Below are 70,550 nucleotides of genomic sequence, written 5' to 3' on the forward strand. Positions count from 1 at the left end.
TCAGCCAGCGATATAATTGAAACTGCAAAATAACTGGACGTCCAGCTTGAGAGACAGCTTTCAATTGCAATAGGCGTTTCCGAAACATTAACTCCTCGTTTCTTTCGGGGGAGGAGCAGCTTGAGAGACAGCTTTCAATTGCAATCGGCACTCCTGAAACATTAACGCCTTGTTGCTTGCGACAGTTAACCCAGCCATTAACATGACAACGGACAGGGCCCAGTCAGGGAGCAGCTTGAGAGACAGCTTTCAATCGGCACTCCTGAAACATTAACGCCCTTGTTGCTTGCGACAGTTAACCCAGCCATTAACATGACAACGGACAGGGCCCAGTGAGGGAGCAGCTTGAGAGACAGCTTTCAATCGGCACTCCTGAAACATTAACGCCTTGTTGCTTGCGACAGTTAACCCAGCCATTAACATGACAACGGACAGGGCCCAGTGAGGGAGCAGCTTGAGAGACAGCTTTCAATCGGCACTTCCGAAACATTAACGCCTCGTTTCTTTCGGGGGAGGAGCAGCTTGAGAGACAGCTTTCAATTGCAATCGGCACTCCTGAAACATTAACGCCTTGTTGCTTGCGACAGTTAACCCAGCCATTAACACGTCTTGTCTTTTTATTTCCCATCTCCAGCCAGCCAGCCAGGCAGGCAGCCGAGCCACAGCCAGCATCTGCAGTATTTTCTTTTGATTGGTCTTGCCTGCTGTGGAAGGAATGTTTAAACACGAGCTGCTGATTGTCAGCACCTCACCTCTTTCTCGATTGTCTGTTGCAATCTCACTCACTCACTCACTCACTCACTGTGAGACACGTCACGTCACGTCCCTAGTTTACCTTAAAGAGGTTTCCTTCCACGGCAGTTCGTTAGTGACGGAGAATGAGTGACGTAGGTCCGTTGAGACCCAACCCTCTCCCATCTGATTGGTGGCCTACTGGCAAAGTTACCAATCTGTCACGCAGTCCGAGCAAGAAAGGAGAAAACGGCAACTTCTTTCAACTGATCCACTGTTGCAATTAGAAACGGTGGCAAAAATGTGCCCAGAACGGCAGTGCTGCGAGACTGCTTTAAACACAGTCAGGCAGAGAAAAAAGAAGGAGGGCAAACAGGACCCAAGATCAATTCGCATCGAGCGCGGTATCGCTTCTCGGCCTTTTGGCTAAGATCAAGTGGTCAAGTGGGGGAAGGCAACCATTTGGAGCCTTCCTGCCATTGTATGCCGGGGGGATGCAGTCAGGGAGAAATCCCCTCGGGCAGAGTGTAGAGCTTTGGCTTGTAGAGCTTTGGCTTGATGTAATGTCACTGCAAGGAATCTGGAATGAATCTGTAAGGCAATAAGGCACCCCAGAGTGTCAGAAAAAAAAAAAAAAAAAAAAAAAAAAAAAAAAAAAAAAAAAAAATCTGTTCTTATCAGTTTAATATCTGATACGTCCCCTATCTGGGGACCATATATTAAATTGATTTTTGGAACAGGGAGATGGAATAGGGGCTTGCTCCGTCCACTCCACGCATCGACCCAGTATTGCAGTGTCTCTGGGAACGGTGCACCTCCCTGTGGGGAGATATTCAAAAAGAAAAACAGCTCGTTCCCAGCGTCTCTGTACATGTGTGTGTGTGTATGTATTATTAGTGAGAATAAAGCATATATATTGCACTGACTTTCTCAGCTCAGTGGTATCTTTTTCTTCTCCTGGGCTGAGTGCCGCTCGCACGCACGCACGCACGCACGCACGCAGCCAGCGATATAATTGAAACTGCAAAATAACTGGACGTCCAGCTTGAGAGACAGCTTTCAATTGCAATAGGCGTTTCCGAAACATTAACTCCTCGTTTCTTTCGGGGGAGGAGCAGCTTGAGAGACAGCTTTCAATTGCAATCGGCACTCCTGAAACATTAACGCCTTGTTGCTTGCGACAGTTAACCCAGCCATTAACATGACAACGGACAGGGCCCAGTCAGGGAGCAGCTTGAGAGACAGCTTTCAATCGGCACTCCTGAAACATTAACGCCTTGTTGCTTGCGACAGTTAACCCAGCCATTAACATGACAACGGACAGGGCCCAGTGAGGGAGCAGCTTGAGAGACAGCTTTCAATCGGCACTCCTGAAACATTAACGCCTTGTTGCTTGCGACAGTTAACCCAGCCATTAACATGACAACGGACAGGGCCCAGTGAGGGAGCAGCTTGAGAGACAGCTTTCAATCGGCACTTCCGAAACATTAACGCCTCGTTTCTTTCGGGGGAGGAGCAGCTTGAGAGACAGCTTTCAATTGCAATCGGCACTCCTGAAACATTAACGCCTTGTTGCTTGCGACAGTTAACCCAGCCATTAACACGTCTTGTCTTTTTATTTCCCATCTCCAGCCAGCCAGCCAGGCAGGCAGCCGAGCCACAGCCAGCATCTGCAGTATTTTCTTTTGATTGGTCTTGCCTGCTGTGGAAGGAATGTTTAAACACGAGCTGCTGATTGTCAGCACCTCACCTCTTTCTCGATTGTCTGTTGCAATCTCACTCACTCACTCACTCACTCACTGTGAGACACGTCACGTCACGTCCCTAGTTTACCTTAAAGAGGTTTCCTTCCACGGCAGTTCGTTAGTGACGGAGAATGAGTGACGTAGGTCCGTTGAGACCCAACCCTCTCCCATCTGATTGGTGGCCTACTGGCAAAGTTACCAATCTGTCACGCAGTCCGAGCAAGAAAGGAGAAAACGGCAACTTCTTTCAACTGATCCACTGTTGCAATTAGAAACGGTGGCAAAAATGTGCCCAGAACGGCAGTGCTGCGAGACTGCTTTAAACACAGTCAGGCAGAGAAAAAAGAAGGAGGGCAAACAGGACCCAAGATCAATTCGCATCGAGCGCGGTATCGCTTCTCGGCCTTTTGGCTAAGATCAAGTGGTCAAGTGGGGGAAGGCAACCATTTGGAGCCTTCCTGCCATTGTATGCCGGGGGGATGCAGTCAGGGAGAAATCCCCTCGGGCAGAGTGTAGAGCTTTGGCTTGTAGAGCTTTGGCTTGATGTAATGTCACTGCAAGGAATCTGGAATGAATCTGTAAGGCAATAAGGCACCCCAGAGTGTCAGAAAAAAAAAAAAAAAAAAAAAAAAAAAAAAAAAAAAAAAAAAAATCTGTTCTTATCAGTTTAATATCTGATACGTCCCCTATCTGGGGACCATATATTAAATTGATTTTTGGAACAGGGAGATGGAATAGGGGCTTGCTCCGTCCACTCCACGCATCGACCCAGTATTGCAGTGTCTCTGGGAACGGTGCACCTCCCTGTGGGGAGATATTCAAAAAGAAAAACAGCTCGTTCCCAGCGTCTCTGTACATGTGTGTGTGTGTATGTATTATTAGTGAGAATAAAGCATATATATTGCACTGACTTTCTCAGCTCAGTGGTATCTTTTTCTTCTCCTGGGCTGAGTGCCGCTCGCACGCACGCACGCACGCACGCACGCAGCCAGCGATATAATTGAAACTGCAAAATAACTGGACGTCCAGCTTGAGAGACAGCTTTCAATTGCAATAGGCGTTTCCGAAACATTAACTCCTCGTTTCTTTCGGGGGAGGAGCAGCTTGAGAGACAGCTTTCAATTGCAATCGGCACTCCTGAAACATTAACGCCTTGTTGCTTGCGACAGTTAACCCAGCCATTAACATGACAACGGACAGGGCCCAGTCAGGGAGCAGCTTGAGAGACAGCTTTCAATCGGCACTCCTGAAACATTAACGCCTTGTTGCTTGCGACAGTTAACCCAGCCATTAACATGACAACGGACAGGGCCCAGTGAGGGAGCAGCTTGAGAGACAGCTTTCAATCGGCACTCCTGAAACATTAACGCCTTGTTGCTTGCGACAGTTAACCCAGCCATTAACATGACAACGGACAGGGCCCAGTGAGGGAGCAGCTTGAGAGACAGCTTTCAATCGGCACTTCCGAAACATTAACGCCTCGTTTCTTTCGGGGGAGGAGCAGCTTGAGAGACAGCTTTCAATTGCAATCGGCACTCCTGAAACATTAACGCCTTGTTGCTTGCGACAGTTAACCCAGCCATTAACACGTCTTGTCTTTTTATTTCCCATCTCCAGCCAGCCAGCCAGGCAGGCAGCCGAGCCACAGCCAGCATCTGCAGTATTTTCTTTTGATTGGTCTTGCCTGCTGTGGAAGGAATGTTTAAACACGAGCTGCTGATTGTCAGCACCTCACCTCTTTCTCGATTGTCTGTTGCAATCTCACTCACTCACTCACTCACTCACTGTGAGACACGTCACGTCACGTCCCTAGTTTACCTTAAAGAGGTTTCCTTCCACGGCAGTTCGTTAGTGACGGAGAATGAGTGACGTAGGTCCGTTGAGACCCAACCCTCTCCCATCTGATTGGTGGCCTACTGGCAAAGTTACCAATCTGTCACGCAGTCCGAGCAAGAAAGGAGAAAACGGCAACTTCTTTCAACTGATCCACTGTTGCAATTAGAAACGGTGGCAAAAATGTGCCCAGAACGGCAGTGCTGCGAGACTGCTTTAAACACAGTCAGGCAGAGAAAAAAGAAGGAGGGCAAACAGGACCCAAGATCAATTCGCATCGAGCGCGGTATCGCTTCTCGGCCTTTTGGCTAAGATCAAGTGGTCAAGTGGGGGAAGGCAACCATTTGGAGCCTTCCTGCCATTGTATGCCGGGGGGATGCAGTCAGGGAGAAATCCCCTCGGGCAGAGTGTAGAGCTTTGGCTTGTAGAGCTTTGGCTTGATGTAATGTCACTGCAAGGAATCTGGAATGAATCTGTAAGGCAATAAGGCACCCCAGAGTGTCAGAAAAAAAAAAAAAAAAAAAAAAAAAAAAAAAAAAAAAAAATCTGTTCTTATCAGTTTAATATCTGATACGTCCCCTATCTGGGGACCATATATTAAATTGATTTTTGGAACAGGGAGATGGAATAGGGGCTTGCTCCGTCCACTCCACGCATCGACCCAGTATTGCAGTGTCTCTGGGAACGGTGCACCTCCCTGTGGGGAGATATTCAAAAAGAAAAACAGCTCGTTCCCAGCGTCTCTGTACATGTGTGTGTGTGTATGTATTATTAGTGAGAATAAAGCATATATATTGCACTGACTTTCTCAGCTCAGTGGTATCTTTTTCTTCTCCTGGGCTGAGTGCCGCTCGCACGCACGCACGCACGCACGCACGCAGCCAGCGATATAATTGAAACTGCAAAATAACTGGACGTCCAGCTTGAGAGACAGCTTTCAATTGCAATAGGCGTTTCCGAAACATTAACTCCTCGTTTCTTTCGGGGGAGGAGCAGCTTGAGAGACAGCTTTCAATTGCAATCGGCACTCCTGAAACATTAACGCCTTGTTGCTTGCGACAGTTAACCCAGCCATTAACATGACAACGGACAGGGCCCAGTCAGGGAGCAGCTTGAGAGACAGCTTTCAATCGGCACTCCTGAAACATTAACGCCTTGTTGCTTGCGACAGTTAACCCAGCCATTAACATGACAACGGACAGGGCCCAGTGAGGGAGCAGCTTGAGAGACAGCTTTCAATCGGCACTCCTGAAACATTAACGCCTTGTTGCTTGCGACAGTTAACCCAGCCATTAACATGACAACGGACAGGGCCCAGTGAGGGAGCAGCTTGAGAGACAGCTTTCAATCGGCACTTCCGAAACATTAACGCCTCGTTTCTTTCGGGGGAGGAGCAGCTTGAGAGACAGCTTTCAATTGCAATCGGCACTCCTGAAACATTAACGCCTTGTTGCTTGCGACAGTTAACCCAGCCATTAACACGTCTTGTCTTTTTATTTCCCATCTCCAGCCAGCCAGCCAGGCAGGCAGCCGAGCCACAGCCAGCATCTGCAGTATTTTCTTTTGATTGGTCTTGCCTGCTGTGGAAGGAATGTTTAAACACGAGCTGCTGATTGTCAGCACCTCACCTCTTTCTCGATTGTCTGTTGCAATCTCACTCACTCACTCACTCACTCACTGTGAGACACGTCACGTCACGTCCCTAGTTTACCTTAAAGAGGTTTCCTTCCACGGCAGTTCGTTAGTGACGGAGAATGAGTGACGTAGGTCCGTTGAGACCCAACCCTCTCCCATCTGATTGGTGGCCTACTGGCAAAGTTACCAATCTGTCACGCAGTCCGAGCAAGAAAGGAGAAAACGGCAACTTCTTTCAACTGATCCACTGTTGCAATTAGAAACGGTGGCAAAAATGTGCCCAGAACGGCAGTGCTGCGAGACTGCTTTAAACACAGTCAGGCAGAGAAAAAAGAAGGAGGGCAAACAGGACCCAAGATCAATTCGCATCGAGCGCGGTATCGCTTCTCGGCCTTTTGGCTAAGATCAAGTGGTCAAGTGGGGGAAGGCAACCATTTGGAGCCTTCCTGCCATTGTATGCCGGGGGGATGCAGTCAGGGAGAAATCCCCTCGGGCAGAGTGTAGAGCTTTGGCTTGTAGAGCTTTGGCTTGATGTAATGTCACTGCAAGGAATCTGGAATGAATCTGTAAGGCAATAAGGCACCCCAGAGTGTCAGAAAAAAAAAAAAAAAAAAAAAAAAAAAAAAAAAAAAAAAAAAATCTGTTCTTATCAGTTTAATATCTGATACGTCCCCTATCTGGGGACCATATATTAAATTGATTTTTGGAACAGGGAGATGGAATAGGGGCTTGCTCCGTCCACTCCACGCATCGACCCAGTATTGCAGTGTCTCTGGGAACGGTGCACCTCCCTGTGGGGAGATATTCAAAAAGAAAAACAGCTCGTTCCCAGCGTCTCTGTACATGTGTGTGTGTGTATGTATTATTAGTGAGAATAAAGCATATATATTGCACTGACTTTCTCAGCTCAGTGGTATCTTTTTCTTCTCCTGGGCTGAGTGCCGCTCGCACGCACGCACGCACGCACGCACGCAGCCAGCGATATAATTGAAACTGCAAAATAACTGGACGTCCAGCTTGAGAGACAGCTTTCAATTGCAATAGGCGTTTCCGAAACATTAACTCCTCGTTTCTTTCGGGGGAGGAGCAGCTTGAGAGACAGCTTTCAATTGCAATCGGCACTCCTGAAACATTAACGCCTTGTTGCTTGCGACAGTTAACCCAGCCATTAACATGACAACGGACAGGGCCCAGTCAGGGAGCAGCTTGAGAGACAGCTTTCAATCGGCACTCCTGAAACATTAACGCCTTGTTGCTTGCGACAGTTAACCCAGCCATTAACATGACAACGGACAGGGCCCAGTGAGGGAGCAGCTTGAGAGACAGCTTTCAATCGGCACTCCTGAAACATTAACGCCTTGTTGCTTGCGACAGTTAACCCAGCCATTAACATGACAACGGACAGGGCCCAGTGAGGGAGCAGCTTGAGAGACAGCTTTCAATCGGCACTTCCGAAACATTAACGCCTCGTTTCTTTCGGGGGAGGAGCAGCTTGAGAGACAGCTTTCAATTGCAATCGGCACTCCTGAAACATTAACGCCTTGTTGCTTGCGACAGTTAACCCAGCCATTAACACGTCTTGTCTTTTTATTTCCCATCTCCAGCCAGCCAGCCAGGCAGGCAGCCGAGCCACAGCCAGCATCTGCAGTATTTTCTTTTGATTGGTCTTGCCTGCTGTGGAAGGAATGTTTAAACACGAGCTGCTGATTGTCAGCACCTCACCTCTTTCTCGATTGTCTGTTGCAATCTCACTCACTCACTCACTCACTCACTGTGAGACACGTCACGTCACGTCCCTAGTTTACCTTAAAGAGGTTTCCTTCCACGGCAGTTCGTTAGTGACGGAGAATGAGTGACGTAGGTCCGTTGAGACCCAACCCTCTCCCATCTGATTGGTGGCCTACTGGCAAAGTTACCAATCTGTCACGCAGTCCGAGCAAGAAAGGAGAAAACGGCAACTTCTTTCAACTGATCCACTGTTGCAATTAGAAACGGTGGCAAAAATGTGCCCAGAACGGCAGTGCTGCGAGACTGCTTTAAACACAGTCAGGCAGAGAAAAAAGAAGGAGGGCAAACAGGACCCAAGATCAATTCGCATCGAGCGCGGTATCGCTTCTCGGCCTTTTGGCTAAGATCAAGTGGTCAAGTGGGGGAAGGCAACCATTTGGAGCCTTCCTGCCATTGTATGCCGGGGGGATGCAGTCAGGGAGAAATCCCCTCGGGCAGAGTGTAGAGCTTTGGCTTGTAGAGCTTTGGCTTGATGTAATGTCACTGCAAGGAATCTGGAATGAATCTGTAAGGCAATAAGGCACCCCAGAGTGTCAGAAAAAAAAAAAAAAAAAAAAAAAAAAAAAAAAAAAAAAAAAAATCTGTTCTTATCAGTTTAATATCTGATACGTCCCCTATCTGGGGACCATATATTAAATTGATTTTTGGAACAGGGAGATGGAATAGGGGCTTGCTCCGTCCACTCCACGCATCGACCCAGTATTGCAGTGTCTCTGGGAACGGTGCACCTCCCTGTGGGGAGATATTCAAAAAGAAAAACAGCTCGTTCCCAGCGTCTCTGTACATGTGTGTGTGTGTATGTATTATTAGTGAGAATAAAGCATATATATTGCACTGACTTTCTCAGCTCAGTGGTATCTTTTTCTTCTCCTGGGCTGAGTGCCGCTCGCACGCACGCACGCACGCACGCACGCAGCCAGCGATATAATTGAAACTGCAAAATAACTGGACGTCCAGCTTGAGAGACAGCTTTCAATTGCAATAGGCGTTTCCGAAACATTAACTCCTCGTTTCTTTCGGGGGAGGAGCAGCTTGAGAGACAGCTTTCAATTGCAATCGGCACTCCTGAAACATTAACGCCTTGTTGCTTGCGACAGTTAACCCAGCCATTAACATGACAACGGACAGGGCCCAGTCAGGGAGCAGCTTGAGAGACAGCTTTCAATCGGCACTCCTGAAACATTAACGCCTTGTTGCTTGCGACAGTTAACCCAGCCATTAACATGACAACGGACAGGGCCCAGTGAGGGAGCAGCTTGAGAGACAGCTTTCAATCGGCACTCCTGAAACATTAACGCCTTGTTGCTTGCGACAGTTAACCCAGCCATTAACATGACAACGGACAGGGCCCAGTGAGGGAGCAGCTTGAGAGACAGCTTTCAATCGGCACTTCCGAAACATTAACGCCTCGTTTCTTTCGGGGGAGGAGCAGCTTGAGAGACAGCTTTCAATTGCAATCGGCACTCCTGAAACATTAACGCCTTGTTGCTTGCGACAGTTAACCCAGCCATTAACACGTCTTGTCTTTTTATTTCCCATCTCCAGCCAGCCAGCCAGGCAGGCAGCCGAGCCACAGCCAGCATCTGCAGTATTTTCTTTTGATTGGTCTTGCCTGCTGTGGAAGGAATGTTTAAACACGAGCTGCTGATTGTCAGCACCTCACCTCTTTCTCGATTGTCTGTTGCAATCTCACTCACTCACTCACTCACTCACTGTGAGACACGTCACGTCACGTCCCTAGTTTACCTTAAAGAGGTTTCCTTCCACGGCAGTTCGTTAGTGACGGAGAATGAGTGACGTAGGTCCGTTGAGACCCAACCCTCTCCCATCTGATTGGTGGCCTACTGGCAAAGTTACCAATCTGTCACGCAGTCCGAGCAAGAAAGGAGAAAACGGCAACTTCTTTCAACTGATCCACTGTTGCAATTAGAAACGGTGGCAAAAATGTGCCCAGAACGGCAGTGCTGCGAGACTGCTTTAAACACAGTCAGGCAGAGAAAAAAGAAGGAGGGCAAACAGGACCCAAGATCAATTCGCATCGAGCGCGGTATCGCTTCTCGGCCTTTTGGCTAAGATCAAGTGGTCAAGTGGGGGAAGGCAACCATTTGGAGCCTTCCTGCCATTGTATGCCGGGGGGATGCAGTCAGGGAGAAATCCCCTCGGGCAGAGTGTAGAGCTTTGGCTTGTAGAGCTTTGGCTTGATGTAATGTCACTGCAAGGAATCTGGAATGAATCTGTAAGGCAATAAGGCACCCCAGAGTGTCAGAAAAAAAAAAAAAAAAAAAAAAAAAAAAAAAAAAAAAAAAAAATCTGTTCTTATCAGTTTAATATCTGATACGTCCCCTATCTGGGGACCATATATTAAATTGATTTTTGGAACAGGGAGATGGAATAGGGGCTTGCTCCGTCCACTCCACGCATCGACCCAGTATTGCAGTGTCTCTGGGAACGGTGCACCTCCCTGTGGGGAGATATTCAAAAAGAAAAACAGCTCGTTCCCAGCGTCTCTGTACATGTGTGTGTGTGTATGTATTATTAGTGAGAATAAAGCATATATATTGCACTGACTTTCTCAGCTCAGTGGTATCTTTTTCTTCTCCTGGGCTGAGTGCCGCTCGCACGCACGCACGCACGCACGCACGCAGCCAGCGATATAATTGAAACTGCAAAATAACTGGACGTCCAGCTTGAGAGACAGCTTTCAATTGCAATAGGCGTTTCCGAAACATTAACTCCTCGTTTCTTTCGGGGGAGGAGCAGCTTGAGAGACAGCTTTCAATTGCAATCGGCACTCCTGAAACATTAACGCCTTGTTGCTTGCGACAGTTAACCCAGCCATTAACATGACAACGGACAGGGCCCAGTCAGGGAGCAGCTTGAGAGACAGCTTTCAATCGGCACTCCTGAAACATTAACGCCTTGTTGCTTGCGACAGTTAACCCAGCCATTAACATGACAACGGACAGGGCCCAGTGAGGGAGCAGCTTGAGAGACAGCTTTCAATCGGCACTCCTGAAACATTAACGCCTTGTTGCTTGCGACAGTTAACCCAGCCATTAACATGACAACGGACAGGGCCCAGTGAGGGAGCAGCTTGAGAGACAGCTTTCAATCGGCACTTCCGAAACATTAACGCCTCGTTTCTTTCGGGGGAGGAGCAGCTTGAGAGACAGCTTTCAATTGCAATCGGCACTCCTGAAACATTAACGCCTTGTTGCTTGCGACAGTTAACCCAGCCATTAACACGTCTTGTCTTTTTATTTCCCATCTCCAGCCAGCCAGCCAGGCAGGCAGCCGAGCCACAGCCAGCATCTGCAGTATTTTCTTTTGATTGGTCTTGCCTGCTGTGGAAGGAATGTTTAAACACGAGCTGCTGATTGTCAGCACCTCACCTCTTTCTCGATTGTCTGTTGCAATCTCACTCACTCACTCACTCACTCACTGTGAGACACGTCACGTCACGTCCCTAGTTTACCTTAAAGAGGTTTCCTTCCACGGCAGTTCGTTAGTGACGGAGAATGAGTGACGTAGGTCCGTTGAGACCCAACCCTCTCCCATCTGATTGGTGGCCTACTGGCAAAGTTACCAATCTGTCACGCAGTCCGAGCAAGAAAGGAGAAAACGGCAACTTCTTTCAACTGATCCACTGTTGCAATTAGAAACGGTGGCAAAAATGTGCCCAGAACGGCAGTGCTGCGAGACTGCTTTAAACACAGTCAGGCAGAGAAAAAAGAAGGAGGGCAAACAGGACCCAAGATCAATTCGCATCGAGCGCGGTATCGCTTCTCGGCCTTTTGGCTAAGATCAAGTGGTCAAGTGGGGGAAGGCAACCATTTGGAGCCTTCCTGCCATTGTATGCCGGGGGGATGCAGTCAGGGAGAAATCCCCTCGGGCAGAGTGTAGAGCTTTGGCTTGTAGAGCTTTGGCTTGATGTAATGTCACTGCAAGGAATCTGGAATGAATCTGTAAGGCAATAAGGCACCCCAGAGTGTCAGAAAAAAAAAAAAAAAAAAAAAAAAAAAAAAAAAAAAAAAAAAAAATCTGTTCTTATCAGTTTAATATCTGATACGTCCCCTATCTGGGGACCATATATTAAATTGATTTTTGGAACAGGGAGATGGAATAGGGGCTTGCTCCGTCCACTCCACGCATCGACCCAGTATTGCAGTGTCTCTGGGAACGGTGCACCTCCCTGTGGGGAGATATTCAAAAAGAAAAACAGCTCGTTCCCAGCGTCTCTGTACATGTGTGTGTGTGTATGTATTATTAGTGAGAATAAAGCATATATATTGCACTGACTTTCTCAGCTCAGTGGTATCTTTTTCTTCTCCTGGGCTGAGTGCCGCTCGCACGCACGCACGCACGCACGCACGCAGCCAGCGATATAATTGAAACTGCAAAATAACTGGACGTCCAGCTTGAGAGACAGCTTTCAATTGCAATAGGCGTTTCCGAAACATTAACTCCTCGTTTCTTTCGGGGGAGGAGCAGCTTGAGAGACAGCTTTCAATTGCAATCGGCACTCCTGAAACATTAACGCCTTGTTGCTTGCGACAGTTAACCCAGCCATTAACATGACAACGGACAGGGCCCAGTCAGGGAGCAGCTTGAGAGACAGCTTTCAATCGGCACTCCTGAAACATTAACGCCTTGTTGCTTGCGACAGTTAACCCAGCCATTAACATGACAACGGACAGGGCCCAGTGAGGGAGCAGCTTGAGAGACAGCTTTCAATCGGCACTCCTGAAACATTAACGCCTTGTTGCTTGCGACAGTTAACCCAGCCATTAACATGACAACGGACAGGGCCCAGTGAGGGAGCAGCTTGAGAGACAGCTTTCAATCGGCACTTCCGAAACATTAACGCCTCGTTTCTTTCGGGGGAGGAGCAGCTTGAGAGACAGCTTTCAATTGCAATCGGCACTCCTGAAACATTAACGCCTTGTTGCTTGCGACAGTTAACCCAGCCATTAACACGTCTTGTCTTTTTATTTCCCATCTCCAGCCAGCCAGCCAGGCAGGCAGCCGAGCCACAGCCAGCATCTGCAGTATTTTCTTTTGATTGGTCTTGCCTGCTGTGGAAGGAATGTTTAAACACGAGCTGCTGATTGTCAGCACCTCACCTCTTTCTCGATTGTCTGTTGCAATCTCACTCACTCACTCACTCACTCACTGTGAGACACGTCACGTCACGTCCCTAGTTTACCTTAAAGAGGTTTCCTTCCACGGCAGTTCGTTAGTGACGGAGAATGAGTGACGTAGGTCCGTTGAGACCCAACCCTCTCCCATCTGATTGGTGGCCTACTGGCAAAGTTACCAATCTGTCACGCAGTCCGAGCAAGAAAGGAGAAAACGGCAACTTCTTTCAACTGATCCACTGTTGCAATTAGAAACGGTGGCAAAAATGTGCCCAGAACGGCAGTGCTGCGAGACTGCTTTAAACACAGTCAGGCAGAGAAAAAAGAAGGAGGGCAAACAGGACCCAAGATCAATTCGCATCGAGCGCGGTATCGCTTCTCGGCCTTTTGGCTAAGATCAAGTGGTCAAGTGGGGGAAGGCAACCATTTGGAGCCTTCCTGCCATTGTATGCCGGGGGGATGCAGTCAGGGAGAAATCCCCTCGGGCAGAGTGTAGAGCTTTGGCTTGTAGAGCTTTGGCTTGATGTAATGTCACTGCAAGGAATCTGGAATGAATCTGTAAGGCAATAAGGCACCCCAGAGTGTCAGAAAAAAAAAAAAAAAAAAAAAAAAAAAAAAAAAAAAAAAAAAAATCTGTTCTTATCAGTTTAATATCTGATACGTCCCCTATCTGGGGACCATATATTAAATTGATTTTTGGAACAGGGAGATGGAATAGGGGCTTGCTCCGTCCACTCCACGCATCGACCCAGTATTGCAGTGTCTCTGGGAACGGTGCACCTCCCTGTGGGGAGATATTCAAAAAGAAAAACAGCTCGTTCCCAGCGTCTCTGTACATGTGTGTGTGTGTATGTATTATTAGTGAGAATAAAGCATATATATTGCACTGACTTTCTCAGCTCAGTGGTATCTTTTTCTTCTCCTGGGCTGAGTGCCGCTCGCACGCACGCACGCACGCACGCACGCAGCCAGCGATATAATTGAAACTGCAAAATAACTGGACGTCCAGCTTGAGAGACAGCTTTCAATTGCAATAGGCGTTTCCGAAACATTAACTCCTCGTTTCTTTCGGGGGAGGAGCAGCTTGAGAGACAGCTTTCAATTGCAATCGGCACTCCTGAAACATTAACGCCTTGTTGCTTGCGACAGTTAACCCAGCCATTAACATGACAACGGACAGGGCCCAGTCAGGGAGCAGCTTGAGAGACAGCTTTCAATCGGCACTCCTGAAACATTAACGCCTTGTTGCTTGCGACAGTTAACCCAGCCATTAACATGACAACGGACAGGGCCCAGTGAGGGAGCAGCTTGAGAGACAGCTTTCAATCGGCACTCCTGAAACATTAACGCCTTGTTGCTTGCGACAGTTAACCCAGCCATTAACATGACAACGGACAGGGCCCAGTGAGGGAGCAGCTTGAGAGACAGCTTTCAATCGGCACTTCCGAAACATTAACGCCTCGTTTCTTTCGGGGGAGGAGCAGCTTGAGAGACAGCTTTCAATTGCAATCGGCACTCCTGAAACATTAACGCCTTGTTGCTTGCGACAGTTAACCCAGCCATTAACACGTCTTGTCTTTTTATTTCCCATCTCCAGCCAGCCAGCCAGGCAGGCAGCCGAGCCACAGCCAGCATCTGCAGTATTTTCTTTTGATTGGTCTTGCCTGCTGTGGAAGGAATGTTTAAACACGAGCTGCTGATTGTCAGCACCTCACCTCTTTCTCGATTGTCTGTTGCAATCTCACTCACTCACTCACTCACTCACTCACTCACTCACTGTGAGACACGTCACGTCACGTCCCTAGTTTACCTTAAAGAGGTTTCCTTCCACGGCAGTTCGTTAGTGACGGAGAATGAGTGACGTAGGTCCGTTGAGACCCAACCCTCTCCCATCTGATTGGTGGCCTACTGGCAAAGTTACCAATCTGTCACGCAGTCCGAGCAAGAAAGGAGAAAACGGCAACTTCTTTCAACTGATCCACTGTTGCAATTAGAAACGGTGGCAAAAATGTGCCCAGAACGGCAGTGCTGCGAGACTGCTTTAAACACAGTCAGGCAGAGAAAAAAGAAGGAGGGCAAACAGGACCCAAGATCAATTCGCATCGAGCGCGGTATCGCTTCTCGGCCTTTTGGCTAAGATCAAGTGGTCAAGTGGGGGAAGGCAACCATTTGGAGCCTTCCTGCCATTGTATGCCGGGGGGATGCAGTCAGGGAGAAATCCCCTCGGGCAGAGTGTAGAGCTTTGGCTTGTAGAGCTTTGGCTTGATGTAATGTCACTGCAAGGAATCTGGAATGAATCTGTAAGGCAATAAGGCACCCCAGAGTGTCAGAAAAAAAAAAAAAAAAAAAAAAAAAAAAAAAAAAAAAAAAAAAATCTGTTCTTATCAGTTTAATATCTGATACGTCCCCTATCTGGGGACCATATATTAAATTGATTTTTGGAACAGGGAGATGGAATAGGGGCTTGCTCCGTCCACTCCACGCATCGACCCAGTATTGCAGTGTCTCTGGGAACGGTGCACCTCCCTGTGGGGAGATATTCAAAAAGAAAAACAGCTCGTTCCCAGCGTCTCTGTACATGTGTGTGTGTGTATGTATTATTAGTGAGAATAAAGCATATATATTGCACTGACTTTCTCAGCTCAGTGGTATCTTTTTCTTCTCCTGGGCTGAGTGCCGCTCGCACGCACGCACGCACGCACGCACGCAGCCAGCGATATAATTGAAACTGCAAAATAACTGGACGTCCAGCTTGAGAGACAGCTTTCAATTGCAATAGGCGTTTCCGAAACATTAACTCCTCGTTTCTTTCGGGGGAGGAGCAGCTTGAGAGACAGCTTTCAATTGCAATCGGCACTCCTGAAACATTAACGCCTTGTTGCTTGCGACAGTTAACCCAGCCATTAACATGACAACGGACAGGGCCCAGTCAGGGAGCAGCTTGAGAGACAGCTTTCAATCGGCACTCCTGAAACATTAACGCCTTGTTGCTTGCGACAGTTAACCCAGCCATTAACATGACAACGGACAGGGCCCAGTGAGGGAGCAGCTTGAGAGACAGCTTTCAATCGGCACTCCTGAAACATTAACGCCTTGTTGCTTGCGACAGTTAACCCAGCCATTAACATGACAACGGACAGGGCCCAGTGAGGGAGCAGCTTGAGAGACAGCTTTCAATCGGCACTTCCGAAACATTAACGCCTCGTTTCTTTCGGGGGAGGAGCAGCTTGAGAGACAGCTTTCAATTGCAATCGGCACTCCTGAAACATTAACGCCTTGTTGCTTGCGACAGTTAACCCAGCCATTAACACGTCTTGTCTTTTTATTTCCCATCTCCAGCCAGCCAGCCAGGCAGGCAGCCGAGCCACAGCCAGCATCTGCAGTATTTTCTTTTGATTGGTCTTGCCTGCTGTGGAAGGAATGTTTAAACACGAGCTGCTGATTGTCAGCACCTCACCTCTTTCTCGATTGTCTGTTGCAATCTCACTCACTCACTCACTCACTCACTCACTCACTCACTGTGAGACACGTCACGTCACGTCCCTAGTTTACCTTAAAGAGGTTTCCTTCCACGGCAGTTCGTTAGTGACGGAGAATGAGTGACGTAGGTCCGTTGAGACCCAACCCTCTCCCATCTGATTGGTGGCCTACTGGCAAAGTTACCAATCTGTCACGCAGTCCGAGCAAGAAAGGAGAAAACGGCAACTTCTTTCAACTGATCCACTGTTGCAATTAGAAACGGTGGCAAAAATGTGCCCAGAACGGCAGTGCTGCGAGACTGCTTTAAACACAGTCAGGCAGAGAAAAAAGAAGGAGGGCAAACAGGACCCAAGATCAATTCGCATCGAGCGCGGTATCGCTTCTCGGCCTTTTGGCTAAGATCAAGTGGTCAAGTGGGGGAAGGCAACCATTTGGAGCCTTCCTGCCATTGTATGCCGGGGGGATGCAGTCAGGGAGAAATCCCCTCGGGCAGAGTGTAGAGCTTTGGCTTGTAGAGCTTTGGCTTGATGTAATGTCACTGCAAGGAATCTGGAATGAATCTGTAAGGCAATAAGGCACCCCAGAGTGTCAGAAAAAAAAAAAAAAAAAAAAAAAAAAAAAAAAAAAAAAAAAAAATCTGTTCTTATCAGTTTAATATCTGATACGTCCCCTATCTGGGGACCATATATTAAATTGATTTTTGGAACAGGGAGATGGAATAGGGGCTTGCTCCGTCCACTCCACGCATCGACCCAGTATTGCAGTGTCTCTGGGAACGGTGCACCTCCCTGTGGGGAGATATTCAAAAAGAAAAACAGCTCGTTCCCAGCGTCTCTGTACATGTGTGTGTGTGTATGTATTATTAGTGAGAATAAAGCATATATATTGCACTGACTTTCTCAGCTCAGTGGTATCTTTTTCTTCTCCTGGGCTGAGTGCCGCTCGCACGCACGCACGCACGCACGCACGCAGCCAGCGATATAATTGAAACTGCAAAATAACTGGACGTCCAGCTTGAGAGACAGCTTTCAATTGCAATAGGCGTTTCCGAAACATTAACTCCTCGTTTCTTTCGGGGGAGGAGCAGCTTGAGAGACAGCTTTCAATTGCAATCGGCACTCCTGAAACATTAACGCCTTGTTGCTTGCGACAGTTAACCCAGCCATTAACATGACAACGGACAGGGCCCAGTCAGGGAGCAGCTTGAGAGACAGCTTTCAATCGGCACTCCTGAAACATTAACGCCTTGTTGCTTGCGACAGTTAACCCAGCCATTAACATGACAACGGACAGGGCCCAGTGAGGGAGCAGCTTGAGAGACAGCTTTCAATCGGCACTCCTGAAACATTAACGCCTTGTTGCTTGCGACAGTTAACCCAGCCATTAACATGACAACGGACAGGGCCCAGTGAGGGAGCAGCTTGAGAGACAGCTTTCAATCGGCACTTCCGAAACATTAACGCCTCGTTTCTTTCGGGGGAGGAGCAGCTTGAGAGACAGCTTTCAATTGCAATCGGCACTCCTGAAACATTAACGCCTTGTTGCTTGCGACAGTTAACCCAGCCATTAACACGTCTTGTCTTTTTATTTCCCATCTCCAGCCAGCCAGCCAGGCAGGCAGCCGAGCCACAGCCAGCATCTGCAGTATTTTCTTTTGATTGGTCTTGCCTGCTGTGGAAGGAATGTTTAAACACGAGCTGCTGATTGTCAGCACCTCACCTCTTTCTCGATTGTCTGTTGCAATCTCACTCACTCACTCACTCACTCACTCACTCACTCACTGTGAGACACGTCACGTCACGTCCCTAGTTTACCTTAAAGAGGTTTCCTTCCACGGCAGTTCGTTAGTGACGGAGAATGAGTGACGTAGGTCCGTTGAGACCCAACCCTCTCCCATCTGATTGGTGGCCTACTGGCAAAGTTACCAATCTGTCACGCAGTCCGAGCAAGAAAGGAGAAAACGGCAACTTCTTTCAACTGATCCACTGTTGCAATTAGAAACGGTGGCAAAAATGTGCCCAGAACGGCAGTGCTGCGAGACTGCTTTAAACACAGTCAGGCAGAGAAAAAAGAAGGAGGGCAAACAGGACCCAAGATCAATTCGCATCGAGCGCGGTATCGCTTCTCGGCCTTTTGGCTAAGATCAAGTGTAGTATCTGTTCTTATCAGCCAAGCCAAGCCAAGCCAAGCCAAGCCAAGCCAAGCCAAGCCAAGCCAAGCCAAGCCAAGCCAAGCCAAGCCAAGCCAAGCCAAGCCAAGCCAAGCCAAGCCAAGCCAAGCCAAGCCAAGCCAAGCCAAGCCAAGCCAAGCCAAGCCAAGCCAAGCCAAGCCAAGCCAAGCCAAGCCAAGCCAAGCCAAGCCAAGCCAAGCCAAGCCAAGCCAAGCCAAGCCAAGCCAAGCCAAGCCAAGCCAAGCCAAGCCAAGCCAAGCCAAGCCAAGCCAAGCCAAGCCAAGCCAAGCCAAGCCAAGCCAAGCCAAGCCAAGCCAAGCCAAGCCAAGCCAAGCCAAGCCAAGCCAAGCCAAGCCAAGCCAAGCCAAGCCAAGCCAAGCCAAGCCAAGCCAAGCCAAGCCAAGCCAAGCCAAGCCAAGCCAAGCCAAGCCAAGCCAAGCCAAGCCAAGCCAAGCCAAGCCAAGCCAAGCCAAGCCAAGCCAAGCCAAGCCAAGCCAAGCCAAGCCAAGCCAAGCCAAGCCAAGCCAAGCCAAGCCAAGCCAAGCCAAGCCAAGCCAAGCCAAGCCAAGCCAAGCCAAGCCAAGCCAAGCCAAGCCAAGCCAAGCCAAGCCAAGCCAAGCCAAGCCAAGCCAAGCCAAGCCAAGCCAAGCCAAGCCAAGCCAAGCCAAGCCAAGCCAAGCCAAGCCAAGCCAAGCCAAGCCAAGCCAAGCCAAGCCAAGCCAAGCCAAGCCAAGCCAAGCCAAGCCAAGCCAAGCCAAGCCAAGCCAAGCCAAGCCAAGCCAAGCCAAGCCAAGCCAAGCCAAGCCAAGCCAAGCCAAGCCAAGCCAAGCCAAGCCAAGCCAAGCCAAGCCAAGCCAAGCCAAGCCAAGCCAAGCCAAGCCAAGCCAAGCCAAGCCAAGCCAAGCCAAGCCAAGCCAAGCCAAGCCAAGCCAAGCCAAGCCAAGCCAAGCCAAGCCAAGCCAAGCCAAGCCAAGCCAAGCCAAGCCAAGCCAAGCCAAGCCAAGCCAAGCCAAGCCAAGCCAAGCCAAGCCAAGCCAAGCCAAGCCAAGCCAAGCCAAGCCAAGCCAAGCCAAGCCAAGCCAAGCCAAGCCAAGCCAAGCCAAGCCAAGCCAAGCCAAGCCAAGCCAAGCCAAGCCAAGCCAAGCCAAGCCAAGCCAAGCCAAGCCAAGCCAAGCCAAGCCAAGCCAAGCCAAGCCAAGCCAAGCCAAGCCAAGCCAAGCCAAGCCAAGCCAAGCCAAGCCAAGCCAAGCCAAGCCAAGCCAAGCCAAGCCAAGCCAAGCCAAGCCAAGCCAAGCCAAGCCAAGCCAAGCCAAGCCAAGCCAAGCCAAGCCAAGCCAAGCCAAGCCAAGCCAAGCCAAGCCAAGCCAAGCCAAGCCAAGCCAAGCCAAGCCAAGCCAAGCCAAGCCAAGCCAAGCCAAGCCAAGCCAAGCCAAGCCAAGCCAAGCCAAGCCAAGCCAAGCCAAGCCAAGCCAAGCCAAGCCAAGCCAAGCCAAGCCAAGCCAAGCCAAGCCAAGCCAAGCCAAGCCAAGCCAAGCCAAGCCAAGCCAAGCCAAGCCAAGCCAAGCCAAGCCAAGCCAAGCCAAGCCAAGCCAAGCCAAGCCAAGCCAAGCCAAGCCAAGCCAAGCCAAGCCAAGCCAAGCCAAGCCAAGCCAAGCCAAGCCAAGCCAAGCCAAGCCAAGCCAAGCCAAGCCAAGCCAAGCCAAGCCAAGCCAAGCCAAGCCAAGCCAAGCCAAGCCAAGCCAAGCCAAGCCAAGCCAAGCCAAGCCAAGCCAAGCCAAGCCAAGCCAAGCCAAGCCAAGCCAAGCCAAGCCAAGCCAAGCCAAGCCAAGCCAAGCCAAGCCAAGCCAAGCCAAGCCAAGCCAAGCCAAGCCAAGCCAAGCCAAGCCAAGCCAAGCCAAGCCAAGCCAAGCCAAGCCAAGCCAAGCCAAGCCAAGCCAAGCCAAGCCAAGCCAAGCCAAGCCAAGCCAAGCCAAGCCAAGCCAAGCCAAGCCAAGCCAAGCCAAGCCAAGCCAAGCCAAGCCAAGCCAAGCCAAGCCAAGCCAAGCCAAGCCAAGCCAAGCCAAGCCAAGCCAAGCCAAGCCAAGCCAAGCCAAGCCAAGCCAAGCCAAGCCAAGCCAAGCCAAGCCAAGCCAAGCCAAGCCAAGCCAAGCCAAGCCAAGCCAAGCCAAGCCAAGCCAAGCCAAGCCAAGCCAAGCCAAGCCAAGCCAAGCCAAGCCAAGCCAAGCCAAGCCAAGCCAAGCCAAGCCAAGCCAAGCCAAGCCAAGCCAAGCCAAGCCAAGCCAAGCCAAGCCAAGCCAAGCCAAGCCAAGCCAAGCCAAGCCAAGCCAAGCCAAGCCAAGCCAAGCCAAGCCAAGCCAAGCCAAGCCAAGCCAAGCCAAGCCAAGCCAAGCCAAGCCAAGCCAAGCCAAGCCAAGCCAAGCCAAGCCAAGCCAAGCCAAGCCAAGCCAAGCCAAGCCAAGCCAAGCCAAGCCAAGCCAAGCCAAGCCAAGCCAAGCCAAGCCAAGCCAAGCCAAGCCAAGCCAAGCCAAGCCAAGCCAAGCCAAGCCAAGCCAAGCCAAGCCAAGCCAAGCCAAGCCAAGCCAAGCCAAGCCAAGCCAAGCCAAGCCAAGCCAAGCCAAGCCAAGCCAAGCCAAGCCAAGCCAAGCCAAGCCAAGCCAAGCCAAGCCAAGCCAAGCCAAGCCAAGCCAAGCCAAGCCAAGCCAAGCCAAGCCAAGCCAAGCCAAGCCAAGCCAAGCCAAGCCAAGCCAAGCCAAGCCAAGCCAAGCCAAGCCAAGCCAAGCCAAGCCAAGCCAAGCCAAGCCAAGCCAAGCCAAGCCAAGCCAAGCCAAGCCAAGCCAAGCCAAGCCAAGCCAAGCCAAGCCAAGCCAAGCCAAGCCAAGCCAAGCCAAGCCAAGCCAAGCCAAGCCAAGCCAAGCCAAGCCAAGCCAAGCCAAGCCAAGCCAAGCCAAGCCAAGCCAAGCCAAGCCAAGCCAAGCCAAGCCAAGCCAAGCCAAGCCAAGCCAAGCCAAGCCAAGCCAAGCCAAGCCAAGCCAAGCCAAGCCAAGCCAAGCCAAGCCAAGCCAAGCCAAGCCAAGCCAAGCCAAGCCAAGCCAAGCCAAGCCAAGCCAAGCCAAGCCAAGCCAAGCCAAGCCAAGCCAAGCCAAGCCAAGCCAAGCCAAGCCAAGCCAAGCCAAGCCAAGCCAAGCCAAGCCAAGCCAAGCCAAGCCAAGCCAAGCCAAGCCAAGCCAAGCCAAGCCAAGCCAAGCCAAGCCAAGCCAAGCCAAGCCAAGCCAAGCCAAGCCAAGCCAAGCCAAGCCAAGCCAAGCCAAGCCAAGCCAAGCCAAGCCAAGCCAAGCCAAGCCAAGCCAAGCCAAGCCAAGCCAAGCCAAGCCAAGCCAAGCCAAGCCAAGCCAAGCCAAGCCAAGCCAAGCCAAGCCAAGCCAAGCCAAGCCAAGCCAAGCCAAGCCAAGCCAAGCCAAGCCAAGCCAAGCCAAGCCAAGCCAAGCCAAGCCAAGCCAAGCCAAGCCAAGCCAAGCCAAGCCAAGCCAAGCCAAGCCAAGCCAAGCCAAGCCAAGCCAAGCCAAGCCAAGCCAAGCCAAGCCAAGCCAAGCCAAGCCAAGCCAAGCCAAGCCAAGCCAAGCCAAGCCAAGCCAAGCCAAGCCAAGCCAAGCCAAGCCAAGCCAAGCCAAGCCAAGCCAAGCCAAGCCAAGCCAAGCCAAGCCAAGCCAAGCCAAGCCAAGCCAAGCCAAGCCAAGCCAAGCCAAGCCAAGCCAAGCCAAGCCAAGCCAAGCCAAGCCAAGCCAAGCCAAGCCAAGCCAAGCCAAGCCAAGCCAAGCCAAGCCAAGCCAAGCCAAGCCAAGCCAAGCCAAGCCAAGCCAAGCCAAGCCAAGCCAAGCCAAGCCAAGCCAAGCCAAGCCAAGCCAAGCCAAGCCAAGCCAAGCCAAGCCAAGCCAAGCCAAGCCAAGCCAAGCCAAGCCAAGCCAAGCCAAGCCAAGCCAAGCCAAGCCAAGCCAAGCCAAGCCAAGCCAAGCCAAGCCAAGCCAAGCCAAGCCAAGCCAAGCCAAGCCAAGCCAAGCCAAGCCAAGCCAAGCCAAGCCAAGCCAAGCCAAGCCAAGCCAAGCCAAGCCAAGCCAAGCCAAGCCAAGCCAAGCCAAGCCAAGCCAAGCCAAGCCAAGCCAAGCCAAGCCAAGCCAAGCCAAGCCAAGCCAAGCCAAGCCAAGCCAAGCCAAGCCAAGCCAAGCCAAGCCAAGCCAAGCCAAGCCAAGCCAAGCCAAGCCAAGCCAAGCCAAGCCAAGCCAAGCCAAGCCAAGCCAAGCCAAGCCAAGCCAAGCCAAGCCAAGCCAAGCCAAGCCAAGCCAAGCCAAGCCAAGCCAAGCCAAGCCAAGCCAAGCCAAGCCAAGCCAAGCCAAGCCAAGCCAAGCCAAGCCAAGCCAAGCCAAGCCAAGCCAAGCCAAGCCAAGCCAAGCCAAGCCAAGCCAAGCCAAGCCAAGCCAAGCCAAGCCAAGCCAAGCCAAGCCAAGCCAAGCCAAGCCAAGCCAAGCCAAGCCAAGCCAAGCCAAGCCAAGCCAAGCCAAGCCAAGCCAAGCCAAGCCAAGCCAAGCCAAGCCAAGCCAAGCCAAGCCAAGCCAAGCCAAGCCAAGCCAAGCCAAGCCAAGCCAAGCCAAGCCAAGCCAAGCCAAGCCAAGCCAAGCCAAGCCAAGCCAAGCCAAGCCAAGCCAAGCCAAGCCAAGCCAAGCCAAGCCAAGCCAAGCCAAGCCAAGCCAAGCCAAGCCAAGCCAAGCCAAGCCAAGCCAAGCCAAGCCAAGCCAAGCCAAGCCAAGCCAAGCCAAGCCAAGCCAAGCCAAGCCAAGCCAAGCCAAGCCAAGCCAAGCCAAGCCAAGCCAAGCCAAGCCAAGCCAAGCCAAGCCAAGCCAAGCCAAGCCAAGCCAAGCCAAGCCAAGCCAAGCCAAGCCAAGCCAAGCCAAGCCAAGCCAAGCCAAGCCAAGCCAAGCCAAGCCAAGCCAAGCCAAGCCAAGCCAAGCCAAGCCAAGCCAAGCCAAGCCAAGCCAAGCCAAGCCAAGCCAAGCCAAGCCAAGCCAAGCCAAGCCAAGCCAAGCCAAGCCAAGCCAAGCCAAGCCAAGCCAAGCCAAGCCAAGCCAAGCCAAGCCAAGCCAAGCCAAGCCAAGCCAAGCCAAGCCAAGCCAAGCCAAGCCAACACTCGGCAACACTCAATCCTGGACAGCTCCTTCAGCTGGAAGACCAGCAGGTCTCGGGTGGACCAAAGGGCCTTCTTCACCGACATGATGGTCTTCCAGCAGCAGTTGATATCTGCCTCTGTGTGCGTCCCGGGGAACAGCCCGTAGAGCACAGCGTCCTGTGTTATCGGACTGTTTGGGATGAACCGGGACATAGAGAACAGAGAAACATAGAAAATAGGAGCAAGAGTAGGCCATTCAAAATGATCATGGCTGATCGTCTAACTCAGTACCCTGTTCCCGCTTTTTCCCCATCTCCCTTGATCCCTTTAGCATGAAGAAATATATCTATCTCCTTCTTGAATACATCCAATGACTTGGCCTCCACTGCCTTCTGTGGCAGAGAATTCCACAGGTTCACCACACTCTGAGTGAAGAAATTTCTCCTCCTCTCGGTTCTAAATGGCATACCCCGTATCCTGAGACTGTGACCCCTGGTTCTGGACTCCCCAGCCATCGGGAACATCCTCCCTGCACCTAATATTTGGTCCCCAGAGAGGGGACGTATCAGATATTAAACTGATAAGAACAGAAACTACACTTGATCTGAGCCAAAAGGCCGAGAAGCGATAACCGGTAAACTCCCGCTCCTGCTCCATTCTTCCTCGGACTCTCTCTACTTCTTCAAAATGGTGTTGGGTGACTGAGCTTAGGTGTGAAGAGTGGCCGGCAGACTTTGAGCAAGAGAACATTTTTTGCCAGGACATCTAACCAAGATGAAAAGCCATCTCCGTAACACCCCCCTTCCCTTTGGCTGAGGTAACACGATCACAGCTTTTGCATTTTCGGGTGCTTAATCAACGGGCGCGCAGGATCTCAATGGAGCGCAGAATCGGTCCTGCAGCTGCCAAGTAAAGTCTGGGGTTTGCTAAGGCTGGTTCCCGGCAATAAGTCGTAGGAGACAGGCAGGGTGGCATGGGCAATAGACTGCAGCAGGCGTGGTGGGCAGGGCGGGGTGCATGTGCCCAACACCACCAACCCCCATCCACCCACCCACCCATCCTTTTCCAATGGAGGCGCCCGTGCCTGCAGTCGCACGGAAATCCAACAGGGGGCAACCTCCAGCTTAGCTGTCGAGCGGGAAACGTGGTGAGGCCTCACCCTGAAATATAGGCCAAGTCCCCATGGACAGATACGGGAAGAAAAACACAATGGTGGCTGCTTACCTTGCTGAGCAGGAGTGAAAGTGGCGTCAGTGGCGTTGGCAACATGGCACACCGGCCGGGCGAGGAACAACGCGGAGCGAGCATCAACCTCCGAAGGAATGGAGAGCATGGTCAAGCAGCTGTAAAAAGTTTTCCTTCTTTTATAACAATATTGACTACAGTAATAACATATGGTCCAAAAAAGAAACAAAATCTGCTTTTTGTTTTTCGAATCTCCCCGAAGGGAGCTGCACCGATCCTGGAAGCACTGCTATACCAGGTCGATGCGCGGAGTGGACGGAGCAAGCTCTCGTTCCATCTCTCTGTTCCAAAAATCAATTTAATATTCGGTCCCCAGATAGGGGACGTATCAGATATTAAACTGATAAGAACAGAAACTACACTGGATCTGAGCAAAAAGGCCGAGAAGCGATAACTTCCTGAATGGATGTTTCCCATTTCACTGTCTGTGAAAAGTCTCTCAAAGTGGAAATGGCAACTCAAGCCCTCTGCTGGTGACACTGCTGCTACTGTAGGGAGCCATGTGTTCAGCCTCATGTATCTGTTTCCAGGGGATTGATGGTAACTCCCCTGGTGGTCTAGTGGTTAGGATGCAATATTTAAAACTCATTTGTCGTCCTGGGTTTGAACCCAGTCAGGGGATGATTTTCTGGTGCAGATTAATTGGCACCGTCAAGAAAATCTCTCATCCTGAGCGCAATGCTCCACCCAAACCAGTGCCTTTTACTCACCTTAACACTCAGTTTGGAGCACAGTTTAATCTCACAGCTTTCAATGTGGCCATTCACAGTGCACTCTCTCCAAACACACACACTGTCTGCTTGCTTTTTTAAAGTCAGCAACGTGAAGTTATTTCGCCTCTCAATTGTGGCAGTTTAAACGTTGCCAACCGTTAACGTTGTGTCTCTCGCTCTCTCTGTTTCGGGAAATGTCTGATTTGGAAACAATTAATTCTGGAACTGCCAGTTTAAAACTGCAGTAATTTTTCACACAACAACTGGAGTTAAATGCTGCAGATCAGGAGACCAAGTCTGTGGAAAGTGGCACGTCCCAATACACAGGCTTGCAGCTTCCTGAAAAGTGACCTGAGACTGACGTCTTTCCCTCCAAGGTAAAACTGCAAGAGGGAAAAGGAAGAAAGGGAGTGGCACTCATCCAGACCAGGAGAAAACAAAAAACACCCCAGTTGCAATATATCAGCATTCTGAGTAATAATACAGGCTCCAAAAATCTGTTCAGCATTTTTAATATCTGGGCGCACCGTTCCCAGAGACAGTGCAAGAGCAACACAGGAGGCACGTTCAAATGCACCAGCAGCCCAAACAAATAATCCAGCAACTAATCTGTAACTCCTGCATGATCCCTTTAAATACCGCTGGTGGCGGGGGATGTGGGGGGTCTTTCATGCCCTTTAAGTTATGTTCAGCTGTGCGAGGTTGAGACAGTGCTTTGGATGGAGTGTGGAGTTCCAAAATAGAAGCAGTCCCTTTAAATCAGTGTCGTACAAATGAGTTACTGCCCCCGGGGTGCAATCGGAAAGCCGAGGCCAGTCGCTCCAAAATACAGCACAGCTCAGCCAGCATCTCCTTAGCAACCGCTGCCAGTGAATGATTATAATCACAAAAAGAATAGAGGTGGGAATGTCTGCAGCTTCCTCTGCAGTTTGTCAAGCAGTTATCTTAAAGTGTTTACACCATTGTTGTTTGGGCAATTGCTCGAGATGAGATTTCTTTTGAATCTTTTCCCTTCCTTCTTAAAGATTATTTTCTTCAAAATTTTAGAATTTTTCAACCCCAACCCACAGTTGTTCACAAGCTAAACTTGGGAACAAAACTCCATCCGTGCACAGCACAGTGACTGCCAGCCTGTGCTGATTTCCTCTCTCCTTTCTTTTTATCGTCATTTCAAACTACAATCAGTCCGTGTGCGGCTGCCAAGGTAAATGGCGAGGGAGGGCAGAAGGAAACCACCATGCAGGGGTGTGACGTGACGCTCGAGGAAGGGAACAGGCTTATCCTAGCTGCTCGAAAAGTGAAAACTATCCATACTGTCAAAAAGTCTGTCACAAAACTTTTGACTTGAAATACAAAATAGTGAGCTTACCTGAGCGTGTGTCACAGCCTTTGCCCTCTGACCCCTTTATCTCTCCCAGCTGGTCTCCTTTTTTTTGCCCTTTCAGTGTTACGTCCTGGTTTCTTGTGCTTACTGTAGCTTCCAGACTCCTCCTGGCAATACGCTTAGCCGGCCTCTACTTGTGAGTGCTCTGTGACAGATCAGCGCTCTGTATTCTTTCTGCCATCAGTCGTGGTTTCTAAAGGAGAAACATTTAACTCGTTCAATCATCTCTTGCCTGCGTAAAATCCAGGTAGAACCTAAAATGCTGCTGTTTCATCCGCTCCCAGCACTGTGTGTCTTGTCTTTTCCTCAGTTTGGGTGTGAGTGGGTATTGTTGTCTCCAGCCCTCCTGCTGACACAGACAGGTTTCAGGTACAGAGATGGGCCAACACCATGACCCCTCCCCCGACTCCAGCCCATTAAACAAAAGCAGACATCAGGCCCATTAACCGAGCAGAAATAAATGGTCAGAGAACTAAATCTGGCTTCACAATGGGCCACAAAAAAATCTTAAGAAGGGGGGCAGACAGATCAGAGCAGGAGGGAGTTTACAAATTATAATTTCTTGGCTTTTGGTTAAGATCAAGTGTAACATTCTTAACAAATTACCATGTGATGTCCCCTATCTGGGGGCCAAATATTAAATTTTGCAACACAGAGATGGAATAAGGACTTGCTCCACCATTGCAGGGGCTGCAGGAAAGTTTCACTCTCCCCCCGCCCTCCTTCAGGGGAAACCTCGAAGTAACAGATCGACTATTGAATTCTTAGACCGAGATGCCTTTGAGTAGCTCACAATTATGGAGTCACTCACACCCTCTCTTCTCTCTCCAGCTCCTTCTTTGCTCGTGATCAATAATTAAGCATTTTTTCAATGTCAATTTATATTTTATTTCATAAAATTTACGGATACACACAGTTCAATGTAAAAAGAGAAATGAAATTTCAAGCAATACAGTTCAAACCAATACAACAATAACAACTTGCATTTATATAGGGCCTTTAATGGAGTGAAACTTCCCAAGGTGCTTCACAGGAGCGATTATCAAACAAAATTTGACACCAAGGCACAGAAGGAAGTATATGGACAGGTGACCAAAAGCTTGGTCAAAGTGGTAGGTTTTAAGGAGTGTTTTAAAGGAGGCGAGAGAGGTAGAGAGGCAGAGAGGTTTAGGGAGGGAATTCCAGAGCTTAGGGCCGAGGCAACTGAAGGCACGGTCACCAATGATGACATTTGGCCGAACGTCTTGTCGCCAGAACTGACCAACAGGGCCCGGGATGTTGCCTGAATGGCAGTGAGAATGGGAGGGGAGAGATTAAGGGAGGAAATGAGGGCAGTGAACTCAGAGGAGAGAGAGCATGATGAGTTGAGATGGACGTTGAAATCATCAAGGATGAGAAGTCGCTCGGTGCAGAGGCTGAGGGAGGAAATCAGTGAAGATATCTCAGTGAGAAACTTTGTGTGGGACTTGGGTGGGCGGTAGAGAATGAGGATTTTAAAGGAGAGGCAATTAAATGCAGATCGTACACACTACGACCCCGTTATTACAATTGAAGTCACAATCCAAATCTTCTAATACATTCTGTACAATACAAGGTGGGGTGGCCTTCCACGGTGCCTTTCCCCGTAGAGCTTTTGCGTAGGTCGCACCTCGCCTCAGTGCGTCCCGCAGCACGTACTCCTGGATCTTGGAATGTGCCACTCGGCAACACTCAATCCTGGACAGCTCCTTCAGCTGGAAGACCAGCAGGTCTCGGGTGGACCAAAGGGCCTTCTTCACCGACATGATGGTCTTCCAGCAGCAGTTGATATCTGCCTCTGTGTGCGTCCCGGGGAACAGCCCGTAGAGCACAGCGTCCTGTGTTATCGGACTGTTTGGGATGAACCGGGACATAGAGAACAGAGAAACATAGAAAATAGGAGCAAGAGTAGGCCATTCAAAATGATCATGGCTGATCGTCTAACTCAGTACCCTGTTCCCGCTTTTTCCCCATCTCCCTTGATCCCTTTAGCATGAAGAAATATATCTATCTCCTTCTTGAATACATCCAATGACTTGGCCTCCACTGCCTTCTGTGGCAGAGAATTCCACAGGTTCACCACACTCTGAGTGAAGAAATTTCTCCTCCTCTCGGTTCTAAATGGCATACCCCGTATCCTGAGACTGTGACCCCTGGTTCTGGACTCCCCAGCCATCGGGAACATCCTCCCTGCACCTAATATTTGGTCCCCAGAGAGGGGACGTATCAGATATTAAACTGATAAGAACAGAAACTACACTTGATCTGAGCCAAAAGGCCGAGAAGCGATAACCGGTAAACTCCCGCTCCTGCTCCATTCTTCCTCGGACTCTCTCTACTTCTTCAAAATGGTGTTGGGTGACTGAGCTTAGGTGTGAAGAGTGGCCGGCAGACTTTGAGCAAGAGAACATTTTTTGCCAGGACATCTAACCAAGATGAAAAGCCATCTCCGTAACACCCCCCTTCCCTTTGGCTGAGGTAACACGATCACAGCTTTTGCATTTTCGGGTGCTTAATCAACGGGCGCGCAGGATCTCAATGGAGCGCAGAATCGGTCCTGCAGCTGCCAAGTAAAGTCTGGGGTTTGCTAAGGCTGGTTCCCGGCAATAAGTCGTAGGAGACAGGCAGGGTGGCATGGGCAATAGACTGCAGCAGGCGTGGTGGGCAGGGCGGGGTGCATGTGCCCAACACCACCAACCCCCATCCACCCACCCACCCATCCTTTTCCAATGGAGGCGCCCGTGCCTGCAGTCGCACGGAAATCCAACAGGGGGCAACCTCCAGCTTAGCTGTCGAGCGGGAAACGTGGTGAGGCCTCACCCTGAAATATAGGCCAAGTCCCCATGGACAGATACGGGAAGAAAAACACAATGGTGGCTGCTTACCTTGCTGAGCAGGAGTGAAAGTGGCGTCAGTGGCGTTGGCAACATGGCACACCGGCCGGGCGAGGAACAACGCGGAGCGAGCATCAACCTCCGAAGGAATGGAGAGCATGGTCAAGCAGCTGTAAAAAGTTTTCCTTCTTTTATAACAATATTGACTACAGTAATAACATATGGTCCAAAAAAGAAACAAAATCTGCTTTTTGTTTTTCGAATCTCCCCGAAGGGAGCTGCACCGATCCTGGAAGCACTGCTATACCAGGTCGATGCGCGGAGTGGACGGAGCAAGCTCTCGTTCCATCTCTCTGTTCCAAAAATCAATTTAATATTCGGTCCCCAGATAGGGGACGTATCAGATATTAAACTGATAAGAACAGAAACTACACTGGATCTGAGCAAAAAGGCCGAGAAGCGATAACTTCCTGAATGGATGTTTCCCATTTCACTGTCTGTGAAAAGTCTCTCAAAGTGGAAATGGCAACTCAAGCCCTCTGCTGGTGACACTGCTGCTACTGTAGGGAGCCATGTGTTCAGCCTCATGTATCTGTTTCCAGGGGATTGATGGTAACTCCCCTGGTGGTCTAGTGGTTAGGATGCAATATTTAAAACTCATTTGTCGTCCTGGGTTTGAACCCAGTCAGGGGATGATTTTCTGGTGCAGATTAATTGGCACCGTCAAGAAAATCTCTCATCCTGAGCGCAATGCTCCACCCAAACCAGTGCCTTTTACTCACCTTAACACTCAGTTTGGAGCACAGTTTAATCTCACAGCTTTCAATGTGGCCATTCACAGTGCACTCTCTCCAAACACACACACTGTCTGCTTGCTTTTTTAAAGTCAGCAACGTGAAGTTATTTCGCCTCTCAATTGTGGCAGTTTAAACGTTGCCAACCGTTAACGTTGTGTCTCTCGCTCTCTCTGTTTCGGGAAATGTCTGATTTGGAAACAATTAATTCTGGAACTGCCAGTTTAAAACTGCAGTAATTTTTCACACAACAACTGGAGTTAAATGCTGCAGATCAGGAGACCAAGTCTGTGGAAAGTGGCACGTCCCAATACACAGGCTTGCAGCTTCCTGAAAAGTGACCTGAGACTGACGTCTTTCCCTCCAAGGTAAAACTGCAAGAGGGAAAAGGAAGAAAGGGAGTGGCACTCATCCAGACCAGGAGAAAACAAAAAACACCCCAGTTGCAATATATCAGCATTCTGAGTAATAATACAGGCTCCAAAAATCTGTTCAGCATTTTTAATATCTGGGCGCACCGTTCCCAGAGACAGTGCAAGAGCAACACAGGAGGCACGTTCAAATGCACCAGCAGCCCAAACAAATAATCCAGCAACTAATCTGTAACTCCTGCATGATCCCTTTAAATACCGCTGGTGGCGGGGGATGTGGGGGGTCTTTCATGCCCTTTAAGTTATGTTCAGCTGTGCGAGGTTGAGACAGTGCTTTGGATGGAGTGTGGAGTTCCAAAATAGAAGCAGTCCCTTTAAATCAGTGTCGTACAAATGAGTTACTGCCCCCGGGGTGCAATCGGAAAGCCGAGGCCAGTCGCTCCAAAATACAGCACAGCTCAGCCAGCATCTCCTTAGCAACCGCTGCCAGTGAATGATTATAATCACAAAAAGAATAGAGGTGGGAATGTCTGCAGCTTCCTCTGCAGTTTGTCAAGCAGTTATCTTAAAGTGTTTACACCATTGTTGTTTGGGCAATTGCTCGAGATGAGATTTCTTTTGAATCTTTTCCCTTCCTTCTTAAAGATTATTTTCTTCAAAATTTTAGAATTTTTCAACCCCAACCCACAGTTGTTCACAAGCTAAACTTGGGAACAAAACTCCATCCGTGCACAGCACAGTGACTGCCAGCCTGTGCTGATTTCCTCTCTCCTTTCTTTTTATCGTCATTTCAAACTACAATCAGTCCGTGTGCGGCTGCCAAGGTAAATGGCGAGGGAGGGCAGAAGGAAACCACCATGCAGGGGTGTGACGTGACGCTCGAGGAAGGGAACAGGCTTATCCTAGCTGCTCGAAAAGTGAAAACTATCCATACTGTCAAAAAGTCTGTCACAAAACTTTTGACTTGAAATACAAAATAGTGAGCTTACCTGAGCGTGTGTCACAGCCTTTGCCCTCTGACCCCTTTATCTCTCCCAGCTGGTCTCCTTTTTTTTGCCCTTTCAGTGTTACGTCCTGGTTTCTTGTGCTTACTGTAGCTTCCAGACTCCTCCTGGCAATACGCTTAGCCGGCCTCTACTTGTGAGTGCTCTGTGACAGATCAGCGCTCTGTATTCTTTCTGCCATCAGTCGTGGTTTCTAAAGGAGAAACATTTAACTCGTTCAATCATCTCTTGCCTGCGTAAAATCCAGGTAGAACCTAAAATGCTGCTGTTTCATCCGCTCCCAGCACTGTGTGTCTTGTCTTTTCCTCAGTTTGGGTGTGAGTGGGTATTGTTGTCTCCAGCCCTCCTGCTGACACAGACAGGTTTCAGGTACAGAGATGGGCCAACACCATGACCCCTCCCCCGACTCCAGCCCATTAAACAAAAGCAGACATCAGGCCCATTAACCGAGCAGAAATAAATGGTCAGAGAACTAAATCTGGCTTCACAATGGGCCACAAAAAAATCTTAAGAAGGGGGGCAGACAGATCAGAGCAGGAGGGAGTTTACAAATTATAATTTCTTGGCTTTTGGTTAAGATCAAGTGTAACATTCTTAACAAATTACCATGTGATGTCCCCTATCTGGGGGCCAAATATTAAATTTTGCAACACAGAGATGGAATAAGGACTTGCTCCACCATTGCAGGGGCTGCAGGAAAGTTTCACTCTCCCCCCGCCCTCCTTCAGGGGAAACCTCGAAGTAACAGATCGACTATTGAATTCTTAGACCGAGATGCCTTTGAGTAGCTCACAATTATGGAGTCACTCACACCCTCTCTTCTCTCTCCAGCTCCTTCTTTGCTCGTGATCAATAATTAAGCATTTTTTCAATGTCAATTTATATTTTATTTCATAAAATTTACGGATACACACAGTTCAATGTAAAAAGAGAAATGAAATTTCAAGCAATACAGTTCAAACCAATACAACAATAACAACTTGCATTTATATAGGGCCTTTAATGGAGTGAAACTTCCCAAGGTGCTTCACAGGAGCGATTATCAAACAAAATTTGACACCAAGGCACAGAAGGAAGTATATGGACAGGTGACCAAAAGCTTGGTCAAAGTGGTAGGTTTTAAGGAGTGTTTTAAAGGAGGCGAGAGAGGTAGAGAGGCAGAGAGGTTTAGGGAGGGAATTCCAGAGCTTAGGGCCGAGGCAACTGAAGGCACGGTCACCAATGATGACATTTGGCCGAACGTCTTGTCGCCAGAACTGACCAACAGGGCCCGGGATGTTGCCTGAATGGCAGTGAGAATGGGAGGGGAGAGATTAAGGGAGGAAATGAGGGCAGTGAACTCAGAGGAGAGAGAGCATGATGAGTTGAGATGGACGTTGAAATCATCAAGGATGAGAAGTCGCTCGGTGCAGAGGCTGAGGGAGGAAATCAGTGAAGATATCTCAGTGAGAAACTTGGTGTGGGACTTGGGTGGGCGGTAGAGAATGAGGATTTTAAAGGAGAGGCAATTAAATGCAGATCGTACACACTACGATCCTGTTATTACAATTGAAGTCACAGTACATATCTCCTAATACATTCTGTACATTACAAGGTGGGATGACTTTACATGGCGGCCTTTCCCCATAGAGCCTTTGCATAGGTCACACCTCACTTCAGTGCGTCCCACAGCATGTACTCCTGGACCTTGGGGTGTGCCACTCGGCAACACCCGGTCGTGGACAGCTCCTTCAGCTGGAAGACCAGAGGGTTTCGGGCGGACCAAAGGGCCTCCTTCACCGACTCGATGGTCTTCCAGCAGCAGTTGATATCTGTCTGGTTGTCTGGTTGTGGTTGTGTATCCCGGGGAACAGCCCGTAGAGCACAGCGTCCTGTGTTATCGAACTCTTTGGGATGAATCGGGACATCTACCAAAGCATCTCTCTCCACACCTTCTGCGTGAAGTGGCAGTCCATCAGGAGGTGGATGATGGTCTCGTCCCCGCCGCAGCCCCGAGGGCAGCTCGTGGTGATGCTGAGGTTCTGTGTGTATTGGAAGGACCGCACTGTGAGGGACATTCTCACCACCATCCAGGGTATATCCTGGTGCCTGTTGGTCAGTTCCCATGACGAGACTTCCTGCCAAATAGCATCGACCGTCTGGTCGGGGAACTGCCTGACCGGATCCACCCTCTCCTTTCCCTGCAGGTCCCCCAGAAGGTTCTGTGATCATAATTAAACTCATGGATAAGGAAGTGAAAGCCTTTCACTCTCCCTTCCCTACAATTGTGACCCCTCATTCACTTTAACAGCAACTGGTATTAACTTTTATTAAATTCATGCACTTTTTTAACATGCACCATTTAAATAATATTATTTTTGTGTTATATATTCACTTGCTCAATTTATTATAATTTACTTCATATTTTATTCTAACTGGGCCATTCGTCACTTCCCTCCAGCGTCACTGGTTCACTAATTAAAATATTTCGATAAGGGTCCTCCGCTTGTTGTCGGACACCTTTCGGAGATTGGGCTGCCCCAACACCTGACTCGCCGCACAATAAACTCACTCAGCAATTTGTGGCACGAACAGGCAGGAAGGACCCTTCAGCAGTGCTATTTAAAGCATTAATACACTGCATACAGGTTCGTTTCTGGTTTGTCATTTCAGGCTGCTGGTTAACTTCTGGGCATTTTTGGCCTGTTTTCTTACTCTGAAACCGAACTCCGACTGCTGTTTTGCTGGTGCTGGACTGTTTTTCGCTTCCTTCACAATAGTTAAACTGCAGTCATGGGTGGTCTGGTAGGGCTGTCCTTGGGGCTGGAGGGCGATGGGGAGCAGCAAGGAAGACAGGAGAGAGCAGGAGCAGCTCACTGGATACGGAGGTGAAGGGCACTGTAGAGGAGGCCATACCCACGGTGGGTCTTCAAGGAGCACTTCTCCGACCTCAACTTCTGTGAGGAGCAATATCTGAGGCGCCTTCGCTTCACAAAGGAGGCTGTCACCGAGCTCTGTCACCTGCTGCAACCACAACTCGAGCCTCGCACCAGGGCATGGCCAACACTGCCTGTGGCTGTCAAGGTCACCGCGGCCTTTAACTGTAAAACCACGGGCTCCTTCCAGGCTGCAGCTGGTGACATCAGCGGCGTCTCACAATTTGCAGTTCATCGGTGTATCAGGGAGATCACCGAGGCTCTACACCAGGAGGAACACCCACATAACTTTCCCATGACAGAGCAAAGCAGGATGAAAGAGCACTGAGCTTCGCCCACATTGCAGGCTTCCCCATGGTCCAAGGTGCCATAGACTACACCTCCATTGCCTCATGTGCTCCCCTTAACCAGCCTGGCATCTTTATCAATCGAAAGTGATTCCACCCCCTCAACGTCCAGCTGGTTTGTGACCACAGGCAACGAGCGCATCATTCAGGCCTGTGCCCGGTTTCCTGGCAGCAGTCATGACTCATTCATCTTGCACCAGTCCTCTGTGCCACCTTTATTCCAGCCAGGCTGTCAGGTTACAGGCTACTGGGCGCAAGTGTTGTCCCCCTCAGACTTGGCTCATGACTCCGATGAAGAACCAGGGAACAGCTGCAAAGCTGGCATACAACAATGGCCATGCCACCACCCGAAAGGTCATCGAGTAGATAATTGGCGAGGTCAAGTAATGCTTCCGCTGCCTGGAACGTTCTGGAGAAGTTTTTCAGTGCAGCCTTGACTGGGTGTCCATATTTGTGGGCATCTGCTGTACGTTCCATAACTTGGCCATCATGAGGCACAAACCCTAACGACCACCTGGGCAGCAAGAGGTGCAGGGGGAGGAGGAAGAGGAGCACGAGGAGGAGGAAGAGCAGGAGCGGCATCGACCACCAGTGCCCCTCGATAGCAGAGCTCTCAGAGAGCAGCTAATTGAAGAGTGCTTCACTTGAACCAGCCCGAATACTCTCAGCTCAATTCAATCTGTATCCAATAGTTAACAGGAATAATTAAGATCGTGTCATTGTCCAACATCCACTGACGATTTCCAGCAGAGCTCACTGGATCGTGATCAGGAGCAGGAACCAAGGCTGATATTCCCACTCTCTATCCCTGGGTCACTGGATAGTGATCAGGAGCAGGAACCCTGCCTGATATTCCAGCTCTCTATCCCTGGGTCACTGGATAGTGATCAGGAGCAGGAACCCTGCCTGATATTCCCGCTCTCTATTCCTGGGTCACTGATTATTGATCAGGAGCAGGAACCAAGGCTGATATTCCCACTCTCTATCCCTGGGTCACTGGATAGTGATCAGGAGCAGGAACCAAGGCTGATATTACCGCTCTCTATCCCTGGGTTACTGATTATTGATCAGGAGCAGGAACCAAGGCTGATATTCCCGCTCTCTATCCCTGGGTCACTGGATAGTGATCAGGGGCAGGAACCAAGGATGATATTCCCGCTCTCTATCCCTGGGTCACTGGATAGTGATCAGGAGCAGGAACCAAGGCTGATATTCCCGCTCTCTATCCCTGGGTCACTGGATAGTGATCAGGAGCAGGAGCCAAGACTGATATTCCCACTCACGATCCCTGGGTCATTGGATAGTGATCAGGAGCAGGAACCAAGGCTGATATTCCCGCTCTCTATCCCTGGGTCACTGGATAGTGATCAGGAGCAGGCACCCTGCCTGATATTCCCACTGTCTATCCCTGGGTCACTGGATGGTGATCAGGAGCAGGAACCAAGGCTGATATTCCCGCTCTCTATCCCTGGGTCACTGGATAGTGATCAGGAGCAGGAACCAAGGCTGATATTCCCACTCTCTATCCCAAGGTCACTGGATAGTGATCAGGAGCAGGAACCCTGCCTGATATTCCCACTCTCTCTCCCTGGGTCACCGGATGGTGATCAGGAGCAGGAACCAAGGCTGATATTCCCACTCTCTATGCCTGGGTCACTGATTATTGATCAGGAGCAGGAACCAAGGCTGATATTCCTGCTCTCTATCCCTGGGTCACTGAATAGTGATCAGGAGCAGGAACCAAGGCTGATATTCCCACTCTCAATCCCTGGGTCACTGGATCGTGATCAGGAGCAGGAACCAAGGCTGATATTCCCGCTCTCTTTCCCTGGGTCACTGGATAGTGATCAGGAGCAGGAGCCAAGGCTGATATTCCCACTCTCTATCCCTGGGTCATTGGATAGTGATCAGGAGCAGGAACCAAGGCTGATATTCCCACTCTCTATTCCTGGGTCACTGGAAAGTGATCAGGAGCAGGAGCCAAGGCTGATATTCCCACTCTCTATCCCTGGGTCACTGGATGGTGATCAGAAGCAGCAACCAAGGCTGATATTCCCGCTCTCTATCCCTGGGTCACTGGATAGTGATCAGGAGCAGGAGCCAAGGCTGATATTCCCACTCTCTATCCCTGGGTCACTGGATAGTGATCAGAAGCAGCAATCAAGGCTGATATTCCCGCTCTCGATCCCTGGGTCACTGGATAGTGATCAGGAGCAGGAACCCTGCCTGATATTCCCACTGTCTATCCCTGGGTCACTGGATGGTGACCAGGAGCAGGAACCAAGGCTGATATTCCCGCTCTCTGTCCCTGTGTCACTGGATAGTGATCAGGAGCAGGAACCAAGGCTGATATTCCCTATCTCGATCCCTGGGTCACTGGATAGTGATCAGGAGCAGGAACCAAGGCAGATATTCCCAATCTCGATCCCTGGGTCACTGGATAGTGATCAGGAGCAGGAACCAAGGCTGATATTCCCACTCTCTATCCCTGGGTCACTGATTATTGATCAGAAGCAGGAACCAAGGCGGATATTCCCGCTCTCTATCCCTGGGTGAATGGATAGTGATCAGGAGCAGGAACCAATGCTGATATTCCCACTCTCTATCCCTGGGTCACTGGATAGTGATCAGGAGCAGGAACCCTGCCTGATATTCCCACTCTCTATCCCTGGGTCACTGGATAGTGATCAGGAGCAGGAACCCTGCCTGATATTCCCACTCTCTATCCCTGGGTCACTGGATAATGATCAGGAGCAGGAACCAAGGCGGATATTCCCACTCTCTATCCCTGCGTCACTGATTATTGATCTGGAGCAGGAGCCAAGGCTGATATTCCCGCTCTCTATCCCTGGGTGACTGGATAGTGATCAGGAGCAGGAACCAAGGCTGATATTCCCGCTCTCAATCCCTGGGTCACTGGATAGTGATCAGGAGTAGGAACCCTGCCTGATATTCCCGCTCTCTATTCCTGGGTCACTGGATAGTGATCAGGAGCAGGAACCAAGGCTGATATTCCCACTCTCTATCCCTGGGTCATTGATTAATGATCAGGAGCAGGAACCAAGGCTGATATTCCCACTCTCTATCCCTGGGTCACTGGATAGTGATCAGGAGCAGGAACCCTGCCTGATATTCCCGCTCTCTATTCCTGGGTCATTGGATAGTGATCAGGAGCAGGAACCAAGGCTGATATTCCCGCTCTCTATCCCTGGGTCACTGGATAGTGATCAGGAGCAGGAACCCTGCCTGATATTCCAGCTCTCTATCCCTGGGTCACTGGATAGTGATCAGGAGCAGGAACCCTGCCTGATATTCCCGCTCTCTATTCCTGGGTCACTGATTATTGATCAGGAGCAGGAACCAAGGCTGATATTCCCACTCTCTATCCCTGGGTCACTGGATAGTGATCAGGAGCAGGAACCAAGGCTGATATTACCGCTCTCTATCCCTGGGTTACTGATTATTGATCAGGAGCAGGAACCAAGGCTGATATTCCCGCTCTCTATCCCTGGGTCACTGGATAGTGATCAGGGGCAGGAACCAAGGATGATATTCCCGCTCTCTATCCCTGGGTCACTGGATAGTGATCAGGAGCAGGAACCAAGGCTGATATTCCCGCTCTCTATCCCTGGGTCACTGGATAGTGATCAGGAGCAGGAGCCAAGACTGATATTCCCACTCACGATCCCTGGGTCATTGGATAGTGATCAGGAGCAGGAACCAAGGCTGATATTCCCGCTCTCTATCCCTGGGTCACTGGATAGTGATCAGGAGCAGGCACCCTGCCTGATATTCCCACTGTCTCTCCCTGGGTCACTGGATGGTGATCAGGAGCAGGAACCAAGGCTGATATTCCCGCTCTCTATCCCTGGGTCACTGGATAGTGATCAGGAGCAGGAACCAAGGCTGATATTCCCACTCTCTATCCCAAGGTCACTGGATAGTGATCAGGAGCAGGAACCCTGCCTGTTATTCCCACTCTCTCTCTCCCTGGGTCACCGGATGGTGATCAGGAGCAGGAACCAAGGCTGATATTCCCACTCTCTATGCCTGGGTCACTGATTATTGATCAGGAGCAGGAACCAAGGCTGATATTCCTGCTCTCTATCCCTGGGTCACTGAATAGTGATCAGGAGCAGGAACCAAGGCTGATATTCCCACTCTCAATCCCTGGGTCACTGGATAGTGATCAGGAGCAGGAACCAAGGCTGATATTCCCGCTCTCTTTCCCTGGGTCACTGGATAGTGATCAGGGGCAGGAGCCAAGGCTGATATTCCCACTCTCTATCCCTGGGTCATTGGATAGTGATCAGGAGCAGGAACCAAGGCTGATATTCCCACTCTCTATTCCTGGGTCACTGGATAGTGATCAGGAGCAGGAGCCAAGGCTGATATTCCCACTCTCTATCCCTGGGTCACTGGATAGTGATCAGAAGCAGCAACCAAGGCTGATATTCCCGCTCTCTATCCCTGGGTCACTGGATAGTGATCAGGAGCAGGAGCCAAGGCTGATATTCCCACTCTCTATCCCTGGGTCACTGGATAGTGATCAGAAGCAGCAACCAAGGCTGATATTCCCGCTCTCTATCCCTGGGTCACTGGATAGTGATCAGGAGCAGGAACCCTGCCTGATATTCCCACTGTCGATCCCTGGGTCACTGGATGGTGACCAGGAGCAGGAACCAAGGCTGATATTCCCGCTCTCTGTCCCTGTGTCACTGGATAGTGATCAGGAGCAGGAACCAAGGCTGATATTCCCTATCTCGATCCCTGGGTCACTGGATAGTGATCAGGAGCAGGAACCAAGGCTGATATTCCCACTCTCTATCCCTGGGTCACTGATTATTGATCAGAAGCAGGAACCAAGGCGGATATTCCCGCTCTCTATCCCTGGGTGAATGGATAGTGATCAGGAGCAGGAACCAATGCTGATATTCCCACTCTCTATCCCTGGGTCACTGGATAGTGATCAGGAGCAGGAACCCTGCCTGATATTCCCACTCTCTATCCCTGGGTCACTGGATAGTGATCAGGAGCAGGAACCCTGCCTGATATTCCCACTCTCTATCCCTGGGTCACTGGATAGTGATCAGGAGCAGGAACCAAGGCGGATATTCCCACTCTCTATCCCTGCGTCACTGATTATTGATCTGGAGCTGGAGCCAAGGCTGATATTCCCGCTCTCTATCCCTGGGTGACTGGATAGTGATCAGGAGCAGGAACCAAGGCTGATATTCCCGCTCTCAATCCCTGGGTCACTGGATAGTGATCAGGAGCAGGAACCCTGCCTGATATTCCCGCTCTCTATTCCTGGGTCACTGGATAGTGATCAGGAGCAGGAACCAAGGCTGATATTCCCGCTCTCTATCCCTGGGTCACTGGATAGTGATCAGGAGCAGGAACCCTGCTGAAATTCCCGCTCTCTATCCCTGGGTCACTGGATAGTGATCAGGAGCAGGAACCAAGGCTGATATTCCCACTCTCTATCCCTGGGTCATTGATTAATAATCAGGAGCAGGAACCAAGGCTGATATTCCCACTCTCTATCCCTGGGTCACTGAATAGTGATCAGGAGCAGGAACCCTGCCTGATATTCCCGCTCTCTATTCCTGGGTCATTGGATAGTGATCAGGAGCAGGAACCAAGGCTGATATTCCCGCTCTCTATCCCTGGGTCACTGGATAGTGATCAGGAGCAGGAACCCTGCTGAAATTCCCGCTCTCTATCCCTGGGTCACTGGATAGTGATCAGGAGCAGGAACCAAGGCTGATATTCCCACTCTCTAACCCTGGGTCACTGATTATTGATCAGGAGCAGGAACACTGCCGGATATTCCCGCTCTCTATCCCTGGGTCACTGGATGGTGATCAGGAGCAGGAACCAAGGCTGCTATTCCCGCTCTCTATCCCTGGGTGACTGGATAGTGATCAGGAGCAGGAACCAAGGCTGATATTCCCACTCTCTATCCCTGGGTCACTGGATAGTGATCAGGAGCAGGAACCAAGGCTGATACTCCCACTCTCTATCCCTGGGTCACTGGATAGTGATCAGGAGCAGGAACCAAGGCTGATACTCCCACTCTCTATCCCTGGGTCACTGGATAGTGATCAGGAGCAAGAACCAAGGCTGATATTCCCACTCTCTATCCCTGGGTCACTGGATAGTGATCAGGAGCAGGAACCAAGGCTGATACTCCCACTCTCTATCCCTGGGTCACTGGATAGTGATCAGGAGCAGGAACCAAGGCTGATATTCCCGATCTCTATACGTGGGTCTCTGGACATTGATCAGGAGCAGGAACCAAGGCTGATATTCCCGCTCTCTATCCCTGGGTCACTGGATAGTGATCAGGAGCAGGAACCCTGCCTGATATTCCCGCTCTCTATCACTGGGTCAATGGTTAGTGATCAGGAGCAGGAACCAAGGCTGATATTCCCACTCTCTATCCCTGGGTCACTGGACAGTGATCAAGAGCAGGAACCTTGCCTGATATTACCACTCTCTATCCCTGGGTCACTGGATGGTGATCAGGAGCAGGAGCCAAGGCTGATATTCCCGCTCTCTATCCCTGGGTGACTGGATAGTGATCAGGAGCAGGAACCAAGGCTGATATTCCCACTCTATATCCCTGGGTCACTGGACAGTGATCAGGAGCAGGAACCCTGCCTGATATTCCCACTCTCTATCCCTGGGTCACTGGATGGTGTTCAGGAGCAGGAACCAAGGCTGATATTCCCACTCTCTATCCCTGGGTCACTGATTTTTGATCTGCAGCTGGAACCAAGGCTGATATTCCCACTCTCTATCCCTGGGTCATTGATTATTGATTCGGAGCAGGAACCCTGCCTGATATTCCCACTCTCTCTTCCTGGGTCACTGGATAGTGATCAGGAGCCGGAACCAATGCTGATATTCGCGCTCTCTATCCCTGGGTCACTGGACAGTGATCAGGAGCACGAACCAAGGCTTATATTCCCACTCTCTATCCCTGGGTCACTGGATAGTGATCAGGAGCCGGAACCAAGGCTGATATTCCCACTCTCTATCCCTGGGTCACTGGATAGTGATCAGGAGCCGGAACCAAGGCTGATATTCCCACTCTCTATCCCTGGGTCTCTGGACATTGATCAGGAGCAGGAACCAAGGCTGATATTCCCGCTCTCTATCCCTGGGTCACTGGAAAGTGATCAGGAGCAGGAACCAAGGCTGATATTCCCGCTCTCTATCCCAGGGTCACTGATGATTGATCAGGAGCAGGAACCAAGGCTGATATTCCCGATCTCTATACCTGGGTCTCTGGACAGTGATCAGGAGCAGGAACCAAGGCTGATATTCCCGCTCTCTATCCCTGGGTCACTGATTATTGATCTGGAGCAGGAGCCAAGGCTGATATTCCCGCTCTCTATCCCTGGGTGACTGGATAGTGATCAGGAGCAGGAACCAAGGCTGATATTCCCGCTCTCAATCCCTGGGTCACTGGATAGTGATCAGGAGCAGGAACCCTGCCTGATATTCCCGCTCTCTATTCCTGGGTCACTGGATAGTGATCAGGAGCAGGAACCAAGGCTGATATTCCCACTCTCTATCCCTGGGTCATTGATTAATGATCAGGAGCAGGAACCAAGGCTGATATTCCCACTCTCTATCCCTGGGTCACTGGATAGTGATCAGGAGCAGGAACCCTGCCTGATATTCCCGCTCTCTATTCCTGGGTCATTGGATAGTGATCAGGAGCAGGAACCAAGGCTGATATTCCCGCTCTCTATCCCTGGGTCACTGGATAGTGATCAGGAGCAGGAACCCTGCCTGATATTCCAGCTCTCTATCCCTGGGTCACTGGATAGTGATCAGGAGCAGGAACCCTGCCTGATATTCCCTCTCTCTATTCCTGGTTCACTGATTATTGATCAGGAGCAGGAACCAAGGCTGATATTCCCACTCTCTATCCCTGGGTCACTGGATAGTGATCAGGGGCAGGAACCAAGGATGATATTCCCGCTCTCTATCCCTGGGTCACTGGATAGTGATCAGGAGCAGGAACCAAGGCTGATATTACCGCTCTCTATCCCTGGGTTACTGATTATTGATCAGGAGCAGGAACCAAGGCTGATATTCCCGCTCTCTATCCCTGGGTCACTGGATAGTGATCAGGGGCAGGAACCAAGGATGATATTCCCGCTCTCTATCCCTGGGTCACTGGATAGTGATCAGGAGCAGGAACCAAGGCTGATATTCCCGCTCTCTATCCCTGGGTCACTGGATAGTGATCAGGAGCAGGAGCCAAGACTGATATTCCCGCTCTCTATCCCTGGGTCACTGGATAGTGATCAGGAGCAGGCACCCTGCCTGATATTCCCACTGTCTCTCCCTGGGTCACTGGATGGTGATCAGGAGCAGGAACCAAGGCTGATATTCCCGCTCTCTATCCCTGGGTCACTGGATAGTGATCAGGAGCAGGAACCAAGGCTGATATTCCCACTCTCTATCCCAAGGTCACTGGATAGTGATCAGGAGCAGGAACCCTGCCTGATATTCCCACTCTCTCTCTCCCTGGGTCACCGGATGGTGATCAGGAGCAGGAACCAAGGCTGATATTCCCACTCTCTATGCCTGGGTCACTGATTATTGATCAGGAGCAGGAACCAAGGCTGATATTCCTGCTCTCTATCCCTGGGTCACTGGATAGTGATCAGGAGCAGGAACCAAGGCTGATATTCCCGCTCTCTTTCCCTGGGTCACTGGATAGTGATCAGGAGCAGGAGCCAAGGCTGATATTCCCACTCTCTATCCCTGGGTCATTGGATAGTGATCAGGAGCAGGAACCAAGGCTGATATTCCCACTCTCTATTCCTGGGTCACTGGATAGTGATCAGGAGCAGGAGCCAAGGCTGATATTCCCACTCTCTATCCCTGGGTCACTGGATAGTGATCAGAAGCAGCAACCAAGGCTGATATTCCCACTCTCTATCCCTGGGTCACTGGATAGTGATCAGAAGCAGCAACCAAGGCTGATATTCCCGCTCTCTATCCCTGGGTCACTGGATAGTGATCAGGAGCAGGCACCCTGCCTGATATTCCCACTGTCTCTCCCTGGGTCACTGGATGGTGATCAGGAGCAGGAACCAAGGCTGATATTCCCGCTCTCTATCCCTGGGTCACTGGATAGTGATCAGGAGCAGGAACCAAGGCTGATATTCCCACTCTCTATCCCAAGGTCACTGGATAGTGATCAGGAGCAGGAAACCTGCCTGATATTCCCACTCTCTCTCTCCCTGGGTCACCGGATGGTGATCAGGAGCAGGAACCAAGGCTGATATTCCCACTCTCTATCCCTGGGTCACTGGATAGTGATCAGGAGCAGGAACCAAGGCTGATATTCCTGCTCTCTATCCCTGGGTCACTGAATAGTGATCAGGAGCAGGAACCAAGGCTGATATTCCCACTCTCAATCCCTGGGTCACTGGATAGTGATCAGGAGCAGGAACCAAGGCTGATATTCCCGCTCTCTTTCCCTGGGTCACTGGATAGTGATCAGGAGCAGGAGCCAAGGCTGATATTCCCACTCTCTATCCCTGGGTCATTGGATAGTGATCAGGAGCAGGAACCAAGGCTGATATTCCCACTCTCTATTCCTGGGTCACTGGATAGTGATCAGGAGCAGGAGCCAAGGCTGATATTCCCACTCTCTATCCCTGGGTCACTGGATAGTGATCAGAAGCAGCAACCAAGGCTGATATTCCCACTCTCTATCCCTGGGTCACTGGATAGTGATCAGAAGCAGCAACCAAGGCTGATATTCCCGCTCTCTATCCCTGGGTCACTGGATAGTGATCAGGAGCAGGAACCCTGCCTGATATTCCCACTGTCGATCCCTGGGTCACTGGATGGTGACCAGGAGCAGGAACCAAGGCTGATATTCCCGCTCTCTGTCCCTGTGTCACTGGATAGTGATCAGGAGCAGGAACCAAGGCTGATATTCCCTATCTCGATCCCTGGGTCACTGGATAGTGATCAGGAGCAGGAACCAAGGCTGATATTCCCGCTCTCTATCCCTGGGTGAATGGATAGTGATCAGGAGCAGGAACCAATGCTGATATTCCCACTCTCTATCCCTGGGTCACTGATTATTGATCAGAAGCAGGAACCAAGGCGGATATTCCCGCTCTCTATCCCTGGGTGAATGGATAGTGATCAGGAGCAGGAACCAATGCTGATATTCCCACTCTCTATCCCTGGGTCACTGGATAGTGATCAGGAGCAGGAACCCTGCCTGATATTCCCACTCTCTATCCCTGGGTCACTGGATAGTGATCAGGAGCAGGAACCCTGCCTGATATTCCCACTCTCTATCCCTGGGTCACTGGATAGTGATCAGGAGCAGGAACCAAGGCGGATATTCCCACTCTCTATCCCTGCGTCACTGATTATTGATCTGGAGCAGGAGCCAAGGCTGATATTCCCGCTCTCTATCCCTGGGTGACTGGATAGTGATCAGGAGCAGGAACCAAGGCTGATATTCCCGCTCTCAATCCCTGGGTCACTGGATAGTGATCAGGAGCAGGAACCCTGCCTAATATTCCCGCTCTCTATTCCTGGGTCACTGGATAGTGATCAGGAGCAGGAACCAAGGCTGATATTCCCACTCTCTATCCCTGGGTCATTGATTAATAATCAGGAGCAGGAACCAAGGCTGATATTCCCACTCTCTATCCCTGGGTCACTGGATAGTGATCAGGAGCAGGAACCCTGCCTGATATTCCCGCTCTCTAATCCTGGGTCATTGGATCGTGATCAGGAGCAGGAACCAAGGCTGATATTCCCGCTCTCTATCCCTGGGTCACTGGATAGTGATCAGGAGCAGGAACCCTGCCTAATATTCCCGCTCTCTATTCCTGGGTCACTGGATAGTGATCAGGAGCAGGAACCAAGGCTGATATTCCCACTCTCTATCCCTGGGTCATTGATTAATAATCAGGAGCAGGAACCAAGGCTGATATTCCCACTCTCTATCCCTGGGTCACTGGATAGTGATCAGGAGCAGGAACCCTGCCTGATATTCCCGCTCTCTATTCCTGGGTCATTGGATAGTGATCAGGAGCAGGAACCAAGGCTGATATTCCCGCTCTCTATCCCTGGGTCACTGGATAGTGATCAGGAGCAGGAACCCTGCTGAAATTCCCGCTCTCTATCCCTGGGTCACTGGATAGTGATCAGGAGCAGGAACCAAGGCTGATATTCCCACTCTCTAACCCTGGGTCACTGATTATTGATCAGGAGCAGGAACACTGCCGGATATTCCCGCTCTCTATCCCTGGGTCACTGGATGGTGATCAGGAGCAGGAACCAAGGCTGCTATTCCCGCTCTCTATCCCTGGGTGACTGGATAGTGATCAGGAGCAGGAACCAAGGCTGATATCCCCACTCTCTATCCCTGGGTCACTGGATAGTGATCAGGAGCAGGAACCAAGGCTGATATTCCCACTCTCTATCCCTGGGTCACTGGATAGTGATCAGGAGCAGGAACCAAGGCTGATACTCCCACTCTCTATCCCTGGGTCACTGGATAGTGATCAGGAGCAGGAACCAAGGCTGATATTCCCGATCTCTATACGTGGGTCTCTGGACATTGATCAGGAGCAGGAACCCTGCTGAAATTCCCGCTCTCTATCCCTGGGTCACTGGATAGTGATCAGGAGCAGGAACCAAGGCTGATATTCCCACTCTCTAACCCTGGGTCACTGATTATTGATCAGGAGCAGGAACACTGCCTGATATTCCCGCTCTCTATCCCTGGGTCACTGGATAGTGATCAGGAGCAGGAACCCTGCCTGATATTCCCGCTCTCTATCACTGGGTCAATGGTTAGTGATCAGGAGCAGGAACCAAGGCTGATATTCCCACTCTCTATCCCTGGGTCACTGGACAGTGATCAAGAGCAGGAACCTTGCCTGATATTCCCACTCTCTATCCCTGGGTCACTGGATGGTGATCAGGAGCAGGAGCCAAGGCTGATATTCCCGCTCTCTATCCCTGGGTGACTGGATAGTGATCAGGAGCAGGAACCAAGGCTGATATTCCCACTCTCTATCCCTGGGTCACTGGACAGTGATCAGGAGCAGGAACCCTGCCTGATATTCCCACTCTCTATCCCTGGGTCACTGGATGGTGTTCAGGAGCAGGAACCAAGGCTGATATTCCCACTCTCTATCCCTGGGTCACTGATTTTTGATCTGCAGCTGGAACCAAGGCTGATATTCCCACTCTCTATCCCTGGGTCATTGATTATTGATTCGGAGCAGGAACCCTGCCTGATATTCCCACTCTCTATTCCTGGGTCACTGGATAGTGATCAGGAGCAGGAACCAATGCTGATATTCGCGCTCTCTATCCCTGGGTCACTGGACAGTGATCAGGAGCACGAACCAAGGCTTATATTCCCACTCTCTATCCCTGGGTCACTGGATAGTGATCAGGAGCCGGAACCAAGGCTGATATTCCCACTCTCTATCCCTGGGTCACTGGATAGTGATCACGAGCACGAACCAAGGCTGATATTCCCGCTCTCTCTCCCTGGGTCACTGGATAGTGATCAGGAGCAGAAACCCTGCCTGATATTCCCGCTCTCTATCCCTGGGTCACTGGAAAGTGATCAGGAGCAGGAACCAAGGCTGATATTCCCGCTCTCTATCCCAGGGTCACTGATGATTGATCAGGAGCAGGAACCAAGGCTGATATTCCCGATCTCTATACCTGGGTCTCTGGACAGTGATCAGGAGCAGGAACCAAGGCTGATATTCCCGCTCTCTATCCCTGGGTCACTGGATAGTGATCAGGAGCAGGAGCCAAGGCTGATATTCCCGCTCTCTATCCCTGGGTCACTGGATAGTGATCAGGAGCAGGAACCAAGGCTGATATTCCCACTCTCTATCCCTGGGTCACTGGACAGTGATCAGGAGCAGGAACCCTGCCTGATATTCCCACTCTCTATCCCTGGGTCACTGGATGGTGATCAGGAGCAGGAACCAAGGCTGATATTCCTGCTCTCTATCCCTGGGTCACTGGATAGTGATCAGGAGCAGGAACCAAGGCTGATATTCCCACTCTCTATCCCTGGGTTACTGATTATTGATCTGGAGCTGGAACCAAGGCTGATATTCCTGCTCTCTATCCCTGGGTCATTGATTATTGATTAGGAGCAGGAAGCCTGCCTGATATTCCCACTCTCTATTCCTGGGTCACTGGAAAGTGATCAGGAGCAGGAACCCTGCCTGATATTCCCACTCTCTATCCCTGGGTCACTGGATGGTGATCAGGAGCAGGAACCAAGGCTGATATTCCTGCTCTCTATCCCTGGGTCACCGGATAGTGATCAGGAGCAGGAACCAAGGCTGATATTCCCGCTCTCTATCCCTGGGTCACTGGATAGTGATCAGGAGAAGGAGCCAAGGCTGATATTCCCGCTCTCTATCGCTGGGTCACTGATTATTGATCAGGAGCAGGAACCCTGCCTGATATTCCCGCTCTCTATCCCTGCGTCACTGGATAGTGATCAGGAGCAGGAACCAAGGCTGATATTCCCACTCTCTATCCCTGGGTCACTGGATAGTGATCAGGAGCAGTAACCAAGGCTGATATTCCCACTCTCTATCCCTGGGTCACTGGATAGTGATCACGAGCAGGAACCCTGCCTGATATTCCCGCTCTCTATCCCTGCGTCACTGGATAGTGATCAGGAGCAGGAACCAAGGCTGATATTCCCACTCTCTATCCCTGTGTCACTGGATAGTGATCAGGAGCAGTAACCAAGGCTGATATTCTCGCTCTCTATCCCTGGGTCACTGGATAGTGATCAGGAGCAGGAACCCTGCCTGATATTCCCACTCTCGATTCCTGGGTCAATGGTTGGTGATCAGGAGCAGCAACCAAAGGCTGATATTCCCACTCTCTATCCCTGGGTCACTGGATAGTGATCAGGAGCAGGAACCCTGCCTGATATTCCCGCTCTCTATCCCTGGGTCACTGGATTGTGATCAGGAGCAGGAACCCTGCCTGATATTCCCACTCATTATACCTGGGTCACTGATTATTGATCAGGAGCAGGAACCAAGGCTGATATTCCCGCTCTCTATCGCTGGGTCACTGATTATTGATCAGGAGCAGGAACCAAGGTTGATATTCCCGCTCTCTATCCCTGGGTCACTGGATAGTGATCAGGAGCAGGAACCAAGGCTGATATTCCCACTCTCTATCCCTGGGTCACTGGATTGTGATCAGGAGCAGGAACCAAGGCTGATATTCCCACTCTCTATTCCTGGGTCACTGGATAGTGATCAGGAGCAGGAACCCTGCCTGATATTCCCACTCATTATCCCTGGGTCACTGATTATTGATCAGGAGCAGGAACCAAGGCTGATATTCCCGCTCTCTATCCCTGGGTCACTGATTATTGATCAGGAGCAGGAACCAAGGCTGATATTCCCACTCTCGATCCCTGGGTCACTGGATCGTGATCAGGAGCAGGAACCAAGGCTGATATTCCCGCTCTCTATCCCTGGGTCACTGATTATTGATCAGGAGCAGGAACCCAACCTGATATTCCCGCTCTCTATCCCTGCTTCACTGGATAGTGATCAGGAGCAGGAACCAAGGCTGATATTCCCACTCTCTATCCCTGGGTCACTGGACAGTTATCAGGAGCAGGAACCATGGCTGATATTCCCAATCCCAATCCCTGGGTCACTGGATAGTGACCAGGAGCAGGAACCCTGCCTGATATTCCCGCTCTCTATCCCTTGGTCACTGGATAGTGATCAGGAGCAGGAACCAAGGCTGATATTCCCGCTCTCGATCCCTGGGTCACTGGATAGTGATCAGGAGCAGGAACCCTGCCTGATATTCCCTCTCTCTATCCCTGGGTCACTGGATAGTGATCAGGAGCAGGAACCAAGGCTGATGTTCCCGCTCTCGAACCCTGGGTCACTGGATAGTGATCAGGAGCAGGAACCCTGCCTGATATTCCCACTGTCTATCCCTGGGTCACTGGATGGTGATCAGGAGCAGGATCCAAGGCTGATATTCCCGCTCTCTATCCCTGGGTCACTGGATAGTGATCAGGAGCAGGAACCAAGGCTGATATTCCCACTTTCGATCCCTGGGTCACTGGATAGTGATCAGGAGCAGGAACCATGGCTGATATTCCCGCTCTCTATCCCTGGGTCACTGGATAGTGATGAGGAGCAGGACCCCTGCCTGATATTCCCACTCTCTATCCCTGGGTCACTGGATGGTGATCAGGAGCAGGAACCAAGGCTGATATTCCCGCTCTCTATCCCTGGGTCACTGGATCGTGATCAGGAGCAGGAACCCTGCCTGATATTCCCACTCTCAATCCCTGGGTCACTGGATAGTGTAATACCATTGTTCAAGAAGGGGAGTAGGGAAAAACCGGGGAACTACAGGCCAGTGAGCCTAACATCAGTGGTCGGAAAATTATTGGAAAAATTTCTGAAGGACAAAATTAGTCTCCACTTGGAGAAGCAAGGATTAATCAGGGATAGTCAACATGGCTTTGTCAAGGGAAGATCATGTCTGACTAATTTGATTGAATTTTTTGAGGGGGTGACTAGGCGTGTGGATGAGGGTAACGCAGTGGATGTGGTATACATGAATTTCAGTAAGGCCTTCGATAAAGTCCCCCACAGGCGACTGGTCAAGAAGGTACGAGCCCGTGGAATCCAGGGTGCCTTGGCACTTTGGATACAAAACTGGCTTGGTGGCAGAAGGCAGAGGGTGATGGTCGAAGGTTGTTTTTGTGACTGGAAGCCTGTGGCCAGTGGGGCACCACAGGGATCGGTGCTGGGTCCCTTGCTGTTTGTGGTCTACATTAACGACTTGGATATGAATGTAAAAGGTATGATCAGTAAGTTCGCTGATGATACAAAGATTGGTAGGGTGGTAAATAGCGAGGAGGATAGCCTCAGTCTGCAGGACGATATAGATGGGTTGGTCAGATGGGCGGAACAGTGGCAAATGGAATTTAACCCGGAAAAGTGCGACTAACAAGGCAAGGGAATACACAATGAATGGGAGGACCCTAGGCAAGACAGAGGGTCAGAGGGATCTTGGTGTGCAAGTTCACAGATCCCTGAAGGCGGCGGAACAGGTAGATAAGGTGGTAAAGAAGGCATATGGGATACTTGCCTTTATTAGCCGAGGCATAGAATATAAGAGCAAGGAGGTTATGATGGAGCTGTATAAAACACTGGTTAGGCCACAGCTGGAGTACTGTGTGCAGTTCTGGTCGCCACACTACAGGAAGGATGTGATCGCTTTGGAGAGGGTGCAGAGGAGATTCACCAGGATGTTACCAGGGCTGGAGCGCTTCAGCTATGAAGAGAGACTGGGAAGATTGGGTTTGTTTTCCTTGGAGCAGAGGAGGCTGAGGGGGGACATGATTGAGGTGTACAAAATTATGAGGGGCACAGATAGGATGGATACTAAGGAGCTTTTTCCCTTCGTTGAGGGTTCTATAACAAGGGGACATAGATTCAAGGTAAAAGGCGGGAGGTTTAGAGGGGATTTGAGAAAGAACTTTTTCACCCAGAGGGTGGTTGGAGTCTGGAACTCACTGCCTGAAAGGGTTGTGGAGGCAGGAACCCTCACAACATTCAAGAAGCATTTGGATGAGCACTTGAAATGCCATAGCATACAAGGCTACGGACCAAATGCTGGAATATGGGATGAGAGTAGACAGGGCTTGATGGCCGGCGCGGACACGATGGGCCGAAGGGCCTCCATCCGTGCTGTATAACTCTATGACTCTATGGCTCTATGATCAGGAGCAGGAACCAAGGCGGATATTCCCACTCTCTTTCCCTGCGTCACTGATTATTGATCTGGAGCAGGAGCCAAGGCTGATATTCCCGCTCTCTATCCCTGGGTGACTGGATAGTGATCAGGAGCAGGAACCCTGCCTGATATTCCCGCTCTCTATCCCTGGGTCACTGGATAGTGATCAGGAGCAGGAAACCTGCCTGATATTCCCACTCTCCATCCCTGGGTCACAGGATGGTGATCAGGAGCAGGAAACCTGCCTGATATTCCCACTCTCTATCCCTGGGTCACTGGATGGTGATCAGGAGCAGGAACCAAGGCTGATATTCCCGCTCTCTATCCCTGGGTCACTGGAAAGTGATCAGGAGCAGGAACCAAGGCTGATATTCCCACTCTCTATTCCTGGGTCACTGGATAGTGATCAGGAGCAGGAACCAAGGCTGATATTCCCGCTCTCTATCCCTGGGTCACTGGAAGGTGATCAGGAGCAGGAGCCAAGGCTGATATTCCCACTCTCTATCCCTGGGTCACTGGATCGTGATCAGGAGCAGGAACCAAGGCTGATATTCCCACTCTCTATCCCTGGGTCACTGGATAGTGATCAGGAGCAGGAACCAAGGCTGATATTCCCGATCTCAATACCTGGGACACTGGACAGTGATCAGGAGCAGGAGCCAAGGCTGATATTCCCGCTCTCTATCCCTGGGTCACTGATTATTGATCAGGAGCAGGAACCAAGGTTGATATTCCCGCTCTCTATCCCTGGGTCACTGGATAGTGATCAGGAGCAGGAACCAAGGCTGATATTCCCACTCTCGATTCCTGTGTCAATGGTTCGTGATCAGGAGCAGGAACCAAAGGCTGATATTCCCACTCTCTATCCCTGGGCCACTGGATAGTGATCAGGAGCAGGAACCCTGCTGAAATTCCCGCTCTCTATCCCTGGGTCACTGGATAGTGATCAGGAGCAGGAACCAAGGCTGATATTCCCACTCTCTATCCCTGGGTGACTGGATTGTGATCAGGAGCAGGAACCCTGCCTGATATTCCCACTCTGTATCCCTGGGTCACCGGATGGTGATCAGGAGCAGGAACCAAGGCTGATATTCCCACTCTCTAACCCTGGGTCACTGATTATTGATCAGGAGCAGGAACACTGCCGGATATTCCCGCTCTCTATCCCTGAGTCACTGGATGGTGATCAGGAGCAGGGACCAAGGCTGATATTCCCGCTCTCTATCCCTGGGTGACTGGATAGTGATCAGGAGCAGGAACCAAGGCTGATATTCCCACTCTCTATCCCTGGGTCACTGGATAGTGATCAGGAGCAGGAACCAAGGCTGATATTCCCACTCTCTATCCCTGGGTCACTGGATGGTGATCAGGAGCAGGAACCAAGGCTGATATTCCCACTCTGTATCCCTGGGTCACTGGTTAGTGATCAGGAGCAGGAACCAAGGCTGATATTCCCACTCTCTATCCCTGGGTCACTGGATATTGATCAGGAGCAGGAACCAAGGCTTATATTCCCACTCTCTATCCCTGGGTCACTGGACAGTGATCAAGAGCAGGAACCCTGCCTGATATTCCCACTCTCTATCCCTGGGTCACTGGATAGTGATCAGGAGCAGGAACCAAGGCTGATATTCCCGCTCTCTATCCCTGGGTGACTGGATAGTGATCAGGAGCAGGAACCAAGGCGGATATTCCCGCTCTCTATCCCTGGGTCACTGGACAGTGATCAGGAGCAGGAACCCTGCCTGATATTCCCACTCTCTATCCCTGGGTCACTGGATGGTGATCAGGAGCAGGAACCAAGGCTGATATTCCCACTCTCTATCCCTGGGTCACTGATTATTGATCTGGAGCTGGAACCAAGGCTGATATTCCCACTCTCTATCCCTGGGTCACTGGATAGTGATCAGGAGCAGGAACCCTGCCTGATATTCCGGCTCTCTATCCCTGGGTCACTGGAAAGTGATCAGGAGCAGGAACCAAGGCTGATATTCCCGCTCTCTATCCCAGGGTCACTGATTATTGATCAGGAGCAGGAACCAAGGCTGATATTCCCGATCTCTATACCTGGGTCTCTGGACAGTGATCAGGAGCAGGAGCCAAGGCTGATATTCCTGCTCTCTATCCCTGGGTCACTGGATAGTGATCAGGAGCAGGAACCAAGGCTGATATTCCCACTCTCTATCCCTGGGTCACTGGACAGTGATCAGGAGCAGGAACCCTGCCTGATATTCCCACTCTCTATCCCTGGGTCACTGGATGGTTATCAGGAGCAGGAACCAAGGCTGATATTCCCGCTCTCTATCCCTGGGTCACTGGATAGTGATCAGGAGCAGGAACCAAGGCTGATATTCCCACTCTCTATCCCTGGGTTACTGATTATTGATCTGGAGCTGGAACCAAGGCTGATATTCCCACTCTCTATCCCTGGGTCATTGATTATTGATTTGGAGCAGGAAGCCTGCCTGATATTCCCACTCTCGATTCCTGGGTCACTGGAAAGTGATAAGGAGCAGGAACCCTGCCTGAAATTCCCGCTCTCTATCCCTGGGTCACTGGATAGTGATCAGGAGCAGGAACCAAGGCTGATATTCCCGCTCTCTATCCCTGGGTCACTGATTATTGATCAGGAGCAGGAACCAAGGCTGATATTCCCGCTCTCTATCCCTGGGTCACTGGATAGTGATCAGGAGCAGGAACCAAGGCTGATATTCCCACTCTCTATCCCTGGGTCACTGGATTGTGATCAGGAGCAGGAACCAAGGCTGATATTCCCACTCTCTATTCCTGGGTCACTGGATAGTGATCAGGAGCAGGAACCCTGCCTGATATTCCCACTCTCCATCCCTGGGTCACTGGATGGTGATCAGGAGCAGGAACCCTGCCTGATATTCCCGCTCTCTATCCCTTGGTCACTGATTATTGATCAGGAGCAGGAACCAAGGCTGATATTCCCGCTCTCGATCCCTGGGTCACTGGATAGTGATCAGGAGCAGGAACCCTGCCTGATATTCCCTCTCTCTATCACTGGGTCACTGGATAGTGATCAGGAGCAGGAACCAAGGCTGATATTCACACTCTCGATCCCTGGGTCACTGGATAATGATCAGGAGCAGGAACCAAGGCTGATATTCCCGCTCTCGATCCCTGGGTCACTGGATAGTGATCAGGAGCAGGAACCCTGCCTGATATTCCCACTGTCTATCCCTGTGTCACTGGATGGTGATCAGGAGCAGGATCCAAGCCTGATATTCGCGCTCTCTATCCCTGGGTCACTGGATAGTGATCAGGAGCAGGAACCAAGGCTGATATTCCCACTCTCTATCCCAGGGTCACTGGATAGTGATCAGGAGCAGGAACCATGGCTGATATTCCCGCTCTCTATCCCTGGGTCACTGGATAGTGATCAGGAGCAGGAACCAAGGCTGATATTCCCACTCTCTATCCCTGGGTCACTGGATAGTGTAATACCATTGTTCAAGAAGGGGAGTAGGGAAAAACCGGGGAACTACAGGCCAGTGAGCCTAACATCAGTGGTAGGAAAATTATTGGAAAAATTTCTGAAGGACAAAATTAGTCTCCACTTGGAGAAGCAAGGATTAATCAGGGATAGTCAACATGGCTTTGTCAAGGGAAGATCATGTCTGACTAATTTGATTGAATTTTTTGAGGGGGTGACTAGGCGTGTGGATGAGGGTAACGCAGTGGATGTGGTATACATGAATTTCAGTAAGGCTTTCGATAAAGTCCCCCACAGGCGACTGGTCAAGAAGGTACGAGCCCGTGGAATCCAGGGTGCCTTGGCACTTTGGATACAAAACTGGCTTGGTGGCAGAAGGCAGAGGGTGATGGTCGAAGGTTGTTTTTGTGACTGGAAGCCTGTGGCCAGTGGGGCACCACAGGGATCGGTGCTGGGTCCCTTGCTGTTTGTGGTCTACATTAACGACTTGGATATGAATGTAAAAGGTATGATCAGTAAGTTCGCTGATGATACAAAGATTGGTAGGGTGGTAAATAGCGAGGAGGATAGCCTCAGTCTGCAGGACGATATAGATGGGTTGGTCAGATGGGCGGAACAGTGGCAAATGGAATTTAACCCGGAAAAGTGCGACTAACAAGGCAAGGGAATACACAATGAATGGGAGGACCCTAGGCAAGACAGAGGGTCAGAGGGATCTTGGTGTGCAAGTTCACAGATCCCTGAAGGCGGCGGAACAGGTAGATAAGGTGGTAAAGAAGGCATATGGGATACTTGCCTTTATTAGCCGAGGCATAGAATATAAGAGCAAGGAGGTTATGATGGAGCTGTATAAAACACTGGTTAGGCCACAGCTGGAGTACTGTGTGCAGTTCTGGTCGCCACACTACAGGAAGGATGTGATCGCTTTGGAGAGGGTGCAGAGGAGATTCACCAGGATGTTACCAGGGCTGGAGCGCTTCAGCTATGAAGAGAGACTGGGAAGATTGGGTTTGTTTTCCTTGGAGCAGAGGAGGCTGAGGGGGGACATGATTGAGGTGTACAAAATTATGAGGGGCACAGATAGGATGGATACTAAGGAGCTTTTTTCCTTCGTTGAGGGTTCTATAACAAGGGGACATAGATTCAAGGTAAAAGGCGGGAGGTTTAGAGGGGATTTGAGAAAGAACTTTTTCACCCAGAGGGTGGTTGGAGTCTGGAACTCACTGCCTGAAAGGGTTGTGGAGGCAGGAACCGTCACAACATTCAAGAAGCATTTGGATGAGCACTTGAAATGCCATAGCATACAAGGCTACGGACCAAATGCTGGAATATGGGATGAGAGTAGACAGGGCTTGATGGCCGGCGCGGACACGATGGGCCGAAGGGCCTCTATCCGTGCTGTATAACTCTATGACTCTATGACTCGATGATCAGGAGCAGGAACCAAGGCGGATATTCCCACTCTCTTTCCCTGCGTCACTGATTATTGATCTGGAGCAAGAGCCAAGGCTGATATTCCCGCTCTCTATCCCTGGGTGACTGGGTAGTGATCAGGAGCAGGACCCGTGCCTGATATTCCCACTCTCGATCCCTGGGTCACTGGATAGTGATCAGGAGCAGGAAACCTGCCTGATATTCCCACTCTCCATCCCTGGGTCACAGGATGGTGACCAGGAGCAGGAAACCTGCCTGATATTCCCACTCTCTATCCCTGGGTCACTGGATGGTGATCAGGAGCAGGAACCAAGGCTGATATTCCCGCTCTCTATCCCTGGGTCACTGGAAAGTGATCAGGAGCAGGAACCAAGGCTGATATTCCCACTCTCCATTCCTGGGTCACTGGATAGTGATCAGGAGCAGGAACCAAGGCTGATATTCCCGCTCTCTATCCTTGGGTCACTGGAAGGTGATCAGGAGCAGGACCCAAGGCTGATATTCCCGCTCTCTATCCCAGGGTCACCGATTATTGATCAGGAGCAGTAACCAAGGCTGATATTCCCGATCTCTATACCTGTGTCACTGGATACTGATCAGGAGCAGGAACCAAGGCTGATATTCCCGCTCTCTATCCCAGGGTCACCGATTATTGATCAGGAGCAGGAACCAAGGCTGATATTCCCGCTCTCTATCCCTGGGTCACTGGATAGTGATCAGGAGCAGGAGCCAAGGCTGATATTCCCGCTCTCTATCCCTGGGTCACTGGATAGTGATCAGGAGCAGGAACCCTGCCTGATATTCCCACTCTCTATCCCTGGGTCAATGGTTTGTGATCAGGAGCAGGAACCAAAGGCTGATATTCCCACTCTCAATCCCTGGGTCACTGGATAGTGATCAGGAGCAGGAACCCTGCCTGATATTCCCACTCTCTATTCCTGGGTCACTGGAAAGTGATCAGGAGCAGGAACCAAGGCTGATATTCCCGCTCTCTATCCCAGGGTCACTGATTATTGATCAGGAGCAGGAACCAAGGCTGATATTCCCGATCTCTATACCTGGGTCTCTGGACAGTGATCAGGAGCAGGAGCCAAGGCTGATATTCCTGCTCTCTATCCCTGGGTCACTGGATAGTGATCAGGAGCAGGAACCAAGGCTGATATTCCCACTCTCTATCCCTGGGTCACTGGACAGTGATCAGGAGCACGAACCCTGCCTGATATTCCCACTCTCTATCCCTGGGTCACTGGATGGTTATCAGGAGCAGGAACCAAGGCTGATATTCCCGCTCTCTATCCCTGGGTCACTGGATAGTGATCAGGAGCAGGAACCAAGGCTGATATTCCCACTCTCTATCCCTGGGTTACTGATTATTGATCTGGAGCTGGAACCAAGGCTGATATTCCCACTCTCTATCCCTGGGTCATTGATTATTGATTAGGAGCAGGAAGCCTGCCTGATATTCCCACTCTCTATTCCTGGGTCACTGGAAAGTGATAAGGAGCAGGAACCCTGCCTGAAATTCCCGCTCTCTATCCCTGGGTCACTGGATAGTGATCAGGAGCAGGAACCAAGGCTGATATTCCCGCTCTCTATCCCTGGGTCACTGATTATTGATCAGGAGCAGGAACCAAGGCTGATATTCCCGCTCTCTATCCCTGGGTCACTGGATAGTGATCAGGAGCAGGAACCAAGGCTGATATTCCCACTCTCTATCCCTGGGTCATTGGATTGTGATCAGGAGCAGGAACCAAGGCTGATATTCCCACTCTCTATTCCTGGGTCACTGGATAGTGATCAGGAGCAGGAACCCTGCCTGATATTCCCACTCTCCATCCCTGGGTCACTGGATGGTGATCAGGAGCAGGAACCCTGCCTGATATTCCCGCTCTCTATCCTTTGGTCACTGATTATTGATCAGGAGCAGGAACCAAGGCTGATATTCCCGCTCTCGATCCCTGGGTCACTGGATAGTGATCAGGAGCAGGAACCCTGCCTGATATTCCCTCTCTCTATCCCTGGGTCACTGGATAGTGATCAGGAGCAGGAACCAAGGCTGATATTCCCACTCTCGATCCCTGGGTCACTGGATAGTGATCAGGAGCAGGAACCAAGGCTGATATTCCCGCTCTCGATCCCTGGGTCACTGGATAGTGATCAGGAGCAGGAACCCTGCCTGATATTCCCACTGTCTATCCCTGGGTCACTGGATGGTGATCAGGAGCAGGATCCAAGGCTCATATTCGCGCTCTCTATCCCTGGGTCACTGGATAGTGATCAGGAGCAGGAACCAAGGCTGATATTCCCACTCTCGATCCCTGGGTCACTGGATAGTGATCAGGAGCAGGAACCCTGCCTGATATTCCCACTCTCTATCCCTGGGTCACTGGATAGTGTAATACCATTGTTCAAGAAGGGGAGTAGGGAAAAACCGGGGAACTACAGGCCAGTGAGCCTAACATCAGTGGTAGGAAAATTATTGGAAAAATTTCTGAAGGACAAAATTAGTCTCCACTTGGAGAAGCAAGGATTAATCAGGGATAGTCAACATGGCTTTGTCAAGGGAAGATCATGTCTGACTAATTTGATTGAATTTTTTGAGGGGGTGACTAGGCGTGTGGATGAGGGTAACGCAGTGGATGTGGTATACATGAATTTCAGTAAGGCTTTCGATAAAGTCCCCCACAGGCGACTGGTCAAGAAGGTACGAGCCCGTGGAATCCAGGGTGCCTTGGCACTTTGGATACAAAACTGGCTTGGTGGCAGAAGGCAGAGGGTGATGGTCGAAGGTTGTTTTTGTGACTGGAAGCCTGTGGCCAGTGGGGCACCACAGGGATCGGTGCTGGGTCCCTTGCTGTTTGTGGTCTACATTAACGACTTGGATATGAATGTAAAAGGTATGATCAGTAAGTTCGCTGATGATACAAAGATTGGTAGGGTGGTAAATAGCGAGGAGGATAGCCTCAGTCTGCAGGACGATATAGATGGGTTGGTCAGATGGGCGGAACAGTGGCAAATGGAATTTAACCCGGAAAAGTGCGACTAACAAGGCAAGGGAATACACAATGAATGGGAGGACCCTAGGCAAGACAGAGGGTCAGAGGGATCTTGGTGTGCAAGTTCACAGATCCCTGAAGGCGGCGGAACAGGTAGATAAGGTGGTAAAGAAGGCATATGGGATACTTGCCTTTATTAGCCGAGGCATAGAATATAAGAGCAAGGAGGTTATGATGGAGCTGTATAAAACACTGGTTAGGCCACAGCTGGAGTACTGTGTGCAGTTCTGGTCGCCACACTACAGGAAGGATGTGATCGCTTTGGAGAGGGTGCAGAGGAGATTCACCAGGATGTTACCAGGGCTGGAGCGCTTCAGCTATGAAGAGAGACTGGGAAGATTGGGTTTGTTTTCCTTGGAGCAGAGGAGGCTGAGGGGGGACATGATTGAGGTGTACAAAATTATGAGGGGCACAGATAGGATGGATACTAAGGAGCTTTTTTCCTTCGTTGAGGGTTCTATAACAAGGGGACATAGATTCAAGGTAAAAGGCGGGAGGTTTAGAGGGGATTTGAGAAAGAACTTTTTCACCCAGAGGGTGGTTGGAGTCTGGAACTCACTGCCTGAAAGGGTTGTGGAGGCAGGAACCCTCACAACATTCAAGAAGCATTTGGATGAGCACTTGAAATGCCATAGCATACAAGGCTACGGACCAAATGCTGGAATATGGGATGAGAGTAGACAGGGCTTGATGGCCGGCGCGGACACGATGGGCCGAAGGGCCTCTATCCGTGCTGTATAACTCTATGACTCTATGACTCGATGATCAGGAGCAGGAACCAAGGCGGATATTCCCACTCTCTTTCCCTGCGTCACTGATTATTGATCTGGAGCAAGAGCCAAGGCTGATATTCCCGCTCTCTATCCCTGGGTGACTGGGTAGTGATCAGGAGCAGGACCCGTGCCTGATATTCCCACTCTCGATCCCTGGGTCACTGGATAGTGATCAGGAGCAGGAAACCTGCCTGATATTCCCACTCTCCATCCCTGGGTCACAGGATGGTGACCAGGAGCAGGAAACCTGCCTGATATTCCCACTCTCTATCCCTGGGTCACTGGATGGTGATCAGGAGCAGGAACCAAGGCTGATATTCCCGCTCTCTATCCCTGGGTCACTGGAAAGTGATCAGGAGCAGGAACCAAGGCTGATATTCCCACTCTCCATTCCTGGGTCACTGGATAGTGATCAGGAGCAGGAACCAAGGCTGATATTCCCGCTCTCTATCCTTGGGTCACTGGAAGGTGATCAGGAGCAGGACCCAAGGCTGATATTCCCGCTCTCTATCCCAGGGTCACCGATTATTGATCAGGAGCAGTAACCAAGGCTGATATTCCCGATCTCTATACCTGTGTCACTGGATACTGATCAGGAGCAGGAACCAAGGCTGATATTCCCGCTCTCTATCCCAGTGTCACCGATTATTGATCAGGAGCAGGAACCAAGGCTGATATTCCCGCTCTCTATCCCTGGGTCACTGGATAGTGATCAGGAGCAGGAGCCAAGGCTGATATTCCCGCTCTCTATCCCTGGGTCACTGGATAGTGATCAGGAGCAGGAACCCTGCCTGATATTCCCACTCTCTATCCCTGGGTCAATGGTTTGTGATCAGGAGCAGGAACCAAAGGCTGATATTCCCACTCTCAATCCCTGGGTCACTGGATAGTGATCAGGAGCAGGAACCCTGCCTGATATTCCCACTCTCTATTCCTGGGTCACTGGAAAGTGATCAGGAGCAGGAACCCTGCCTGAAATTCCCGCTCTCTATCCCTGGGTCACTGGATAGTGATCAGGAGCACGAACCAAAGCTGAAATTCCCACTCTCTAACCCTGGGTCACTGGATAGTGATCAGGAGCAGGAACCAAGGCTGATATTCCCACTCTCTATCCCTGGGTCACTGGATAGTGATCAGGAGCAGAAACCCTGCCTGATATTCCCGCTCTCTATCCCTGGGTCACTGGAAAGTGATCAGGAGCAGGAACCAAGGCTGATATTCCCGCTTTCTATCCCAGGGTCACTGATTATTGATCAGGAGCAGGAACCAAGGCTGATATTCCCGATCTCTGTACCTGGGTCTCTGGAAAGTGATCAGGAGCAGGATCCAAGGCTGATATTCCCGCTCTCTATCCCTGGGTCACTGGATAGTGATCAGGAGCAGGAGCCAAGGCTGATATTCCCGCTCTCTATCGCTGGGTCACTGATTATTGATCAGGAGCAGGAACCAAGGCTGATATTCCCGCTCTCTATCCCTGGGTCACTGGATAGTGATCAGGAGCAGGAACCCTGCCTGATATTCCCGCTCTCTATCCCTGCGTCACTGGATAGTGATCAGGAGCAGGAACCAAGGCTGATATTCCCACTCTCTATCCCTGGGTCACTGGATAGTGATCAGGAGCAGGAACCAAGGCTGATATTCCCACTCTCTATCCCTGGGTGACTGGATAGTGATCACGAGCACGAACCAAGGTTGATATTCTCGCTCTCTATCCCTGGGTCACTGGATAGTGATCAGGAGCACGAACCAAAGCTGATATTCCCACTCTCTCACCCTGGGTCACTGGATAGTGATCAGGAGCAGGAACCAAGGCTAATATTCCCACTCTCGATTCCTGGGTCAATGGTTGGTGATCAGGAGCAGGAACCAAGGCTGATATTCCCACTCTCTATCCCTGGGTCACTGGATAGTGATCAGGAGCAGGAACCCTGCCTGATATTCCCGCTCTCTATCCCTGGGTCACTGGATTGTGATCAGGAGCAGGATCCCTGCCTGATATTCCCACTCATTATCCCTGGGTCACTGATTATTGATCAGGAGCAGGAACCAAGGCTGATATTCCCGCTCTCTATCCCTGGGTCACTGATTATTGATCAGGAGCAGGAACCAAGGCTGATATTCCCGCTCTCTATCTCTGGGTCACTGGATAGTGATCAGGAGCAGGAACCAAGGCTGATATTCCCACTCTCTATCCCTGGGTCACTGGATTGTGATCAGGAGCAGGAACCAAGGCTGATATTCCCACTCTCTATTCCTGGGTCACTGGATAGTCATCAGGAGCAGGAACCAAGGCTGATATTCGCGCTCTCTATCCCTGGGTCACTGGATGGTGATCAGGAGCAGGAACCCTGCCTGAAATTCCCGCTCTCTATCCCTTGGTCACTGGATGGTGATCAGGAGCAGGAACCCTGCCTGATATTCCCGCTCTCTATCCCTTGGTCACTGATTATTGATCAGGAGCAGGAACCAAGGCTGATATTCCCGCTCTCGATCCCTGGGTCACTGGATAGTGATCAGGAGCAGGAACCCTGCCTGATATTCCCTCTCTCTATCCCTGGGTCACTGGATAGTGATCAGGAGCAGGAACCAAGGCTGATATTCCCACTCTCGATCCCTGGGTCACTGGATAGTGATCAGGAGCAGGAACCAAGGCTGATATTCCCGCTCTCTATCCCTGGGTTACTGGATAGTGATCAGGAGCAGGAACCCTGCCTGATATTCCCACTGTCTATCCCTGTGTCACTGGATGGTGATCAGGAGCAGGATCCAAGGCTGATATTCGCGCTCTCTATCCCTGGGTCACTGGATAGTGATCAGGAGCAGGAACCAAGGCTGATATTCCCACTCTCGATCCCTGGGTCACTGGATAGTGATCAGGAGCAGGAACCATGGCTGATATTCCCGCTCTCTATCCCTGGGTCACTGGATAGTGATCAGGAGCAGGAACCAAGGCTGATATTCGCGCTCTCGATCCCTGGGTCACTGGATAGTGATCAGGAGCAGGAACCAAGGCTTATATTCCCGCTCTCTATCCCTGGGTCACTGGATAGTGATGAGGAGCAGGACCCCTGCCTGATATTCCCACTCTCTATCCATGGGTCACTGGATGGTGATCAGGAGCAGGAACCAAGGCTGATATTCCCGCTCTCTATCCCTGGGTCACTGGATAGTGATCAGGAGCAGGAACCCTGCCTGATATTCCCACTCTCTATCCCTGGGTCCCTGGATAGTGTAATACCATTGTTCAAGAAGGGGAGTAGGGAAAAACCGGGGAACTGCAGGCCAGTGAGCCTAACATCAGTGGTAGGAAAATTATTGGAAAAATTTCTGAAGGACAAAATTAGTCTCCACTTGGAGAAGCAAGGATTAATCAGGGATAGTCAACATGGCTTTGTCAAGGGAAGATCATGTCTGACTAATTTGATTGAATTTTTTGAGGGGGTGACTAGGCGTGTGGATGAGGGTAACGCAGTGGATGTGGTATACATGAATTTCAGTAAGGCTTTCGATAAAGTCCCCCACAGGCGACTGGTCAAGAAGGTACGAGCCCGTGGAATCCAGGGTGCCTTGGCACTTTGGATACAAAACTGGCTTGGTGGCAGAAGGCAGAGGGTGATGGTCGAAGGTTGTTTTTGTGACTGGAAGCCTGTGGCCAGTGGGGCACCACAGGGATCGGTGCTGGGTCCCTTGCTGTTTGTGGTCTACATTAACGACTTGGATATGAATGTAAAAGGTATGATCAGTAAGTTCGCTGATGATACAAAGATTGGTAGGGTGGTAAATAGCGAGGAGGATAGCCTCAGTCTGCAGGACGATATAGATGGGTTGGTCAGATGGGCGGAACAGTGGCAAATGGAATTTAACCCGGAAAAGTGCGACTAACAAGGCAAGGGAATACACAATGAATGGGAGGACCCTAGGCAAGACAGAGGGTCAGAGGGATCTTGGTGTGCAAGTTCACAGATCCCTGAAGGCGGCGGAACAGGTAGATAAGGTGGTAAAGAAGGCATATGGGATACTTGCCTTTATTAGCCGAGGCATAGAATATAAGAGCAAGGAGGTTATGATGGAGCTGTATAAAACACTGGTTAGGCCACAGCTGGAGTACTGTGTGCAGTTCTGGTCGCCACACTACAGGAAGGATGTGATCGCTTTGGAGAGGGTGCAGAGGAGATTCACCAGGATGTTACCAGGGCTGGAGCGCTTCAGCTATAAAGAGAGACTGGGAAGATTGGGTTTGTTTTCCTTGGAGCAGAGGAGGCTGAGGGGGGACATGATTGAGGTGTACAAAATTATGAGGGGCACAGATAGGATGGATACTAAGGAGCTTTTTCCCTTCGTTGAGGGTTCTATAACAAGGGGACATAGATTCAAGGTAAAAGGCGGGAGGTTTAGAGGGGATTTGAGAAAGAACTTTTTCACCCAGAGGGTGGTTGGAGTCTGGAACTCACTGCCTGAAAGGGTTGTGGAGGCAGGAACCCTCACAACATTCAAGAAGCATTTGGATGAGCACTTGAAATGCCATAGCATACAAGGCTACGGACCAAATGCTGGAATATGGGATGAGAGTAGACAGGGCTTGATGGCCGGCGCGGACACGATGGGCCGAAGGGCCTCTATCCGTGCTGTATAACTCTCTGACTCTATGACTCTATGATCAGGAGCAGGAACCAAGGCGGATATTCCCACTCTCTTTCCCTGCGTCACTGATTATTGATCTGGAGCAGGAGCCAAGGCTGATATTCCCGCTCTCTATCCCTGGGTGACTGGATAGTGATCAGGAGCAGGACCCCTGCCTGATATTCCCACTCTCGATCCCTGGGTCACTGGATAGTGATCAGGAGCAGGAACCAAGGCTGATATTCCCACTCTCCATCCCTGGGTCACAGGATGGTGACCAGGAGCAGGAAACCTGCCTGATATTCCCACTCTCTATCCCTGGGTCACTGGATGGTGATCAGGAGCAGGAACCAAGGCTGATATTCCCGCTCTCTATCCCTGGGTCACTGGAAAGTGATCAGGAGCAGGAACCAAGGCTGATATTCCCACTCTCTATTCCTGGGTCACTGGATAGTGATCAGGAGCAGGAACCAAGGCTGATATTCCCGCTCTCTATCCCTGGGTCACTGGAAGGTGATCAGGAGCAGGACCCAAGGCTGATATTCCCGCTCTCTATCCCAGGGTCACCGATTATTGATCAGGAGCAGTAACCAAGGCTGATATTCCTGATCTCTATACCTGGGTCACTGGATAGTGATCAGGAGCAGGAACCAAGGCTGATATTCCCGCTCTCTATCCCAGGGTCACCGATTATTGATCAGGAGCAGGAACCAAGGCTGATATTCCCGCTCTCTATCCCTGGGTCACTGGATAGTGATCAGGAGCAGGAGCCAAGGCTGATATTCCCGCTCTCAATCCATGGGTCACTGGATAGTGATCAGGAGCAGGAACACTGCCTGATATTCCCACTCTCTATCCCTGGGTCAATGGTTTGTGATCAGGAGCAGGAACCAAAGGCTGATATTCCCACTCTCTATCCCTGGGTCACTGGATAGTGATCAGGAGCAGGAACCAAGGCTGATATTCCCACTCTCCATCCCTGGGTCACTGGATAGTGATCAAGAGCACGAACCCTGCCTGATATTCCCACTCATTATCCCTGGGTCACTGATTATTGATCAGGAGCAGCAACCAAGGCTGATATTCCCGCTCTGTATCCCTGGGTCACTGATTATTGATCAGGAGCAGGAACCAAGGCTGATATTCCCGCTCTCTATCCCTGGGTCACTGGATAGTGATCAGGAGCAGGAACCAAGGCTGATATTCCCACTCTCTATCCCTGGGTCACTGGATAGTGATCAGGAGCAGGAACCAAGGCTGATATTCCCGCTCTCTCTCCCTGGGTCACTGGATAGTGATCAGGAGCAGGAACCAAGGCTGATATTCCCGCTCTCTATCCCTGGGTCACTGATTATTGATCAGGAGCAGGAACCCTGCCTGAAATTCCCGCTCTTTATCCCTGGGTCACTGGATAGTGATCAGGAGCAGGAACCCTGCCTGATATTCCCACTCTCTATCCCTGGGTCACTGGATAGTGATCAGGAGCAGGAACCCTGCCTGATATTCCCGCTCTCTATCCCTGGATCACTGGATACTGATCAGGAGCAGGAACCCTGCCTGATATTCCCACTCTCTATCCCTGGGTCACTGGATAGTGATCAGGAGCAGGAACCCTGCCTGATATTCCCACTCTCTTTCCCTGGATCACTGGATAGTTTTCAGGAGCAGGAACCCTGCCTGATATTCCTGCTCTCGATCCCTGGGTCACTGGATACTGATCAGGAGCAGGAACCCTGCCTGATATTCCCACTCTCTATCCCTGGATCGATGGATAGTTTTCAGGAGCAGGCACCCTGCCTGATATTCCCGCTCTCTATCCCTTGGTCACTGGACAGTGATCAGGAGCAGGAACCAAGGCTGATATTCCCACTCTCTATCCCTGGTTCACTGGCTGGTGATCAGGAGCAGGAACCAAGGCTGATATTCCCACTTTCGATCCCTGGGTCACTGGATAGTGATCAGGAGCAGGAACCCTGCCTGATATTCCCGCTCTATATCCCTGGCTCACTGGATAGTGATCAGGAGCAGGAACCAAGGCTGATATTCCCGCTCTATATCCCTGGCTCACTGGATAGTGATCAGGAGCAGGAACGCTGCCTGATATTCCCGCTCTCTATCCCTGGGTCACTGGATAGTGATCAGGAGCAGGAACCAAAGCTGATATTCCCGCTCTCTATCCCTGGGTCACTGGATCGTGGTCAGGAGCAGGAACCAAGGCTGATATTCCCACTCTCTATCCCTGGGTCACTGATTATTGATCTGGAGCTGGAACCAAGGCTGATATTCCCACTCTCCATCCCTGCTTCACTGATTACTGATCAGGAGCAGGAACCCTGCCTGATATTCCTGCTCTCTATCCCTGGGTCACTCGATAGTGATCAGGAGCTGGAACGAAGGCTGATATTCCCACTCTCTATCCCTGCTTCACTGATTATTGATCAGGAGCAGGAACCCTGCCTGATATTACCGCTCTCTATCCCTGGGTCACTGATTGTTGATCAGGAGCAGGAACCAAGGCTGATATTCCCGCTCTCTATCCCTGGGTCACTGGATAGTGATCAGGAGCAGGAACCAAGGCTGATATTCCCGCTCTCTATCCCTGGGTCACTGATTGTTGATCAGGAGCAGGAACCAAGGCTGATATTCCCGCTCTCTATCCCTGGGTCACTGGATAGTGATCAGGAGCATGAACCCTGCCTGATATTCCCACTCTCTATCCCTGGGTCACTGGATAGTGATCAGGAGCAGGAACGCTGCCTGACATTCCCACTCTCTATCCCTGGGTCACTGGATAGTGATCAGGAGCAGGAACCAAGGCTGATATTCCCACTCTCGATCCGTGGGTCACTGAAAATTGATCAGGAGCAGGAACCAAGGCTGATATTCCCGCTCTCTATCCCTGGGTCACTGATTATTGATCAGGAGGAGGAACCCTGCCGGATATTCCCACTCTCTATCCCTGGGTCACTGGATAGTGATCAGGAGCAGGAACCAAGGCTGATATTCCCACTCTATATCCCTGGGTGACTGGATAGTGATCAGGAGCAGGTAACCCTGCCTGATATTCCCGCTCTCTATCCCTGGGTCACTGGATAGTGATCAGGAGCAGGAACCAAGGCTGATATTCCCGCTCTCTATCCCTGGGTCACTGGATAGTGATCAGGAGCAGGAACCAAGGCTGATATTCCCGCTCTCTATCCCTGGGTCACTGGATAGTGATCAGGAGCAGGAACCAAGTCTGATATTCCCACTCTCTATCCCTGGGTCACTGATTATTGATCAGGAGCAGGAACCAAGTCTGATATTCCCGCTCTCTATCCCTGGGTCACTGGATAGTGATCAGGAGCAGGAACCCTGCCTGATATTCCCGCTCTCTATCCCTGGGTCACTGGATAGTGATCAGGAGCAGGAGCCAAGGCTGATATTCCCGCTCTCTATCCCTGGGTCACTGGATAGTGATCAGGAGCAGGAACCCTGCCTGATATTCCCGCTCTCTGTCCCTGGGTCACTGGATAGTGATCAGGAGCAGGAACCAAGGCTGATATTCCCGCTCTCTATCCCTGGGTCACTGATTATTGATCAGGAGCAGGAAACAAGGCTGATATTCCCGCTCTCTATCCCTGGGTCACTGATTATTGATCAGGAGCAGGAACCAAGGCTGATATTCCCGCTCTCTATCCCTGGGTCACTGGATAGTGATCAGGAGCAGGAACCAAGGCTGATATTCCCACTCTCTATCCCTGGGTCACTGATTATTGATCAGGAGCAGGAACCAAGGCTGATATTCCCACTGTCTATCCCTGGGTCACTGGATAGTGATCAGGAGCAGGAACCAAGGCTGATATTCCCACTTTCAATTCCTGGGTCACTGGTTAGTGATCAGGAGCAGGAACCCTGCCTGATATTCCCGCTCTCTATCCCTGGGTCACTGGATAGTGATCAGGAGCAGGAACCAAGGCTGATATTCCCACTCTCCATCCCTGGGTCACTGGATAGTGATCAGGAGCAGGAACCCTGCCTGATATTCCCGCTCTCTCTCCCTGGGTCACTGGATAGTGATCAGGAGCAGGAACCCTGCCTGATATTCCCACTCTCTATCCCTGGGTCAATGGTTTGTGATCAGGAGCAGGAACCAAAGGCTGATATTCCCACTCTCTATCCCTGGGTCACTGGATAGTGATCAGGAGCACGAACCCTGCCTGATATTCCCACTCATTATCCCTGGGTCACTGATTATTGATCAGGAGCAGCAACCAAGGCTGATATTCCCGCTCTGTATCCCTGGGTCACTGATTATTGATCAGGAGCAGGAACCAAGGCTGATATTCCCGCTCTCTATCCCTGGGTCACTGGATAGTGATCAGGAGCAGGAACCAAGGCTGATATTCCCACTCTCTATCCCTGGGTCACTGGATAGTGATCAGGAGCAGGAACCAAGGCTGATATTTCCGCTCTCTCTCCCTGGGTCACTGGATAGTGATCAGGAGCAGGAACCAAGGCTGATATTCCCGCTCTCTATCCCTGGGTCACTGATTATTGATCAGGAGCAGGAACCCTGCCTGAAATTCCCGCTCTTTATCCCTGGGTCACTGGATAGTGATCAGGAGCAGGAACCCTGCCTGATATTCCCACTCTCTATCCCTGGGTCACTGGATAGTGATCAGGAGCAGGAACCCTGCCTGATATTCCCGCTCTCTATCCCTGGATCACTGGATACTGATCAGGAGCAGGAACCCTGCCTGATATTCCCACTCTCTATCCCTGGGTCACTGGATAGTGATCAGGAGCAGGAACCCTGCCTGATATTCCCACTCTCTATCCCTGGATCACTGGATAGTTTTCAGGAGCAGGAACCCTGCCTGATATTCCTGCTCTCGATCCCTGGGTCACTGGATACTGATCAGGAGCAGGAACCCTGCCTGATATTCCCACTCTCTATCCCTGGATCGATGGATAGTTTTCAGGAGCAGGCACCCTGCCTGATATTCCCGCTCTCTATCCCTTGGTCACTGGACAGTGATCAGGAGCAGGAACCAAGGCTGATATTCCCGCTTTCTA

The 70,550-nt window shown here is 50.7% G+C and overlaps 2 non-coding genes and 15 pseudogenes across 2 annotated transcripts; 13 read left to right on the plus strand and 4 right to left on the minus strand.

The window, feature by feature from the left end:
• Positions 1 to 1,381: 1,381 nt before the first annotated feature.
• Positions 1,382 to 1,552, plus strand: LOC137316136 (U2 spliceosomal RNA; annotated as a pseudogene).
• A 1,559-nt stretch (positions 1,553 to 3,111) lies between these two features.
• LOC137316137 (U2 spliceosomal RNA) lies at positions 3,112 to 3,282 on the plus strand (annotated as a pseudogene).
• Positions 3,283 to 4,837: 1,555 nt separating this feature from the next.
• LOC137316135 (U2 spliceosomal RNA) lies at positions 4,838 to 5,008 on the plus strand (annotated as a pseudogene).
• Positions 5,009 to 6,566: 1,558 nt separating this feature from the next.
• Positions 6,567 to 6,737, plus strand: LOC137316138 (U2 spliceosomal RNA; annotated as a pseudogene).
• A 1,558-nt stretch (positions 6,738 to 8,295) lies between these two features.
• Positions 8,296 to 8,466, plus strand: LOC137316139 (U2 spliceosomal RNA; annotated as a pseudogene).
• A 1,558-nt stretch (positions 8,467 to 10,024) lies between these two features.
• Positions 10,025 to 10,195, plus strand: LOC137316140 (U2 spliceosomal RNA; annotated as a pseudogene).
• Positions 10,196 to 11,755: 1,560 nt separating this feature from the next.
• On the plus strand, positions 11,756 to 11,926 carry LOC137316142 (U2 spliceosomal RNA; annotated as a pseudogene).
• A 1,559-nt stretch (positions 11,927 to 13,485) lies between these two features.
• LOC137316143 (U2 spliceosomal RNA) lies at positions 13,486 to 13,656 on the plus strand (annotated as a pseudogene).
• Positions 13,657 to 15,227: 1,571 nt separating this feature from the next.
• LOC137316144 (U2 spliceosomal RNA) lies at positions 15,228 to 15,398 on the plus strand (annotated as a pseudogene).
• Positions 15,399 to 16,969: 1,571 nt separating this feature from the next.
• Positions 16,970 to 17,140, plus strand: LOC137316145 (U2 spliceosomal RNA; annotated as a pseudogene).
• Positions 17,141 to 18,468: 1,328 nt separating this feature from the next.
• LOC137316153 (U2 spliceosomal RNA) lies at positions 18,469 to 18,544 on the plus strand (annotated as a pseudogene).
• A 5,649-nt stretch (positions 18,545 to 24,193) lies between these two features.
• Positions 24,194 to 24,305, minus strand: LOC137316146 (U2 spliceosomal RNA; annotated as a pseudogene).
• An 817-nt stretch (positions 24,306 to 25,122) lies between these two features.
• Positions 25,123 to 25,313, minus strand: LOC137316122 (U2 spliceosomal RNA). The gene has a single exon (XR_010961478.1). It is a non-coding gene; the product is annotated as a U2 spliceosomal RNA (small nuclear RNA).
• A 2,259-nt stretch (positions 25,314 to 27,572) lies between these two features.
• On the plus strand, positions 27,573 to 27,745 carry LOC137316154 (U2 spliceosomal RNA; annotated as a pseudogene).
• Positions 27,746 to 29,214: 1,469 nt separating this feature from the next.
• LOC137316147 (U2 spliceosomal RNA) lies at positions 29,215 to 29,326 on the minus strand (annotated as a pseudogene).
• An 817-nt stretch (positions 29,327 to 30,143) lies between these two features.
• LOC137316123 (U2 spliceosomal RNA) lies at positions 30,144 to 30,334 on the minus strand. The gene has a single exon (XR_010961479.1). It is a non-coding gene; the product is annotated as a U2 spliceosomal RNA (small nuclear RNA).
• Positions 30,335 to 32,593: 2,259 nt separating this feature from the next.
• LOC137316155 (U2 spliceosomal RNA) lies at positions 32,594 to 32,766 on the plus strand (annotated as a pseudogene).
• The last annotated feature ends 37,784 nt before the right edge of the window (positions 32,767 to 70,550 follow it).

This window comes from Heptranchias perlo, unplaced genomic scaffold, assembly GCF_035084215.1.
Source record: "Heptranchias perlo isolate sHepPer1 unplaced genomic scaffold, sHepPer1.hap1 HAP1_SCAFFOLD_561, whole genome shotgun sequence".
NCBI lineage: Eukaryota > Metazoa > Chordata > Chondrichthyes > Hexanchiformes > Hexanchidae > Heptranchias > Heptranchias perlo.